This window comes from Aythya marila (genome assembly GCF_965140915.1).
Source record: "Aythya marila genome assembly, chromosome: 6".
NCBI lineage: Eukaryota > Metazoa > Chordata > Aves > Anseriformes > Anatidae > Aythya > Aythya marila.
Window position 1 is genome coordinate 33,465,306 of NC_139047.1, and position 71,500 is coordinate 33,536,805.

The 71,500-nt window shown below is 38.3% G+C and overlaps 1 protein-coding gene across 1 annotated transcript; it reads left to right on the forward strand.

Annotated features, from left to right (window-relative positions):
- Positions 1-27,581: 27,581 nt before the first annotated feature.
- Positions 27,582-60,655, forward strand: SPOPL (speckle type BTB/POZ protein like). Its single transcript, XM_082763675.1, has 11 exons — positions 27,582-27,777; positions 42,527-42,660; positions 42,831-42,952; positions 43,224-43,375; positions 46,634-46,761; positions 50,165-50,342; positions 50,437-50,492; positions 51,742-51,864; positions 54,070-54,212; positions 54,297-54,350; positions 56,428-60,655. Exons 2-11 carry the CDS (start codon positions 42,583-42,585, stop codon positions 56,570-56,572), a joined length of 1,179 nt encoding a protein of 392 aa, XP_082619801.1. The 5' UTR covers positions 27,582-27,777; positions 42,527-42,582; the 3' UTR covers positions 56,573-60,655.
- Positions 60,656-71,500: the final 10,845 nt, after the last annotated feature.

The following is a 71,500-nucleotide window of genomic DNA, read 5'->3' on the forward strand; positions in this document are numbered from 1 at the left end:
CCGGCTCAGATCTGCCGAGTGATCTGTGCTGCCCGACAGCGATGGGATAGCTTTGGCAATCGGCAAGTCAAAGCCTGCATGCCTCTGCTGAGATGCTCACAGGCGCACAGCGATGAAACGCATCAAGCTGAGACTTGCTGCAGTTGCTCTGGTCACAAAGGGCCTTGGCCCACGCTCTGCCCCATTTCAGTACGGTTCCTGTCATCAGAACACATTCAGCTTTAATTAATTGCAATTGTCTGCATCTAAGTAGCTAAAACACAATCTTCCAGGAATTGCCCTTTCTGCTGAAAAACAAGTCAGAAATCACACAAAAAAAGAGCACTTTGGATTACTAAAAGAAAGGTAACTGCACAGGCAGCAATTTCATCTTTTAAAGAGTATCTGATACACAAGTTTAACATGAACACCAGGTTTGTGGCAGAGCTTGACGGGGTGCAGAGGATCAGCTGAATTGATCCCAGGCATTTCACAACCCCAGAGAGGCGTCCCACGGCGCGCTGTAAGCAAACTCCCACTCAACCACTGTACAGGAGGAAATAAAACACTCGTTTACAACCCTGCATGACATCTGCAGGTAAAACCTGTCTTAGTGAGGACTCTCTGAACCAAAAGCAGATGAGTTACAGAAGATCTTTTAGAAGCTCTTATGCAAGAGCGTTACCAGCTGAAGCCACCCAGTTCAGGCTAGGCCTAATGCAATGGCAGTAACATAGAGGGGAATGGTAACACAAACTAGTCCCTAAGATATTGGTCATTATCAGTAGTCCTTGCCTATTTCAGAATAAATAGACTGAGGAGAAGTTGACAATTAATATTCTCTAATTATGACAAATCATGACTACTGTCATCTGAGTAAAGCTACAGACCTACTAACTTGCCACTTAACAACAGCAACATATTCTTTTGATGGAGACTGGACTGGATGTGTCCTATCAAGCTTAGCAAATGTATACAACATTACTTTAAATTGGAGATCCATTTACTTTAGAGTAATCAGAACAAAAAAGCCAGCTAATGCATGCTGAGAGCTGATTTCTCTCCTATATGCAATGGGAAGCCAAGGGGATGTATGTTGTAATCATCAGCTTTACCCCAAAGACCTTCTTCACCTCTTTACTCCTATTCTAGTCCTAATGTGGAAATTTCATCAACTTCACTGGAAATTATCTTGAGTCTTGAGTCAAATTTGTTCATTTTTCATTGCATTCCAAATAATCCATTCCAAATAAAAGCTAAGCACATGCCGAATTATTTCCTTATGTGGAATCTTTCCCCAAACCAGCCCCAAGCAGCTTACCAATATGCACTGTTACTGCACTTGAAAGTTTTTCACATTTGACTTCAGACACCTTTTCCTAGTAAGAGAACTGTCCCTTCAAAAACAAAGTTATTTAACGAGAAGAGAGATGATTGCTAATAGAGAAAGATGTGTTAATCCTATACATATCCACATAAATAAGAAAGAGGAAGTAAGAGCCCAAATATATCAATTTTACTTTCAAGGACTTACTGAAAACCATAAATTAAAGCAGCTTATTTTCTTGGAGAAGATTTTTGGTACAGCAATATCTGACATCGATGTAAGGCCATCTAAACTTCCTCGGTATGCAATGGAGGGCCTAAAGTACTGTACTAATGACATGCTTGGCAGTAGGTAAACTCCTCTGCATTTGTGAACAGCCTGTTAGTCACTGCGTGAAATGTAAAGGGCACAGATCAATAAGCAAGCTCAAATAACACATGAAAAATAGGAAGAAAAAAAAAAAAGGAAAAAAAAAAAGAAGGAAGGAAGGAGTCTCTATAGTATCAATGGCAGAGTGATCTGATCCCTCTGCATGTGGTAGAATAAAATCTGCACAAGAGCCAAATCCCTTCTCTAAACTCTCATCTATCTTGAAGCCCTGAATACACTGTTAATGTAAATTTTGTCAGGCGCCCGACCATTATTTAAAAAAAGAAGCATTTCTCTAAGAAGCACCTTCCTCAGGTCTCCCAGCACAGTTTGTGCTGTCTATTGTTAGACTGCACACTCCTTGGGCCAGGAAGTGTCACTCTTACCGCCTCTTACACTGCTAAGCACATTATTACAGCTTAGCATCCATAACTATGAGAAGCACAGCCAAGAAAAATCCCACAAGTTTACTTTGATGTGGATTGCAGATCTCAGTCCTGTTCTAACATCAGGAAATTGGACTCATGAAGTATTTGTCAAAGCTGTTAGAAAAAATAAAAAGTGAAAATATCTAGGGCTCACCTACAGGGAGACAAATAGAAAAATTAATGTGGTTTATTCCGATTTATTTAACTTCATGAAACTCTCCAGAAACAGACATTCATACTTACAGTGGTTTTAATTGAGTAGAGTACGGTCTGTCTACTTTAGGAAGCTAGTGTACAATAAGCTGGGCAAATATTTCTGGATCTCTGGCTGCTCTCCACTCACTCCCCTTGCAGCGATGATAGCCAAGACCGTATACACGCATATACATAAACACACACGCAAATCATGCCCACGCAAGGAGTTAGCATAAGAAAGAATAAACAGCATGTCACAGATTCACACTCTGCTGCACAGCACTCTGAAGTGCCAGATGACAGCAATACGAGTCAGATCTTCAGGGCATGTATGTGTACCTTTGTCATGAAACTTTAATTCCAGCATCCTCTGTTCCTTCTGTGCCCTCAGTTACTTCAGATAGCTTTTCCTCCATGCAGCGTGGGGAATACAGGCCGACACAGACTTTTTAATCTCTGGTTTCTACAGGGTTACAGTGCTGTACCACCTAGGAACAGAGGTAAAATCATCATGCCTGGTGAATCTATAATGCCATTGTGAGAAAGTCTGTCTCATCCTCTGCTGCTGAATATTTATACTGAGGGAGTGACCAGATTCCCCAGTGAAGTTGGGGGATCCACTGGGTTTGTAGCTTTGTGCATGTCTGCAATAAGTCAGTCCCAGCCCTAGCACGTTTATCTGATCCAGAGGTGACAAAACTCCAGGGAATACTTACTTCTCGTGAGACAAAACCCAGGTGCCAGCACTCTTAGCAAGACTGGGTATTTCTCTTATATACAAGTTTTACAACAAGCCACGATTTTCATTTCAACTTTAACTCTTCCCAGAATACCTAAATTGCACTCCTTTCTGTCTGTATCCATTTTCAGTGCAGTTGGAAAGGTTATTATTGGAAGAGCTAGGACTTAAAAGACAACAAACCATCATCAATCATCAACAAAACATTGGTACCAAGGTATAACTGGTGATATGGACTCTGGCCATCAGATTAGGACTTAGTCTTCACCTTCCTGAACAGGACATGATGAACGAAGTTTGTTCAGTTTGGGCAAGAGGAAGCATAGACGATCTTTTTATCTGGACTAAATTCACAGAAGTCCTATTAAAAAGCAAAGAGACCAAACACTTTTATCACATTACATTACATATTCAACCCATCTATTAGAAGACTGATTGGATGTACTCTGCCGATTCAATCCAATTCTCCAGCAATACTCTCCTTCCTTGCTATTAAGCATCTCAGCCTCCCAATCTATAATAACTGGAATTGGAATCCTCTGTCTTTTACCACAGCATTTCCCACTGATTTAATCATTCTATTCATATTTCTTGCTGACCTGATTTTTCTCCCCTTTCACTTTTAAATCCTCTATTGACTTGAATTAATCTTGCAGAGGGCTTGTGCGACTGGGAACTCACTGAGTTTTGAAAGCAAGCTCTGCTAGCTCAGAAAAGGTCTTCTCACACATCTATTTTCAAAAAAAGGTTAAATGCCTACTGACAGATGTAGCCAAGTGTCATTAAAAAGAAATGCAGCCCACCACATACACAAGAACAGAATGAAAGTGATGGTTAGAGCAAATCTGTACCTGAGAAACCCTTTCAAGTTTAAACTCATTTGAGGGAACCTGCACGTTCTTGCATAGGAAAAGTTATGACAAAATTGCTACTGAAATAAAGAACGAGACAGTTTCTTGTGTATAATACTTAGATCCTGCAATAAGTTCTCTTACTTAAGGCTGTGCCACACACAAAATACAAATTATGCATTCTGTCCATCAAAGTATATAACTAGCTACAGTCCTGATGGCTTAAATAGCAGCAGGAGCCATTTAACATGATTTGATCCTTGGTTTATACTTTTCTCCCTGATTTGACACCAAAGAGTATTTATACAACAGCTATCTTTACTAACAAGGGGTCTCCAGCATGATTCATTCTGTGCAGCCAGCACAACCTTTGGAGCTAACTGAATTAAAATACACTTTTGTTATGAGGTTGAGAACAGAGGGCATTTCAGGCTGCTGCAGTTCCTTGTGAAACTCACATTTATTTCCTCATCTTAATTGCCTCTTTTTAGCTGCATTAAAGTGAGGAGAGAAAGAGGCTGAGATTTCATGACACATACTGAACCTCAGTCAGGAACATGAAGTCAAAGATATTTTGTTATAATCAGATACAAGCTTGTATGTTGTAGGAAATAATCATTTTCCTGCAGTGAAAAGTATGGAAAGTAAAATCCAATGGTGCTCAGAAAAATAAGAAATAGCTTTTCTCAATATATAGAAATAGTTTTTCTCAGTTTAACAGTCATGGTATGGAGTAAAATACTTATTTCAGATACAGTGGATTACTCACTGTTTCAACTGTTATTTTACAGATAAGTAAATTCTTTTAATTTGGGATACAGAAAAAGCATGATACTACACTATTGAACAATTTAATACAGTTGGAATAGAAATTCCTACTAAATATGTTTGCATTTGATACAGTTTTATGGTTTCAGGTAGTTGTTCATGAAGTGTAGTCTATGGATCTCTAATGGTCAGCTAAGTCATATTATGGGATCTATAGACCTACTGAACACACTCTATAGACCTACTGACCACAACTCTTTTTTTTCAGTAAAGAGTTTGATAGAAGTGAACGTAACCCTGAGAAATGTAGGGGCCTAATACTGATCCACAATTACACATTCAACAATCAACTCCCCTATCTCAATTACAGGAGAATATTAACAGAAAGCAGAATTCTCCATGTAGAGAACAAGGATTCAGATATCAGCTGAAAATAGAAAGCTATAAATGGCCACAAGCTAAACTTTCAACCAGGGGAAGATACTCTTATCCAATTACATGAAAACTTCTTTTCCCTTCCTGAGATTAAACCATTTGGCTGCACTATTAATACAGTCATAGTATTTTCTAGCTAGAAAGAAGAGGCAAAGGCAAGCGCATGCAAACAGAGCAGTCATTTGGCAAGGAAAATAGTGCCAGTTGAAAGGCACAGAAGGCATCACTTCATAGCAAAAACATTATTAACAGGTTTTTATCCCATGCTTTTTGCTGAATTTTCCTCTCTTTGGACAGAGTTCCTGTTTTGTTGTTGTTTGTTTGTTTTTTAATAAATTACTAATAGCCTTGGGAGTTTTTGACATGAAAAATATTGTGCAGCTATTGTGCTAAGACAGAAACAAACAAACAAAAAATCATTTTTTCTAAGCTGCTTAGATATATAAGGTAGATAAAGGAGAAAATCATTTCAGCTGGAGTAACTATTACACTTAACAAATGTGCATGTAAAAATATTTATGAAGCTTGATTTCAGATAACAAAAAATGGCACAGAATCTTTTTGCCTATTTTGACAATTCTCCTTATCATAAACCCAGAACTGTTCATAGCAGTCTTAAAAAATTAGGTATTACAGAAATTAAGTACATTACCTCTCATTTTCCTTTTTTTTTTATGCTAGTTCATGGACCTTTGAAAACTCATGTAGATTTCTGAAGTGATTTTACAGCTGTTTGCAAGTTTAAGCCCAGTATTTGCAAATTTAAAATAAATTATTTCCACCTTTAATTGCAGTAGCAAACTATTCTTACTACTATTCTTACTCACCATGAAACTGCAAAGATTTTGTGGGCAAATTATCCCTCTTGCTGCTAGATAAAAAACTGAGAATGAAGATGCTGAAATAATCTTGAAGTATGGGCATTTAAAAAGAAGAACTAAAACGTTATTCAGAGGTTCAGAGGAGGAGCAATAACGAACACTTAGTGGTTTTACAGCTACCTGGTGATTTAGCTCATGCAATTTCTTCTACAAAACTATCCCATTGTTTTAAACAGCTCTCAGAGTTCATTGCCACTAGTTGTGAACTTGGCAAAACGAAATGCTGTTTTCCATCAACATGTGCATTAAACCCAGTACATATTTTCCTTTAAGAAGTTCATGTCAATCAATATGGGATCTGTACATTTCCCACTATTTTCTCTACTGTACCAAATTGAAATGAAACATCTCACAATCAGAACAAGACACGAATACTTTGTTTGCAAGGACTCAACAAAGAACCATCAGCTGCATGTTGTCCCAGTTTTCACAAATTTGGGATTAGGGGAGTAAGGGGAACAAGAAGCTAAGGACAACAGCAATAAGGAGAAGAAAAATGTATGCTAGATTTAAGATTTAACAAGGCATAAGAGCTCTTAGACACTAATACCTCCAGCAAACTATCCTTCAAAAGTATGAGTAAGGACTCCTGGACCAGAGTGGGAATGGCTCTCAGCCAGGAGGATCTCTTTGCAGTCACCACTTTCTTAAATTTTATAGCAATGTAAATAATATTGATAATCTAACATGACAATTCCAGTTTCTGCTACAGCTTTGTTCCACATCTTACCCACCTGTCTGTCATGCGATGCCTTGCCCTTGAGACAGAGAAAAAAACATAAGGTCAGAACTATTAGTTGACCTGTTGGCCAGAGGCAAAATCTGCCTAGACATAGAGTGCTAGGACCTAGTCCTGTGAGAAAAAAAGGGAGTGAAGAGGAGTTGTAATTTCTGGTCAAGCAGGTTTGCCACATTACATGCCTATAATTATTTTAAAGTTAGCGCAATGTGGTCTAAACAGAAGTGATAGCTAGAAAAAGCTGGAAATTGAACCTAAAAGTGCAAGGACGAGACCACCTTTTGAACAATGATATTTTCATTGAACTAAACTGGTTGATTTATTGTTTGTATTAAATTACAGCAGTTGTAGTTAACTGAAGGGAAGGGCTCTTGGTTTCTGAAGATACAAGTTTGGTTCAGATAAAAAGGATATAATTAATTCTCCCATGCATTTAGTACCCAAATTGTCAAAAACTCTTCTATCTTAAAAGAAAAAGGAAATAATAATAATAATAATAATAAAAATGTATGATTCCTTCAATTTCTGTTTCTGTTTGAAATGTCTAACCTGTTTGGTCCATACTCTGTGTCAAGTCAAAACAAAGATTCAGAAGAACAAGAGATAATAAACCTGTTAAGTACTCAGATATTAAAATTCTTCCTGTTCAGTTTGTTTCCTGTATTTAAAAAAAAAAAATGTACTAAGCCTGAGGCCACAAAGGTCTCAGGTCCTTCAGGTTTTTAATCACCATAACAATTTAATGCAGACCACAGACATGACACCAGGAAAAATCAAACAGCTTAGTCTCCTTATAAGTAGCACAGAATTATATACTCAGAGATGCAGTTTCAGTATTACATTTACTTGGTACTGCCGAAGTATATCAACTTACAGTCCCATGTGATTAAAATCCCTTAGGAGCACTTTAATACAACGTTCCAAGAGTCTGCACAAGAGTCCTGACCACTGCAGTGATGCTACAAGAAAGCAATACTTGCTGTTGTAATTATAATCTCTGGAGAACTCGTCTTGCTAAAATGTAAAGATCGCATTATGAGAATTTTGCTTGACACCTGTGTTTCAAAGTGAAAACTGAGCTACTGGTATATTGAAAAAAAGGAAGGAACCTTGGCTATTTTTCAGTTTTAGATCCCCATAAGCATTCAGACATAATTCACTTTCATATGTTAAATTGGAAAGGAGAAGATTTGAAGTTTCAAAGGCCTATTTATCTTCCTCCTAACCTAGCAGGCTCGTTCCCTTTGCAATGGAACTTTTCCTGTTATCTGCTCCTGTCTATCATCGCATCATCCAGCTCCTCTCCGGTGCTTCTGACCTTCACCCGCACTTGCTGCTTCTCTCATTCCAGGCTCCATCAGGGGATCCCAGCTCTGGGCTGAAACATACAGCTGCTTTTCCGCAAAATCCTTTCTAAAAACCCACATCTACTGTGACACGTGCAAGCTAGGAAGTGACTAATAACGGTTCTACCAAAGGGAATTTGGGGTATATTGTACAGTAAAAATAGTGATGGCTACTTTTAAGTTTTATTCTTCTTTTCTGCACTTTATTGATTAGTTTCTTAGGGCACATCTGCACTGTCCAATACTACCTGCCACAGAGATACCTGAGCTACTACTGAATGAGTCAGCTCTGCAGGACAGAGCTAATTAGCCCAAGCACAGTGCCTTGCTAACAGCGCTGCATTGCTTTAAAGAAAGAAGGCAGTGCATCTTCACAGTGCCGCACTCTGCCCTAGCACTGTATCAGCTTGCTCAGTGGTAGCTTGATGATTTCTGGGTCTATCAGAGTAGAGACTTTCACTAGCAATTGTGCAAATGCTACTCCATTAAAGTTAGCAAAACTCATATGAAGACTTTTTTGTAGTTCTTTGTAGTTTTTTTTTTTTTTTTTCCCTTAAAGTGTCTGTTGTGTGCAAATGTATTCTTTATCTCATAAAAAAATAAAATAAAATAAAATAAAATAAAATAAAATAAAATAAAATAAAATAAAATAAAATAAAATAAAATAAAATAAAATAAAATAAAATAAAATTCAATTTCCAACCATTATATACACACACATAAAAAGAAAAAAAAAAAGTTTGCTTGTGTGTGAAAAGAAAATATATTCAATGCCGAAGAAAAGCAAGGGCATAAGTCACCCAGAAGTGGGTGACTTCCAGTGCTTGCATATTACCTAGCCACTTGGCAGACATGCAAAACGATTTCTTAAAATTTCTTGAAACAACTTCTACAATGCAAACTATTCTCTTTTTATTCTCATTAAACACTAAAGAAATCTTTATAACTACAAAGTCTCATCTACATTAAAAACAAATAGCAAAAAAAAGTATTTCTATGCCCTGCAGGATTACACTACCCTATGAAAACTTTGCTTTACACTCATAAATGGGATTCCGCATACCTTAGCCAGTAAGTATTGCTGGTCAGAATCTTAAATTAGAAAATGATCCTCAAAAAAACAGAATAAAACAGCAGAAGAAATACACATAAAAAGATGAAGGCAGACATTAAAACTTTCAGGAGGTGAAAAAGGTTTTTAGGCCCATCTTAGAGACCACTATAACTGACTAATTAGAAGTATCTATAGTCCAGAAAGGAAACAAGTAAACTAGACTAAAACAATATGATCAGTAAGGTCTGTATTAAAAGTGATTTGAAAATAGGTATTCTTCAGAATATAGAAATCTCCACCATGATCAAGTCAGCCATATAGGACACACTATAGCTGGTGAAATGTAAAGTTGGACCTGGGAAACCTAAAAATCTGAAGTCAAAATGGCAAGACTTCTAAATAACAGAGTGTTTTGAAGTAGGTCCTTCCTTCTTTCAAAGAAGGAATAATGATCTATGCGTGAACAACTTCCAGCCCTGTCACTGGGGTCACTAGCACAGGCTCCTCTGTAGAGCTCTGCAGTATCGCTATTTTAGAAAACGAAAACCTCTTAAAGTGAAGGGTGTTTCTGTAATGCAGTATAGTGAAAATCAAAAAAAAAAAAAAAAAAAAAAAGAATTCTGATTAACAATGTCTTGAATTTTTTTCCAGGCTAGCCAGTTCCATAAAATACATTTTTATGCTGTGCTCATCCTTGACATTTTGGGCTTCTATTTTTCCCAGTGTGTGTTGCTTAAGAACCTATTTTTCACATGCTCCGAAGTGACTCAGGCATCATTCTGCACTTGTGTGATGGCCCTGTCACAAGTTCTCGCTCACTCATCTCTACACCTGCCTCCTGTAGCAGACTGGAAGCCATACCTTATTGGTTGAGCAGCAAGAAAGCATTAACAGTAATTACAGAAATGTTTTTCCTCTGCTCTAATTACAGTGACATCAGCATTCTATTAACCTTTAAATTACCGGTATTTTTCCAGAAGAGAACTGTAATGAATAGCAGTTACGAGAAAGCTCCCCGATTTCTGTGCAGAGAAAATGAACAAGAAACAATGCAGAGGCAGCGGAGCTGGTGCCAGTACAAATGACTCCTGACAGTGCTCTTGTATTGATGGACACCATTGCCTCTTTCAGACCAGACCCTTACCCAGTATCTATAAAGCACAGTTTTTATTTTCAGTCTTTGGGTCTCTACAGGAAAAAAAAAATAAAAAATAAAAAAAAATAAAGACCGAGAACTCAGACTGCTAATAGTAAGAAACTGATGCGGTGCATATGCTCCTTGACAGGCAGCAATAAGCACTGCTCAGGGTTCACCTTAATCACAGTATACAACAAAACGTTGAAGAACATGAAAGAGAATTTCTTTTCTTCCTTTTGTGATAGCCTATTTTCATCTGTTACAAAGCTGATTATTTTTATTCCATCGATGGGGTTCCTTACTTTTTCTGTATCTGACCTCACAATGTAAATACGTTTTTCAGAGAAGCTAAGGGAAGAACTGGTTGGCAGAAACAATACTTTATGGAATGAGTCAAATGAAGTAGTGGGCATTTTTGCGCATTCTGAAAATGGTGTTTAATCTTTTAGGGATGCTTAGTCAGAGGAAGTTGTTTCTGTCCCTCCAGGTTGACCAAGCACTTCATTCCTTTCAAGGAAGTCTACAAAAATACTTCCCATGAGAAAAAGAATATCCAGGAAAAATACAGAACCATTTAAGCTGATGAATATTTTTCACTCTGTTGTTTCTGGCAAATGTGCCTGTTCCCCAAACACACCTAAGTAAGATATACAATCATTGCAAACACTCTACAATGATGTCTCTAAAAAAAATCTGTTTACAGTGACATATGCAGAGGCTTGGCATGGCAAGAGCACAGGAGAGCCCATTATAGAATAAAAGAACCTTATTTTCCTTATTTACCTTATATCCACAGCTCAAATGAACATATTCTAGATGATTTTTCATGAAAACAGAATTATTCTCTACTTCCAATGCCAAGAATGGCCTTTCTAGTTTGTGTAATTTATAATTATAAAAGAAAGTGGACCACCAGGTGAAGTGAATGCTATGACAAGAGTCTCAACTGAGACTCAAATCTTTGAACCACGGAGAGAATGAACTTGAACCAGCTTTCTGCCCTCACTGTGTGACAGAGCCACCATGCCAGGGACAATACTGGATTGATTTTCTCTGTCTGGGTTTGAAATTTCAGCTGGGATTTCAGGTTGACCAAGCACAACTGAAACTGCCTTGCTCAAAGGAAAAGTTTCAGCATTTCCTCAAAACAGTTTTGCCAAGGGAACAAAATATCATGACCAGCTGAACTGTACCATTTTCTAAAACAGCCGAGAGGCTGCAGAAGCCTTTAGAAGCCTTAATCTCACTTAATTTTCTTGAGAGTGAGAAGAGTCAGTATGCATTTACCACAGGTCAGATGAAGATTATATGAAGCCAAAGGCATACTGGAGCACGTAACAGCAGTATAACTCCGGTGGCATTAGGAACATCGGGCTTTCTGAGCCTTGGCAGAGGTGAGTGGCTCCAATACAGGAGCTCTTAAATCAGCATGCAAATTTATTGAAAACGCACCTACATAGAATTCAGTTCTAATGAAGCAAGTAAAAGGAACTGAAATTGCTTAGTTTGTACCTTCAGAAAATCTTATTCATCTTAATATATCGGCACTGCTACAATTAATAGTCTATTTGAATTTCCCTTACAGTTTCTATTACAGGAGGTTTATAATTCATGCATAAAAATCTAACTCTGGGCTGAAACTTGTTATTTAATGTCTTAGCTCATTTCAAGCAGCTTTTCTGTACAACCCAGTTCACCTCCCTCCCCCAAACACTAACAGAGACTGCTGCGTGGGGTTCATCAACCTAACATGCTGATAAGGGGTCGGCAAGCTCTGCATGCTAAGAATGTGAAGACTGCAGGAGCATATTTCTAAAAGAAACACCTAGACCTGCCCAGGAGCAGATGGGGTAAAAGCTCAGGAAGTAGCTCTTCTAATTAAAACTTTTAACACACTCAGAGAACATCCCCAGCAATTTTACTGACTTCTTATTTGCCTGTTTCCAGTATGAGGTTCTTCCTATCATCTTGAATAAGGATCCTCCTACTGGCCTACAGATTTGGAGATGAAATGATCTTATGACAGAAAGAACAAGTACAGCACATCCATTGAGAGTGAGATTGAGAACAGAGGAGCAAGAACAGACCAACAACCGGGAACAGTCCAAGTGTCAGCCACCTAGACAGGCTAAGAGAGAACCTAGGGACATACTCAAAAAACTGTTCAGAGATGGGTCAAAGGAATGAGCCAGAAAAGGTGTGGAAGCAGAACCATGTCTGGATGACACTTGAGCCATGACTCCACGAGCATTAACACCCTACCTGTACACTAGCAAAACATTTTGCCATGTGTATCTGGTCTAGATCAGTCATGGATGCAAACTGCACTTCTGTTGAATTATCCAGAGCCGTGATAATGTTTATGGTGGCTTTCTACTAGCTACATGCAGACCAACAGCATCTTAACTAGCATATTCAGTTTATGCAAGACTGATAGCTTGCAGCTAGAACAAAAGTCTTTTTCTGATCTGGTGTTAGGAGATCAAAATCCTAATTGACCACACTTTCAAATTATGAACCCAAAGGAAGAGCGCTGTGTTACATACCTTCATAACAACTCCACCACACATTTCCTTTCCCTCAGGTCCCATCAAGTCTCTCCCCTCTCACTTCACTAAAAATGTAATATTTTTTATAATTTGCTGAATTATATATATGTCAATTTCTTGTAGATTCTTGTAACTGGAAAATACAAAAGAAACAGCACCAAGATGTACACTTTTAAATTTTCTCCAAAACACTTCTGAAGTATTATCTTCTACTATTTTGCCATAAAGTTACAAGAAAATACTGTAAGTGACTCAATGTATTGCCTGTTGTACTATCTGTTCAAAACCACAAGGATAGTGATTTGAAAATAAAACTCAGTAAGTTACTGAAAAACAAGGAAAGGTAGGGAAAGGTTTTGACCCTGCATCAGCAAGAGCTTTTAAACAAATCTATTTGGATGTTTTACAGCTAGTCTGAATGGGCTGTAGCTCTTTGGGATAAGATAGGCTCTTGCAGCTGAACTGTAATCAGGCAGTGATACACAACTTTGTGCCTGTGCAAAAAGAAGGTGCTCTACACTGTCTAGGGTTGGGGTAAAAACAGAGTGGTTGGAAAGATACAGATCACTTATAGACTGAAACTGGAAGTTACATAAGCATCCTTCGTTTGTCATTTCATCTTTTAATGCCTGATTTTGGTCTGCTGAGGTTGTTGTTATGTAGGTCTGTGTGGGGACGTGTTCCCCCCATGGAACAGTGCTGTCCATCAGCTACAGTGGAACTGGCATTAATGACCTTAGGTTTCTATTCCGAACCCTGCCACTGACCGTGCCACTTACTCTCACAGTCACTTTCCTTCATCATTCTTCAGCTTCCACATTTATAAAACACGAGTGTCATTATTCACTTACATCATGAAAAGCCTTAGTGATTCAGTTAATCAAAATGCTTAACTGAAAATAATATAAACTGTCCTCAAAGAAAGAGAAAATAAAAACTGCAGTTAGCACTGTTCCTGATGAGAAATTACAATGAGAATAAAATGAGTGGTAAAATAATTGCTTTTAAGGACTTTGCCAAACTTCAAAGGCTGTCACCTGTGAGATTATGTTAGAACAGATTTCATATGAAAATACAGCCCTACCCTACAGATAATCACAGATGAGTTCTGAATAAGCATCCACCAAAGAAGTTATGTTTGTACTGCATCATTAGATCAGAAAACATTATGCTCTTTCAGAAGTTTCTGTGCATCATGCCAGAGCGTGACTAGATTCTATCATCCTTGTGCACTGAGGCAGATTTCTCCTAAGCAGGAAAAACTTTAAGGTTAAATTCACATATTTCAAGTCAGTGGTCAGCAGCGTTTTCATAAATCTTAAAACCCTATTGTGTAGGGTCTTATACATATTTTTTCTTCTGAAGAGAGAGACAATAACCTCTCAACTGTACTTTACTTTTATACTGTAATGACTTTGGCTGGGATAATAGAGTTAATTTTCTTTGTAGAGGCTCGTGCAATGCTGTGTTCTGGATTTTTGATGAAAATAGCAGTGATAACGCAGCAATGTTTCAGTTGCTGCAGAGCTGGGCTCACCCAGAGCCAAGGACTGCTCAGCTCCTCGTGCTGCCCTCATTCTGCCCTGCTGCCCTGCAGGGGGGACACAGCCAGGACAGCTGGCCCAGGCTGCCCAAAGGGACGTCCAACAACATGGGGTGTCATGCTCAGCAATAACACTGGGGTAAAGAAGGGTTGACATTCAGAGTGATGGCATTTGTCTTCCCAAGAAACTGTTCCGCATGATGAGCCCTGCCTTCCTGGATGCAGCTGAACACCTGCCTGCTGACGGGAAGCAGTGAACGGATTCCTTGGTTTGCTTTGCTTGTGTGCACAGCTTTTGCTTTACCTGGTAAGCTGTCCTTATCTCACCCCAGGAGTTCTTGCACTTTTGCCTTTCTGATTCTCTTCCCCTTTCCATCTGGGGAGAGTGAGCGAGTGGCTGGGTGGTGCTCAGCTGCCTGCCGGGGCTGAGCCACAACAGAAGCTAGCGAGATCCACCGAGCCTGGACTCCAGCTCCACAAAGGCCATCATGTTCCCATCCTGGTGTTCCCATTAAAGAATAGATGCTTCTTCCCTTTGCTCTATCATGACATTTTAATTTTGAAGGGAGAGCTAGGATAAGAGCATATATAAAATTCAATGAATGGAATGCTCCAACACTTGGTTTGGATTTGTATGGCTGTTTTGGAAGCATGTACTGGATTAGAGCTGGATGGTGTGTTTCTGATATTCAAAGAGAGAAAAAAAAGCTAACTGAAAGAGAAAGGTTTATAAATTCTCACATAAAATGATATATGATTCATTTGAAAGCATCTACAGCTCAGAAGCTGTCCTCTACTGTGACAGATTGAAAAACCCCAGTACAATTTGTCTTCTCAAGCTGTCCGTGAAAGAAGATTCTGGGGGAAGTTTTTCAAGTGCAGAAACATGTGCCATCCTCTTTGCTTCTAGTTTATATCCAAGTTACAGAACTGAGAACACTTTATATCCTGTCAGTTTTAATGTTTGTCAGTGTACTTTTATAATTGTGCCACTTGTGAGATTTTGTTAGCACAGAGACTGGGGTTTGTAAGACTGTGAGGTGTGAAAGTAGCACATTAATTCACAGAGAGCTTTGTTTTCATAAACATTGACAAGCAGAGGACTTGCAAACTCCCTGGTTCTCTTAGACAGCCTTGACAACACAAGCTTTGTGCTGTCTCTCTCATGTGGAAATCTTTTCCTTACTCCAGAGCAGTCATTTCTGCCCACTACTCACTATCAAGGCATGTTTTTTTTTGTTGTTGTTGTTGGTTTTTTTTGTTTTTTTTTTTTTTGTTTTGTTTTTTTTTTCATTATTGTGGCACATTTCCTGATTCCCTTGGCCAAACACTCATGTATCTACCAAAATGTTGAACAGATTTAAAAATTATTTGTGATTTCAAGTCAAATTTTGTCTAGGCATGTCTAAAAAATGTCAGGTAATGTCAGATGTCAACACATTTTGGAATAGTGTAAGCATCCTGCTCCTATGTTATACAATTGTTTTGGTTTGGCTTTTCATTAAGAAACATTTTAGAACTAACTTTAAAATAAATAAATAAATAAATAGAAGAAAATGAAATCATATTATTTTATTTAGAAAAAAAGTGAAACATTTCTATTGAGGGTCAACCTGAGATTGTTTACTCAGCTGTTTAGGGAGTTGTTAAAAAAAAAAAAAAAAAAAAAAAAACAAACCAGCAACAATACATCTTCTTGGGAAGAATTTTTTTAATAGTCAGTAATTATCCACTGATCTCAAAATGATAAATTTCTCTTCTCATAGTCACGTATCTCCTTTCTAAAACAGTTGCTTATCAGTGTTGCTAGAATAAAATCGCAGCTCTGCCAGCCAGCCAGAACCAAGCTGGTCACTGGTTTAAGAGCAGAGTGGCAAAAAAAAAAAAAAAAAAAAAAGCAGACAGCTTCTTCCAGAAAATAAAAGTGGAGACAAAACACTGGAGAGGTTCTTGTCATACAACATCAGTTCTTCTTTCATTTATAGCCTCTATACATGTTCACATGTGCTTTGACTTCCATTTCCTTTAGGGAACAAGCAGTGAGATACTTTCTTTGTCCAAGCAACTCTCAATAATATTTTCAAGCTAAATATTGTTCTTCCTGGTTTCTCTTGCAGACACATTGAACCACAATGTCTGCTTTCTCTTATGGTGTCAGCCTGTTCTGCTTCCCTGTTCCTTTACCTTGAACATTTGTATTTGTTCTGCACTAATGGCTATTAATGTTTTGATCCTTTCCACTCCACAGCCTCAGGCAGAAGTCTCAGGTCATAGTTCTCATCAGACACTTATTACTCATTCCAGTATTTCAGGATTTATTCCTAGTAATAGTGTCAATCATTTTGTTTCCTTGCTTCCCAATGGGAAAGTACAGAAAAATAAAAGAAAATTATGACTTCATCTTCATTTTTTCATCATAGTTTTCATCATCAGGCCAGTTTATTGTAAGATTTAATTCTTTTTTTTTTTTTTATATTGTGCAAGTTCTTTATGGTCTGGATATCCAGGTGAGCAGATGCCCTACCTGTAGGTGCTGCATTATTGTCTTGTTAATCACTTTTCCTCCCATGTTGTAGGTATTATGATTCTACTCACCGACATCAAATTTCAACTAGGAGCACCGAATAGTAACAGCTCAAGCTTTATAATCAAATGGTTCTTTATCTGTTACTTACAAGAATCCTACAACTCTGGCAAATGTCTTACACGTATACATTTGTGGCATTTCATCTACATGCTTCTCTCTTGCAGCTTGTGCTTCTCATCCAAGTTCTACCCTACTTAGTACTTCCTTGAAAGACTCGTTTCAAATTTCAAAAGCCACAAGTGTTGAAGCTCTTCAGTTATTATTACTGCTCAGCCCAAGCCTCGTCTTCACTGCGAGCATTAATGTCATTCTTAATTTCCTTTATTTCAGGTAAGTCACAAAGATCTGCAATAGCACACAAAATGGCACACAGTACACTTCTAAGATTGCCCTGGGTCTAAGATGAGCTAATTGAGGCCTTATTAACCAGCATGCCATATCATATAATTGCAATTTTGGTATGAACTGAAATGTTGTACTAACAGGAGCACAGAATTTTTGCTTTCAGCATGGTCCCTAACTGCTCCCAGAAACCATTCTGGCAGCTCTGTACTCTGAAGCTCTGGGGCCAAGTCCTCTGGGGCATCCCTTATCTGTACAAATGTGTTTGCTCAAACCTCTGCTCTTGTGTACTTTTTCTGACGGTCTTGTAGTATATCTGTACTCCATTACTCAGTGCAGATAGAAGAACAAGTAGTAATGACCATTAAATAATTGAAATACTCTGATAAAGAGACTAATTGAATGCAAAACACTTGTCAATATTTATTTTAAAGAAAAACATTGATAGCCTTATCTTTTAAATAAGCCAACAGAAACACCTCTCAGCTGTCACAAGTAAATATATTTGACACTGATGAGGAGCTCTCATGAATTAGTTGCTTTTTAAGTTCCTCTAGTGATTGTTCATTTAAGTGGAGAAAAGCCAAATTCCCAAGCTCCAGTAAAAGCATTTGAGTCAAGGTGCACATAGTTATGAGATAAGGCCTATTCACCTCTAAGTAGATGAGTAGTAGAGGAATTATGGGAAGCAAGTGAAAGGCACTATTAACTGAGATAAACAGCTGGCACTTACAAGGGAATTCTTTCCCTTTACTGGAAAAGAGATCACATTGTTAATAGCTAGGATTAGCTAATGAAGACTAGTCTTGGAAAGGATAATTATCTAAAGTTTGCCTAGAATGAGCTTTCAAGTTAGATATTTCAAAAGTCAATTTACCAGAAGCAGACAGCACCAATGGAGTAAAAGCACAGTTAACTCTTTGTTAACTTCAGGGCAGAGGAAGGAAGGCAGTTCTGAACTCACAAGGGTAAAAGCTAACGATGCCATACCATGAGTTTAGAAATTACCTCATGTCTTGAAAACCAGTAGTTAGAACTATTCAGAAGTGATGTTTCATGTTAGATCGTAAACTGTTTTCATCATAGCTGACTAGCATGTTCGCTTTAAAATTGCAAATATCAAGCTTTTATCCAGCATTTTGACTTTTTTTTTCTTTTCTTTTCTTTTTTTTTTTTTTTTTTTTTTCCTGTTGATGCAAACTAACTACTTACATGCAGGTATTCAAAAGAGATTTCAGAGAAGCTAGACTGATGATAATATGTAGCAAAAATTAATCTCAGTAATGGTTGATAAAGCTTACTTTGTCAACACAGACTGATCAAAGTACTAAAACTAATCATTCTCTATCCAGACATGGAATTGATAGACTCCTTCATAGAGTACTGGATGAAAAATTAAAACAAATTTCAAGAACAACAGAATACCAAAGCTACAAATCAAAAGTATTTCAAAAGGCATTTTGATTAACTGAGCTCGAGTTATGTATTGTGCCAATTGATCTCTGTTTCTTTCTTGCCAGGTATTGCTTCTGATTTATTTCCTGCCTCTCAAAATAAACTGATCATATTCAGCAGTGACCTTAAAATTATCATTAGGGAAATATGACTCAGAGAACCCTGGATAGCCTCAAGCTATTCTATATTTATGAGATCATGGCTTCCTTTGTAACTCTTCAGTTTGAGGAGATGATGCTGTCATCTTCTGTTACCTTAAAACTCACAGGACCGAACAGATGTTTTAGATGACAAATCCAATCTTTGACTGTGTTCTTAGAAGATATTTTTTCGAATTTCGTTTATGATTGTCAGTGACTTTGAGGTAATACACTTCATCTTCAAGTCTGGGTTGGCACTCAAAGGCAATTCAAGGTAGTCATCCAGGAAGAACATCTCTCCTGCTTTTTTATTTTTATTTTTTTTTTTAGCTACTTTGTATGCTTGTAAAAACACCTTGAAATACTGAAACTCAAAAGATACATAACATACTGTTTAACATCTTTGTTGGTGACATGGACAGTGAAATTGAGTGCACTCTCAGCAGGTTTGCTGATGACACCGAGCTGTGTGGTGCAGTCAACACACTGGAGGGAAGGGATGGCATCCAGAGGGACCTGGGCAGGCTGCGAGCTGGGCCTGTGTACACCTCTTGAGGTTCAATGAGGCCAAGTGCGAGGTCCTGCATCTGGGCTGGGGCAATCCTAAGCACAAACACAGGCTGGGCAGAGAATGGACTGAGAGCAGCCCTGAGGAGAAGGAGTTGGGGGTGGTGGTCGATGAGAAACTCGACATGAGCCAGCAGACTGCGTTTGCAGCTCAGAAATCTGACCATACCCTGGGCTGCACCTAAAGCAGCTTGATCAGTAGGGCCAGGGAGAGGATTCTCCCCCTCCGCACTGCTCTCATGAGGCCCCACTTGGAGCCCTTCGTTCAGCTTTGGGGACCCCAGCACCAGACACAGGAAAAGCTCAGACTTTAAGCTTTAAGTATTTCGGATAAAATGGTGAAGGTATAAAACAAGAAGGAGTCAAAAGAAAATAAGCAACTTAACCCTGAGTTGCAAGAAAATTGGACTTTTAATATACATAGGGGAAAACTCTTTAAAATAGTTTTTATTTAATACAAATAGACATAGAACAACATCTGCATGCAAATATACTGTCATGATGAGTAATTACTGCAAATCTCACATTTTCCAAATCAATGGTGTCAACAGACTGTTTTTAAAAAAATGCACCTCACCTTTTGATAAAAAAGTGGAATTTTGAACTTCTCTGTACCTAATGTGAATGAGAGCTTACTGTATAATTTTCTTCACCAATTAGCATTTGTGCTATGTAAATTTGGTAAAGCAGTTGAAAGCTAAAATCTTAAATGAAGGTTGTGTCCAATTACAGTACTGCAAAATGATTCCAACACTGTTTTATCACTATATATTTCTTATGCCAGACAAAATCTGACTCAGAAGACCATTATCTGCCTTAATCTACCTTTTCCTGACTAGCAGTTTTAAGCTATCTGCACTAACAGAGTATCTCCCTCTCTGACTGATACACTCTACTCATACTACATTATTCATCTGAGCTTTTGCTGTAGGAATAGGATGCTCCTGAGCTGGTCTATCAAATCCCAGAGCAAAAGGAGGCTATTCAGCTTATGAATCATGACATGTCTTGAGACACAAAATGCTTGTCAGCAAGGAGGACTGAACTAGATAAAATCACCAACAGTGCAAAATCTGTGCTAATGAGAACTACAGAACTTAAAGTGACCACTGACACGTAAAAAGGTGTTAAATTTAAACAGCCACAAAAATAAATAAAAGTGGATAACAAAACTATGTATTGTCTTAATATGAAAAAGGTTGCTACTTCTAAAATTCACATATCAAGTAAAACTATTAGAAATCACAATGTTTTGTTTTTTCAACTTTACATTTAGCATTTGTATTGGTGTCTTTCAGATAATCCTGAAAGGTGTGTGATTTTTTTTTTTTTCTCTCTGGTATTCAGGATAGGCTATATAGCCCTACTTTTATCCATAATGAAGCGATTCACTTATTATACAAATCTTCAGGATTTCTGGGAGATGCAGCTACCTGTCCTGTATGTTTGGCAGGCATAGAAATAGATATTTACCAAAATGGCAATCCAGGTTTATTTTAGTCATTATTAAAAGTTAGATTTTTACTGCTCGAAACTCCACACTAAAAATGTTTGTTTTGCAAAATATGACAGAATAGATCAACCCTATAAAATGCTAAATTAAAAGAAGGATCAGGCTTTTATGACAAGAGACAAATGAGCCAAGCCATGGCATGAAGCATGAAGCTTTGGGGAATACTGATGTTTAAAAGTACTCTTGTGAGCAGTACAATTAAGGATTTTGTTTATCAGTTTGGAAGCAAGAGGCCATTTCAAGAGGCAACACCATAGAAATCTCAAAAACAAAAAAGGTAATAGAGTTCAAAACAACTTGTCTTCCTTACATTCTGAATTCAGGTGTGGTTTTTCCCCTCTAAATGTGACTTAGCAATGTGATCTTTCAGTGAAGAATGTATTGACTCTTCTGTGAATCTATTTGTACTCTCTCAGAGCCAACTGAATTCTTTTCAGATGTTGGTTTTATATGAATTTATAAATGATAAAGTTTGGGCCCATATAAAATTCAGAACTTTATGCTTCTGCTTCTCTCTTTGAAAGTGACTTTTAAAGGCATTTTAATAGTTACTTGGTATTGAAATGAAGACAAAGACTACACATTTGGATTCATTATCAAATACATGAATATAAGCCACAAAGCAAAATGTGCTCTTCATGATTGTTTTCTGGTATAAAAAGAAGCTTCCATACTCAATGAAACAGAGTGTGTAGAAACTTATGCCTCTTTTGTTTGTTTATTGGAGAGCAGAAGAGAGTAGAGGAGGAAGGATTCAGTATTACATTTCAAAATACAGGTTTCAATTGTACTTTTCTTTGGGAGAGGAGAGGAATGCTGATCTGAAAAAAAAAATAAATAAATAAAAAGGCTTTCTCATCCTTTAACAAGTCTTCTATAAAATTCACAAAAAAATCACCATCATCTTTCCCACTCGGGAATATTGTAAAAAATCTATGACATCCAGGGATGTATTTAGTTTCTAAGATACAGCCTGGGAAACTGTATTTCTAAAGAAAACTAAACAAAGCAAAAGGGCTTTAGGAGTTCTTAATTGCATATGCAGCTAACGGTAATTATTCCTGTATTTAGACTGCCTATCAGTTCTCATTATGAAAAAAGGTCTCATTGTACATGTGTGTGTGGGAAAAAGCTTGTTTATTGCAAAAAGAGCTGCAAATATTTCATGCTTCGCAGCAGGGAACGTGAACTTGTAAGCAGAAGTGGCTGCAAGGGATGTGTCTTATCGAGCATATAAAATAATACCACAGGTTTGCCATCTTATTTGTGATCACCTCAGTGACACTGCAATAGCCCTGAGAGACTGCAGTGATGAGAGATTAAAGTAGAAAGAACCTGGGACACAGCACACAGTTATACAAACACAGCTGCGGAGTTCTAGCAAATATGAATGAATTCAATGGCGTGTATGGACATGAAGGAAAGATAAGGAAAAGGTAGAAGATTTGTAGGGGCGGATGACTGAAAAGAATATGAGATTTTTTTTGGACAAGAAACTGGTGATAATGTGTTAGAGAATTCTGAGGAGGAACTAACCAAAGGTGGTCAGTGATTTGCAGTAGGCTATTCTGCAGAAAAAATAATGTCATGTACTGCTGCAACCACTTTTCAATGAGTTCTCTTCACAATGCATTAAGTAAATATCCATAGAAAGATATGATACCTGCTTTGAAGTCCTTACTATCTAATTTAAGATGTCCTAGTGAATACAGTGAACACAAAAAGAGAAACTGAGGATGAAGAGCATGTCAATATAAAGCAGATTCTATATAATAACTTCCCATTTTAACACATCAGGCTTCAGCTGAGGGAGAATAAGTACAGCTGCTATTAACATATAAGCTTCCCTTGGACAAAAATGTGTTGTAAAGCTGACTAAAACTTTGTGGGAAACATTTGCCCATCTTGTGGAAGCTAGAAAACTCAAATGTTTTCCTAATTCACCTTTTGGATGATTTTTTTTTGATGTGTTTCTTTGTTTTTAATGAAAGAAGAAGGGGAAGCTCAGACAGAACAGCTGCTGAGCTCAGAAAAAAAAAATGGAAATCCCAAGTTCAAGTCTCTGCTAATATCAAAGCTTATTTATACAAAGTATCAGCATAGAAGAACAGAGAATACTCCTATTGCATATCAGCCAGTAGCTTGGTGGCTAAGGTCTTATCTGTAATGTAAAAGACAGGAGATCAAAATTCTCACCTAAATGGTGAAAAACAGAGATTGAATCTGACCCACCCAGCCCTAGTAGGCTCTTCATGATAGCCCCTGGAATAGTAGCTGTTTATTCACGATCTCCTTCAGAATAAACTGAATGCTTGCTAAAGCCTTTCTGCCAAACCTAGCGTATATTTTCCAGTGAAGAGTTCTGGTTTCAATACATAGACTTTTCAAGTGAAGAACCACTCTCTTGAAACATTACTGATTAATTTTAGAACTGTATCACTAACTTGTAAGAAATTATTAGTTTATTGCAGCTTACCAGGTTTTGTTATTTTTCTTTTAAGGAAGAAAACCTAAAAGCAATATGCATATATATATATATGTATGTATATATATATATATATATATATACACACATACACATATATATATATACATATATATATACATATATATACATATATATACATATATACATATATATAAAATAAATTAAGGTGGCAAGTCAATCTAAGTTGGTCAATGCATTAATACCCTAGAATTTCATATTCCAAAAAGCAATTCAATTTTGTAAGCCAGTACGTTATAAAAAGACTAAAAAACTTATTTGATGAAAATTTATACACTGTCCATAAAATTTAATACTGTCCATAATACAGTACTCATATCAGCTAAATCAGGCCTTGAATTTACTTAATGTAAAACCAACCATACAACATGGCAGCATGTTTGAAATGTTGCTCTTTTACAGCTAAATAGGGTAGGAAAAAAAAAAAACAACAAACACAAAACAACAGTTATTACAGATTTATCATGATTCTTTCAGAAGGTACTCTCATTTGGATGTGGGAGGAAAGGAAAACAGAAAGCATGTGACACTAACAGTCTTGGCTTGTTTGCCATTGATTTTTCTAGCATCAGTTATAAAAGTGATTAACTTGCTTAAGAAATGAGTTGAAATTACTATTCAAGTCTGGGCTTTCATTCGAAAAGATTATCTTAATCTAGTTTTCAATCTCAGAAACGTATCGCAGCAATGCATTTGCATGTGTGTGAAATGCTTCCTTACACCAAAAAGATCTCAAAGAGGTTTATAATGAATCAGAAATTAGGATATATAATTTCACAACTGAAATGTGGTTACCTATTGGGTAGAGAATTACTTTCACTTGTAACTTCCACTTGCAAATCATGTAAGTGCGTGTTTACATATGCTACTCTTTCCCTTAAATGTGTGGGACTGCTCAGACGCCTAATACTGAAACCAATCTACTTTAAACATTCTGAGAGTTAACATCATCGTGTGCAGAAGCTGAATTCATAACGTCCACCTCTTATCACACAACAAGGGTGAGGAAATCCGGTCAGTAACCTGGATTACTTTCTCTGTTTCAAATAGTAGCACAGGAAATCTGATGTTTAATATAGGGCAGACGAGTTTTATGCTGAAGGATTTATCTAAGGTGAAAATCCTGACAGCCTGAAACTTGATCGCCCTGGAAAGATAAAAGCTTGTATTGTCTACCCAGATTAGAGCACTTAGTTTCCAAATACTAATCCTTTTGTAACTGTGTATTAATATGCTTTCTTATGCTTTCAATGAGCATTCTTAAATGAATTTATTCTATAAAGAAACCCCTAATGATTGTTAGTTATGCTGATAAAAAAGTCTACCCTCAAGAAGGCATCCCTAGAGGAATATGAGGACGTCCAGAGAAGGAAGGCAGCACTGCAGTGCAGTGGAACCATTGCTCAATCCCAGTGGAAGATGAGAAGAAAGAACATCTACAGAGGATTTTTTTTGGCTTTAACCTCTTTATAGGCAGCAATGTAACATGTTACCTTTCCTTAAAAAGCTTTCAAGAATATGATAGTAGTAAAAAAAACAAACAAAAACACGTGCCATAAAGAAGCGTATACTCTATGTGCATATTCCTGTGGGCCCTCTGCCCGAGTAGAGAAAGTATGACCTTGGGCATTCACTCTGGATTCAGGAAAGCTTGGTTCCCTGCTCTCTGCTACAATCTTTGCTCTGTAAGCATAGTTGATCATTTCACTCTGTTTTTTCTCTACCATCTTCTGTCTTTTCTAATTAGATTATAAACTCTTTGTTTTTTTTGCATGCTTTGTAAAACGTCTGGTATAAAAGGTCACTTATCTCAGTTGACCTGCTAAGTGCTGCTATAATGCAAACAATATTGATGCATCCTGACTTGATGGTATTTCACCTTCATGTGATGCAAGAGGCTGGTGCTGTGTGGCACACTGTAATTTGGCACCGAGAGGAGAAACAAACTCAGGATATGAAAATGGGAATAGCAGAGAATAAGACTGAGCAGTTGTTGAAAAAAGTACAGGAAAATATATTCAGTTTCTGCGAAAACCAGCTGGAGACCCAGATCTGGAAAGTGCTTGTTGCTTTACTTGGCAACCATTTGCACGCCCGTCTGTGGCATTTGCCCACACATCAGAATATTACGTCTCCGAGGGAAAGCAAAAGATCTTAAACCAAGAAATGCATGCATTGGTGGCAGCCTAAAAACTTCTGAGCTGTACTCTCTCTCACCTTTTGTCTGTTGACAAATATGCATGTGTTTTTCACAGCTGCTGTTAATGACCCATCATTGCAGACTTCCTCTAAAGTGGGATTTAAAGGAGGTGGTAGTTACTGTATGAAATGATCTTAGCCTACTGCTTTCCCTATGTGCTAAATTACTCCGTTTAAATCATAAGATTCCCATATGGCCTTTTTAGTTAGAAGCAGGAACGCACCCTTGATTTCTAGTAAGGGAGAGTTAGTTCTGTCTTGTGAAAGAGCGGACCTTTTTAACTTCCTTCCCCTTTGTTAACAGCTACTCCAAGCACCCGAACTGTTCAGCTCACAATACCAAAATTCCTGACAGTCTGTCCTACTTGTGTCTCACAGAAACAACAAAGGTACGATGTATTTTCTTCTAAGTAGTGGGCTTTACAAAAGGCAATGGCCTAGTCCTCCTCCAAGTGTTCTCTTCAGGTAAATGGAATAAACACTTGCTGTGGCTATTTCCTTCAAGGGCTGGTATGAAGCGAAATAAACCAACCAAACAAAAAATGCTGAGCCATCCAAAAGCACAGAGCCACGTTGGACAAGTACCTGAAATAATTCTGAGTGAACAAGTACTACCCAAAGCAGCACGGCCCCATCAGTGCACTTTTTCTCTGCAGGATGAATGATCCAGGGCAACGTGCCTCCCTAATGCAGCTGTATTGATTTTGAGACCTTGCCTGGGCATCCTTACCCAGCACCGTGCTGTGTGTATGGATTATTAGTGCTTGTTCTCGAGGGAAGGAATTGAAGTGTCAGTGAGCCTTAATTGTGCCCATAGCTAATATTGTCCATACGGTTATAGCTCTCAGAAAAAAAAAAAAAAAAAAAAAAAAAGAAAGAAAAAAAGCATTTTACACAAGTTTTATTTACAATCCTCCACAAAGAAGATTGCAGTATTGTATGTGGAATTAAGAATTGCAATTTCCTTTATTTTTACAAGCAGTATGTCAATTCTGAGCCATTTATTCCACTTGGACTATAGGAAAACGATGAGTCCAGCTACTCTCACACCTGCTGGGTGCTGTGCGTTAGTTATGTGGGAGGGAATGGAAGCGGGCCGGTTCTCCTCAGGTCCCAGGAGAAACACTCTGCAGCCAGTAACACAGGCTCAGGAGAGGATCTCAGCGAAGCAGTTTTATTTGTGACTGAAACGGTGGCTGTTCTGCAAGCGGGAGTGCCCAGCGAAAGCGTATCATAACCTTACATCCCCTATTACCCGACGCCTGATTCCTCCCCGGTTTCCTCATTGGCGGAGGTTCACGTTACCACATTCACCTCATTACCACAGGTTCACAAACCACGCAGTGCTTGCTACTATACCATAAACGCACAGTTTTATTTGGCTGTCGGTTTCCTTGTTTTTCCCTTCTCTCCTGACTAGAGGGTTTTTACTTATTTCACACTGTTTCTCTCAGCTATCCCCCTTATTTCGGGACAGTGGGACCTTCCCCTTATACTACTTAACATACTGTGCCTGCACAACCACAGGTGAGTATGTGAGGTTAGAGGAATTTTCCACACAACTTTTTATTCCTCGCAGTCCTAACAAACGCCTGGCAGGGGACGGAGTGGGCGAGGGACAATTTTCAGGTTAAACCGTCTGAAAACAGACAAATAGTAATAATAAAAAAATATATATAATAAAAATAGAAATAAAAATAAAAAGCTGTGAGAAGGTCTGAGAGGACCCTGAAGCAGTCGATAATAAAGGGGGGGGGGGGGGGCACAATGAGGAACCTCTGGGTTCCAACACCCCGGGGGCTCCTCAACCGCCGCCACCTCAGCGCCAACGGCCGCCCCCCCCCCCCCCCCAACGGCCGCCCTCGCCCCGCCCCGCCCGGTGTGGGCGTGGCCCCGCGGAGTGCCCGGATGGGCTCGGCCCGGCGCGGCGCTCCCCGCCCCCTCCGTGCCCGGAAGTGTCGGCGGCGGCTCTCGGCGGCGGCTCCTCCGGCGGGGCCGTACGGGAGCCGCGAGGGGCCGCGATCGCGATGCGGCTCCGCCACCGCCCGGCCTCGCCGCTTCCGCCTCCCGCCGCTGCCCGCCGGCCGCCCGCCCCCGGCCCGGCGCTATGAGAGCCGCCGCGCCCCGGTATGTAGAGCACGGAACGGGGGAGGGGGGGAATCCGAGGGACCGGGGAGGGGTTAGGGGGAGGCGGGAGGGCTTTGTCGTGCCCCCCTCCGGTGTCCTCGGGGCTTTTCCGGAGGGCCCGGCCCGGTGCGAGCCCCCCCCGTGTGTGTGGGGGGGGTCTGGGGACGCCCCGGGGGCTGTGGGTGGCCCCGCGAGGCCGCGGCCGGGCTCCATTTTGTGGCTGGGCTGACGCTGTTTTTCAGCCGGTGATGTCATCGGCAGGTATTGCGTCACGGGAGACGTCACCGGGGGAGGCGGAGGAGGCGAAGCCGTCCCGAAATCCCAGCGGGGCCGCCCCGGTGCGGGGTTACCCCCTCCTCCCCCCTCCCCCCTCTCCAGGGCCGCCAGGTCAACCCAGTAGGTAGCGCCGCGCCGGGAAGGCGCTGCGGGAGGCAGCGGCCGGGCCCCGGACACAAAGGGAGGAAGCTCCGAGCTCGGCAGCCGGGCCCGGCCCTCCCTCGGCCTCCCCAGCGCTGCTCTGATGGGTATCGCAGGCGCTGGTGCCGCGGGGGGGCCGCAGCCGAGCCCTGCGTGTGTGTTTGTTTCGCTGCTCCGGGAGAAAAATAAAAAGTTTTGGTCCTTCTCCGGTTTTTTATAGGACTCTTTGGTATTTCTGGAAGCAAAAATTTGTTTTTAATCGGATACGGTTACCTTAGCAGGCCCTAAGTATTTCTTCTGTGCTTCTTGCATAAAGATTTTGGACAAACACCGATGCTCGTGTGTGCCTACTCCATAGTGTGCCCCCTGCAACCCTTGTAAGCAGGTATTCTATCAGCAAAAATCACTTTTAAGCAATATATCTTTTGTGCGTAAAGCTACAAACACGGCAGGGTTTGTTACATCACCAGAAGCTACTTTTAACTCTCTACTGGAAACCTGAGATTTTAAATATCCAGAAATATCTTCGGTGTTGTATTGCCTTGAAACAGCTTTCTGCCAGACTTTTAAATTCGGCTTGCTTTTAGACTGTCAGTGAAAATAAGAGTTATGTTTTGAACTGTAAGCTACTTGTTGCTATCAAAAACTTGTAGATGCTGTAGAATAAATATAAAATGGAGTTTTAAAAAACACAGGTTTTCTCTGTCCTAATCACCTGGACAAATCGTCTTGGGCAGTCAGTTGAAATTAAATATTATAAAAGCTACATTTCTCCTTTTTCCAATGCATTGTGTTTCTCTGTTAATCTTTATGTATTTGAAAACACTTAATAAGCATAGAGGAGAGAAAAAACAGTTGTTATTAACAGCACAAGTTAAAGTAGAAAGGAATTGGCTGTGGGCAGTAATAGATAATCTGGTTAAGACTTGCACATAGATCTCATCGACTTCCTTTTTCATTTATTCCTTCTTCATTTTGTGTCTGCATTTGTGGTTTTCCCACTCTGTCATGTGCACACTCTTCACCATCTACCATAACTGTTTTCTTTGTCTTGTGCCCCTGTAGAGGAGGTGACTGTAATTAGAAATTTCAAGATTGTTTACAGGTCGTTGGGCATGCTCAGAAGGAGATTTCCATGTGTCTTGTTTTACAAAACCACCCCATCTCATTCTCTTTCTGTCTGCTGGTGAGAAGTAGATGTTTGTGTTGTTTTTTCTCTGGCAATATTTTGTGGCAGGCTCATTTGTTTATTACAGGCATTTCTGTCACTTTGAAAAAAAGTCTACAACGTGCCCCTTTTGCATTTTGTGTACTTGACAAAATGTGGTTAAGAGTAAGGAAATCTTCATGAGATTGTTACTCTAATTGAGAGCAAGAACTTGATACTTGTAATCGTAAAATCCTGTGATCTTCACAATACTCTGCCCTGATCAAAGCATGAGTGCTTTGAAAAGTGTTGGTGTCGTGTCGCTTCTCTTCCTGCCTTTTTTTTTAGGTCCTCCCTCACTGCTTATGCTAAAGCACTTTGGCTTCTTCGGAGTCGCACAGATGGTGCTTCCTTAACTGTCTACCATCAAATCAGCTCAGAAGCTACACAGTCAAGTAATGATAGGGTAGCAAAGCAATGCACTGGGGATGTGTTAACCTGTGCGAATTACCTGGTTTCAGAAGCCTATTAGCATAGCAAACGTGGAGGGACATGCAGCCTTCTCCTAACTCTGTGGAGCTCATTGGACTGGAGAGGAAGAAAAACCCAATAACTCAACGCTCTGTTTCATCACAGGGGCCTTTCTGGGATGAAAGAGGAGATGCTCTTGCATCAGTGGTTGCCTAATGTGGTGCGTGTGAGGCCGTGATGAAGCTCAGCTCCACCGCTTTGGAGATGGCCTCCTTGAGGCGTTCATACCTCTGCTCTTCATACTTCAAAATTCCTGCATATTCACAGCAGATTTCTTTCCTGCTTTGATTCCTTGAGAAACTTCCCGGTTTATTTCTTTACAGCAGCTCATTTCTATTTTTCCTTGTCCTACCCATACCAAAAGTATGCTTACCAGCATCCTTGCCTCAAACAAAAGGAGGAGGCCTCTCCTTTAGTTTGTGCTTAATTAAATGAGAGACCTGGTGCAACTGTGTGAGGGGCGGAGGTATGGTTGTAATGGCAATTTTGTAGCAGTAGTTGTTACTGAGAGAGGATGGCCACTTGCCATAGCTCCGTGGCTTTCTTAAGTAGTGTGTATACTGCATTAGATAACGTGTGTTGTGCTGTTCAACTTGTGTGGTGTGGTTGAATTTTGGCAGGAGGGTGATCAGTATTGGAGTAAACTTAAACAGAAACCCCCTCAACTTTCACAACTCCGCTTTACCCAAGTTAATAGTTTTCTTGTGTGGCTCTTGGTAACCTGGTTTAAAACCATTCTTTGTGGGCTATAAAGCTTTTTTTTTTTTTTTTTTTTTTTTAATGGTCTTTGCCTGTGTGCTCGCAAAACAGTTCCTTGTGTCTGCCAACCTTCTTGTGATCAGTGTTTGCATTTAGCATTTAGGAAATGTAGTGGAAAGCGAGATGCTCCTTCTGCTGATTCAGAAACTCATTGACACGGAATGATCTGGAGAGATAACACCTTCAAATTCTCTGAATTAGATCACTCACCCACGGTGTTACCTTGTATCACCTTAAAGCCCTTTAATTTTTGTGGCAAATGTTACACTTGCCAATTTTCATTGGTTACTAGTCTTTTTTTGGGGGAAATCATAAACCGATTGTAATATATTGTCCCACTTCATGGTGTGAGAATTGGACAGTTTCTTTAGTGGAAAAGAATCTAGCTTCTTTTCCATGCTGTTTGCTCAGAGATTAAAGATGGGCAAAACAATTTTAAGTGAACTTTGTGTCAAGTTGAATGCTAGGTGAACAGAGAAAAGTATTTCTGTGTTCAGTTCTTACCTCTATTATAGAAGCTCCTTGTGTGTACTTTGCTTTTAACCACTTCTTTTTAGCATTAGAAATGTCTTAATGTGCTCTTGATTTCGTTGCTAAATTTATGGAGTGAAGCAGGCAGGTTTTATGAGCACTTACAAAATGGTAATTTACGTCTTGTGTGTGCGTGAATATTTCGTAAAGGAAATTATATCTCTTAAAAAAAAAAAACTTGAGCTCACTTAGCAGCTAAGCAGTATTTGAAGCTCTAGTTTGCTCTGTGCTCATGCTGTATGATTGCTTTAGGATGGACAGCTGCTTAGCTTTTAATTAGTCCCTAATCGAATACTGAACAGTGTCAGTCCCATCCACCTTCATGCGTGCAATGTTTGCTCTTTGCACTATATTGTGACTTAATTTCTGTAGTTCAAAGGTGAATTAACACTTGACATGTAATTTAGCTTGGAGCTTTAGAGAAAGACCAAGTAATGGTGTGCCAGGGAGAATGCCACCGAGTAGCTCCTGGCTAGGGCCAAGCTGGTGTTGGGGTGCGTGTCTGCAGCAGCTGCCCAAGTTCTTGGTCTGGAAAGGGTTTGCTGCTGTGCCATGCTGTGGGGAGGATTGATGGGTGAAACTTGGGAGCCAGGGTTTCCCTTGTCCTTCTTCCTGATTGCTGCTTTAATGCTCATCCCCTCCCAGGTGCCTGCTTATGCTTGGTTGAGTCACTTGCAAAATCAATCCCGAAGCAGGGCTACAAATGGAGGTGAAGGGAAGGAGGGGGAGCGATGACTCGCACTTGATTTATTTGCAATGCCGTGTTTTGTTGTGTATTAAATGCTTGGGAAATTAATTAGACTTGGGTGTCTGTAAAAAGGTTTGAGGTTATTTGCATCAGCTGTTCCTTCCTGAACAACTGAAATTGCGTGTAGATGCAGAGCTCCTTCTGGCCGGAGGAGCAGCTGGTGTAACTTTCTCCTCTGGTGTCATACTTTCTAGTTCTCTGTTCCATGTTGACTTTTTCTTTGGAAAACTCCTTTCCCCAAAGTTTTAATTTTCCTGGCTTTCTTTATTCAGTTTCTAATTGATGAGTGTGTTTTCTCCATTAGCATTGCCTGTAGCCTGTAAAGCATAACCATCTTCAATGTTTAAGTCAAAACAAACAGAATAAAACAAACACCCACCCACTACCTGAACTTGAAATGAATTCGAAGTACAAGTCACTTGTTGCTTTGAGTGCTTAGTGTAGGGGTGTAATGATTTGTGTTAGTTAGCTAATAATTTCTTAAAATGCTTTGGTGCAGGGACTTGTTGACTGTCTACAGAACTTAACACAATAGGGCTCTGAATTACCTCATCTGTAGACATTACCTCAGCAACACAACAAGTAGTCTTTGGTGATTTTTTAATTTTAAAACAGGTGGACTCTTTGCTAACCAGGTTTATTTTCAGAATCATTTGTTTGTAATCAAAACTCTTGAAGATAAAATCAGTAGAACAGTTTTGTAATGAATTTAGCAAACGAGTGCTTAATATAGTTTGTTTCAGCTTCTGGGATGGAGCAATATTTTATGATAACATTAAGCTTCTTTAACTGCTTTTAATGAGCCTTGTATTCACTGGTGACACTGATATTTACGTATTAAATTGAATAACTGTTGTTGTGAAAGATGACAGAATACCGTCCTTTCAACTCGTGTCATGTCTCTGCTGTGTGTGAAGATAATTGCAGCAGTTATTTGTGTACAACCAGATTTGTACCTATTTTTAGGTGTTTTTTTCCATGCCTTCAGTTCTTACACTCTGCATGAACTCACTTACAGACTTGAGTCATACTACTTCAGTTCTGGAAATGTTGTACTAGAAACCAAATGGTCTGAAATCTCTAGTTAGCTTCTTTGGGTAATTGTAGGTTGATGTACGGCACGTTGCTGAGCCAGCCACTGAAGCTGATGTGAGCTTGCAGTTAGGGCTGGTGTGTGTTGGTTTCAGAGGAGCAGGAGGGATGCGATCTTGTTTTGATGCTTTTCATCTCTGCACAAAATCTGCTGAGCTAGATCTTGCTTGTTACTTCTGTGCATGTAGGAAACGAATTTTAAAATCAAAAATGGAAAAATATTTGTGTTGAAGTGAGGATGTCATTTGCGTAATTGTGCTTTAAAACATTTTTGGAAAACAAACACTTGACATGTGGTTGGTCTGAGAAAAGAGATGCAGCCAATGTTTGGAAGAATGGATTTGCCCTATTATGTCCCATGAGAGGCTTCTGCATCTGGGGGCACCTGTATTGCTTATGGCAAAAGGTGCCTCATCCTCAGTGTTTTGTAAGGTGTGATTCCTCTCCAAAAAATAAAAAAAAAAATCATAATATATGTAGAAATAGGAGAAAAGCCTCCACAGATGATAGTCTTCTTAAGTTTTGAATGTGGCATGCTGTCTACAGTTAGCTGCTGTGGTTAGTTGCAGTAATAATCTTATCAAGCCAGATCACATTTTATTCAGTAGTCAGTAGTTTCGAATATTTCTTACAGGCCAGATACCATTTCTAAGAATTTAAATATTACTTGGTTTTGGAAATATGCTGTATCCTCTGATAGTTGAGACCTCTCGCTGAGTGGGGAGAGGAAAAATACATGGCAATACCATCATCAGCTGTGTTTTCTGTGTATCAGTTAAATTCTAGCCTCATACCCTTCACAGAAACTTTGTGTTTATTGCAAAGATGGGCTTGCTGCTTGGTGTCAGCTGGCTTCTTCCTTTCCTGATAGTAGATTGTATTTTTTTTTTTTTTCCCCTCCTGTTTCTTTTCTGTGAAGGCAACTTGGCGGAGCGGCACGGCAGGCGTCGTGCTGCTCCTCAGTGTCGGGGTGAATCACGGTGGGTCTGCCCCTGATGTGGCGGAGGTGAGAAGCAGCAGGCCAGCTCCGGCTTTTTGCCTGCCTCCCTGACGTCAGGGAAGATGAAGCAAACCTCCGGCCGTAGCTCATGGAGACCTTTGCAGGCCCAGCGGCTCCAGGACAGCAGGGAAGCACCGGGAGGGATTTGACTTACCCATGCGAGCAGTGAGGGCAGCAGCAGGTGCTCTGGAGGCATGGCTTGTGATGGAGGGCAGCTGGCCGTGGTGGTGGCTGCTGTGTGCGGTGTTTTGTGGGGTGTGTTTCCAGCAACAGCCTCCCAAAGGCAGCTGAAGAAGTGTCCTACAAACGAGCAAGCTCTATCTGATTAAATCAGCAGCCTTTTATCAGCCCCAGTTGCTTTTGTCAAGCTGTGATCTGTTTAACCATGCTCGGATTAGCCAGGCTGCCCCAAGGGGCCTATGCCTGCCCCCTCATAATATTTGCCTTACTGCTGTGTTTAAACTTCAGTAAAGCAGCCTACACATAGAGGAACAAACTGGTGGTGTAAGTAGGTGAAAAAAGTGAGCAAGCATCCTGCATAACAAAATGTAAGATTTCAGGTATTCACACTTTGGTATCTAGTGCTTTTTGCAAGAGCCCATTTTTTCTTGGTGCTTAGAATGTACTCCTAGGCTTCAGTTCCAATCCTCAAAAACTTGCACAGGTTTGTGTTGCGTGAATAGATGTTAGCCTTTTGGGGGAGTTCCCCAGCAGGGCATCCTGATGTGGACCATCCTTTCTCCCTTGCCCTCGCAGCCCCAGGTGAGCAGCCTGGAGCTGAAAGCAAGAGCAGCAAGGTTTGTCCTCCCCAGCTGGAGAAGCACTGGGGCTTAGTGCCTGAAGCCAGAGTGCTCATTGCTAAGCAGTCTCTTGTGAGGTGCTCATCACCATGGTCCAATGGAAAGTGAAAGCCATAGGAGTCTTTTAGAAATTATTTCTTTAAAAAGAGTTTAGCCTTTGCGAGGAAAACAATTTTAATATTACTTTTGTACCATTTTTTAATGTTACTTATGCTCAGCCCTTACTCTGCTTTAATCTATAGTTTTAAAAGTTTATTGCTGCTGAGTTAGTTTAACCTGTCTATAAAGAGGTAAGACATGCTTTGAAAATTTATTGTCTTGAGCAAAAAAGACTGCTGGAAGTAGGAGAAATAGTAGGAAACTGCAAAGGTTTGAATGGCTTTTGTTGTGGAAAAATGCACCTTAAGCAGATTATTTTTGAGTTGTTCTGAAATCTAAAAGTAGAAGTAAACTAATATCTGGTTGGTTTTGAAACAACAGAGTAGGAAAAACTGTGTACCTGTATTTGAGCTTTGGAAATCAGTTTCTGTAGGATAAGAACGTTAGATTATTTTTTATTTTTTTTTTAACCCTGTGCACGTGTGAACTTGTTGATGTCTTTCTAGGACTGTTTCTGCTTTCATGATTTTCATGAGGTGTTCATATTGTAACACTTCCAGAGATTCTTACTTCATATTCACCAAAGGGAGTGAATGTGCAGCTCTACCTCTTGACCTGCCTGCCTTTCGTAGGATGCTGCTGTGGATGACCTTTAATACCCAGTTCACTGAAATTAATTGTTCTGAGACTGTTTAGGTGAACTAGCATCAAGTGCAGTCTGGTTCTCTAATTTGCTTTGGTGTTTTTGCTTAGTTTCCTAGCATATAAATGTAAGTTGCTTTTTGCACAGGATGTAGTATTTTTTGTGACTGTTTTGCTACGAGTCACTGACTAGGTGTGAGATGAGCTGTACCTCTTACAAAATTTCCACGAAGATGCAGCTGTGTATGCAAATTTGTTCACTGTTTGCCATGATAGGTAACAGGGAAGTGAATGATCAAAAAAAAACATCTGATAACATTTGTGAGTATAAGCTTTTGGCTGCCGAAAGCAATTGTTATCGCTTCAGTATGAATTTTCCAGGTAATAACAATCTGCAAAGGTTAGTGAGCAGAGCATTATGCTGCTATTTCTCTGTACAACTTCTCTGGAGCAAATAAGCACCTGTCTCTAGGGCATGTGGTCCAATGCTTTACACTAATCCCATGATTTTTTTTTTTTTTTAAAGACCCCCACCCAACTAACTAAATCTTTCAAAGAAGTTTTTTATGCAAAAAGAATATCAAGGTTCTTATTTTCAATTTGGTAAACTTCTGATTGTGTGTAACTGAAGTATTTGGAAAAAATAATTCTTCATTTGTTATACTTCCACATGCCAGTGATTTGTTTGAGTGAGAGTAATGGAGTGAAACTAAGGAGAGAGAAAGATCACTTTGGCTGTATAGCATGGGAAAAAAAGAAGACAGCAGTTGACTATTAAAACAGAATAGCTTCCCAAGAGGAATAGTGGTGGAAATGCCCATCTTTTGCGTCCCATAAAGCTAGACTAAAATGAAATTGAAATGCTTTAAGAAATAATTTTGCATTTCTTCTCTGGGGAAATGGATAGATGACTCCTGTAGGGAATAGTCTAGGTTATCTAATGTGGAGTTTCCCATATTATAGCACAATAATGCAAGGCTAATGCTGAGGGATTTTTATTAACAAGCTTGGCTGATGTAGACTAGACAGTTGTGGTTCAGACTCTGCTAGAAACTGGGTTTTCTCTTGTAAAATTCAGCTTATTTTTTTTGAGGCTTAAGATGGGAAAGAAAATTCAGAGAAAAGCACAAAAAATGGCGTACTCAATTGTAGTTCTTACAACAAATAGTATAATCTTGCTAATTTTGAGCTGCTGGCTTCAGTGTTATTGGTTACAGCTGCTACCCCATCCCCTTGAGGAGCTGTGCATTTTGCATGTGCCTGGTTTTGCCTTGCTGGGGTCTTCTGCGGGAGCACCTCAGGATGTGCTTTTAAACTCCGTGTCCTAGCTGCAGCTATTTTAAGCTGTGCCTGCCCCAGCTGTCTGCCCCAGCTCTTCCCTAGAGTTCACTGTCCCTGGAGCAGGGGTGACGGGGATGTAAACGTAGTTTCTCAGCTGTCACAGTCCAGGGTAGTATTTTTTGGTCTCTGGAGTTAGGATTTGGCTTGCAGTGTGGGTGCTGAGGGGTGTTTGTGCTTGCTGATGGGTGGCATGGGTGAGACCTTGTGCTGAAGCAGCTAAGAGCGCCTAGATCTTGTGATCTAAGCCTCAAAACTGGTGTAGGTTTGTGCGTTTCCAGTGAAACGTATGCTTAAGTAAGCATTTTTGGTATGACGTTCAAAAAACCCTTCCTTTTACCTATTATGGGCCTTTTACTTCTCCAATGAGTCTTTATAGGGTATTTTCTGTGTGTAACTCAACTGCTGTTCCCTTCTACTTGCCCTGAAAAGGAAACTTACACATTAGAAGTGCTGCAAATGAAGCTAGATGTAGCCATGTGCTCAATCTACAGTTTTTCTAACTTTGGGGTGGCAGAGGTGTGGAAAAACTGTGTATGTGTGTATATATATATATATAAAAAAAAAAAAAAAAAAAAAAAACACCTGCAATTAAGTATTAGTAATTCTGTGCACTCAAATGTTGCAGTGTTAGATAGGGATTAAATTCAATAAATATTGAGCACAGTATTTAAATAATTCTTTGGGTATACCCCGAGTCCGTTCTCAGAGAAGATGCTGCTGCTGAATAAATTGGAAAGCTGCCTAAGCTTAATAGACCTTTCACATGTCTGTTATTGTGCTGTGTATCATCCAGCAGAAAATTTGGTTTAATACAGTTAGCTAATAGGAAATGTGCAGCAATTCTTTCATAAAGATCAATTGTGGAGAGATGCAAATCCTGCCAATTAAGAAACAATTCTATCTTTTACAAAGTTTTCTTTCTACTAGTAATGTCTTATGAATTTTTGTAAGCGTAATCGGCTTAAAAGACCAACTCTTAAACAGGAAAAAAAAAAAAGGTAAACTTCTCTCTTCAGCTGGATGATATTTTTTAAGTCTCTAGGGTTTGGAGAGAAAGATAATGTGCCTTGTGTGGATTTGAGCAGCATTGAAGCCTGTTTAATCAGCTGCAGGAGCTCCATGCTGGTGGATAAGCCGGACCCGGCTGGCAGGAGGTGTGCAAGAACTGCTACTGAGCAGAAAGGAGCGTGGCTTTCATGGGGTTTAACCCTGAAATACCTGGTGGGTGGCCGCCTGTTTTGGCCTTTATAAGTTGATGTTATGTAAAACTGAGTATGAACGGGAGGATCATGTCAGGAGGGATGCAGATGTGACCAGATGTGTGCAGATGTGGGATCTGTTGGCATGGCCATTTATTAGGCTTTCTTTAGACGCTACTAAATGATGTTAGTGTCGGTCACTCTGGGTAAGTTGCTCTAGTTCTTGTTAGCTGATGAATGCCTGAAGTAATTTGGTTAGAGACGTGTGATGTTTGAGGCAGGGCAGGTTCCCTGGACTCTTTCTGGGGTGTTTTGGAAGCTCGGCCCAGTAATGGTTTGGGAGCACACTGGACTTCCCTGTTAGGTGTTGCCTTGCTCCTCGGCTGCTGGACAGGACTTGAGTCAGCCCACGCCGTGCCTCTTGTTCAGTTATATCATGTGGTGAGTGCTGAAGTCCTGTGGTGTGCCAAAACATCCTGGGAGGGGATGCTTGGGCCTGTGCAAGAAGGATCAGCAGGGACTGGCCTTCCAGTTCCCAACGTGCTTCATCCTCACTTTTGAGGGAGCGGGATGGGGTCACTGACTTGGTGAATTGATCCATGGCTAGGTTCTGGCAGGCTGCGTTGAACTTTCAGGGTCTCTTGGATGCTGTACAGAAGGCAGTTTGTCCAATTCTGCTAGTAATTTGCTGACTGTTGCACCATACTGAAATAGAGGAGGCATCGCAGTGGTCACTTCTTAATATGCACGCATGCACCTCTTACGCTACTGCTGCTCTGATGAAGGAAATACTAGGTTATAGGAGTTGTACTGAGCTTCCACTCTTCCCTGTGAGAGCTCACAAAAGATGATGCTATCGCTTAAGGAAATTCTTGAAATAAGTTTTGAAGTGTTTTGCAGGTTTATTATTGAGGGATTAGAGGATTTCTCTCTGTGGTATTTTCTTTGTGCATACAAGTGCATTGATTCCAACACAGCATGTAAGACTCAATGTGTTTTTCTATAGCTATGAGGTTGAAAAGTAACTTTTTCTAGAATAATCTTGATAAATATTCAATTTATGGGAATAATTTCTGGGAAGGGAAACGAGATAATGTTTGGAACTCAATATAAAACTGGTGTATAAAGTACTTTTGAAGATCTCTTTTAAAAAGTAAAAGGAAAAAAGTTAGAGCTTATACAGCTTTTGATAAAATTTAGTGTATATAAATGTTATGGATGATAGTCTATTTTCTTTACACTGCGTTTGTGAGTAATTAGAGGGAATTAACTTCAGATAGCTTGAAGCTTAATACAAGTAATTCTTTGAACAGGAAACTACTTCAACTGCTAAAGAAAATGGGCTTTGAGAAGCTGCGTTTCCTTTTTTTTCTCTTCCCACTACTGCTCTGCCAGTAGTGCTGAGCTCTGCAAAGATGCTGATTTTAGAGACCGGTCTGTTGGGCACAATGGTTAGCTGGTGCCATCTATACCTTACAAGACCAGGAGAAGTGGTAAGCCCGTCACGTTGGGGATCTGAAAGTACAGGTTAAGTAACATAGTTTGGGGCTTTTCCCCTCTTTTGAAGTATGACAATGAAAGTGGATTCTCAGAGTAAGTCATCGATGATTGCATGGCGTTAAAAATGGGTACAGCACTTTGCTGAGGAAAAAAAAATCAGGTTACTTGACACACTTTAAAGATATCTGTAATTTCCGTTTTGTAAAGCTGGAAATTACTTCTCATTCACTAAAACTTTTTAGTGTTCCCAAGTGAGTGGAGACGTGCAAGTTCCCTCCAGCAGTCGGACGTCTTCCCAGGGAAATGTTTGCACAGGCTGCTTTGTTGAGCCCTGTCCAGGCAGGCGTGGCGTTGCCTGAAAAATCATCGGTGCTGTGACATGATAATGTCCCGTCACCTCCAATGCTTTGTGTGCAATAGCGGGCAGAGGAGTAAATGCAGGTTCTAGCATGAAAATTGCCCCTGTGAGTAAGTAGCTTCATCCTGCTGATAACAAGCCCTCCTTCCTGCACTTTGTTGGTATAATTCCACCCTGTCCTTGTCTAACAGGGGTCGTCAGCTGCAGCTCCATCTGCTCCCGGCCGCTTCATCTAATAGGCTCTGAGGAGGGTTTGGTACTTGAAGACCTTTTTTTTTGTGTGAGCTGATCACAGTGGCTAATCAATGATTCATAAACACTTTCTTCAAAGTAGTATTTAGCCTTTTCCCCATGCAAAGCTCAGAACAAGGGGTAACTGTGTAGGTGCATCCTTCTGCCTGCTTGCAGTCTGTCCCCTCAAGGCCCGCTTGGTGCTGGCAACCCTCAACTTATTGAATCCATGCCCAAAAATACAGTAAGATACAAATCTGTTCCTCAAAGACATGTCAGGAGCTCTGGAAAGTCAGTTTTCTGCTCCTAATGCGGTAATTGGAAACTTTACCAAAAGTTGAAGCCACTCTGAAGGATGTGAAAAGCGTGCTTGGTCACGGCTCCTGCCAGAAATTAGTAAATAATAAAAGCCACGCAGCAGGTTGAAGCAGTCTCTGAAGCACAGATGCCTTGGGTAGAACCAGGTACAGAGACAGACTGACGGGGAAATAATGGAGGGGCAGGTAGTAACCACCTTCACTTAGACCCAGTCTCGTTTGTCGGGCTCATTTAGCTGTGAGACAGGAGGGAGCAGGCAGCTGCCAGTAGCTGGCCTCAGGTCACGGGGTGCTTCGTAAGGGGGATGCTATACAGAGCTTACTTTAAGCCTCTTTCAGTTTGGTGACCCCTTCGGGGCAACCTTGTCTCTTCTGTAATTACTGGACTTCTAGGAGCTGGCTGGTCTAAGGTACTGAAAGAGCTCAGGAACATGACAGAAAAAAATAAAATGGGGCAAGCGAGTTCCACTTTCTGAATTTAACACTTGACTGTCACCAGTTACCATCTACAGAAAATACGAATTAAATGCTGAAGGCTTCCAGAAGTAAACATAAGTTTTATGTGGAAGGAAAAGCTTTATTTCTTACGGGAAGCAGCTGAATTGTATTTTTGATTAAACTTGAATTGTCTCAGTGATCCACATCTTGCATGAGACTTATCCAATGATTTTTTTTTTGCCTTGTAGTTGATATCTTTGCAGAGAACTTTAGCTGATTGTGTAGCATCTTCTTTATTTGACAACAACTGGGAATGGTTTTTCTCCCCAAGACTTTACACATTCATCGTCCAGAGTGTTTTCCATGTCAACAGGCTTTAATGTACAAGGGCTAATTAATATTGCAAGTGGGTGAGAAGAGGTCCCAGAAGGGCATGAAGGAAAGCATCCAGGGAGGGTCATTGTGATTCACAGAGAAGTTTTCTCCCCCATAGAAAGGGAATCATTCTCCATTCATTGTGACTGAATTGTGCATATTCTTTCAGGGTGTTCTTACCTACATTTATATAAAACCTTGCTTCTAAGTGTATTGCCCATCTCTGAAAAGTTCCAGCATGATTAGTGATGTGCAACCACCTCCTTCCAGTAATGCAAATAACACGTTTTTGCAAGTAAAAAGATGAAGCTAGCGTTCCAGGAAGGTTGTAGTCTTCTGATCTTCTTTAATGGTAGCAGGAAACGATTTAAAAAAACTTACTGTACTGAGAGAAAATGTTTAATTGTGACTTTCATCCAACTTGACCAGGGTTTGCTTCACTTCTCTTTAGCAACTTCTTGGAGCTGCTTAAGTGAGAAACAACGCGTCTGGCAGGTCTCTGTCGAAAGATGACAGCAAAGCCTCTAAAGGAGGGTCACCAGTAACCCAGAGCCACTCCAACATGTCTCTATTCTTTTATTAATTATGTAAAAGGCTAGGGCAAGTAGACTGACTAATTACATGTCTAGTTAGATGTCATGAATCTGGGCATGTGACTCAATTTCTGATGGGAAGGAGAAATTGCAGTGCTTGGTGGTAACCTGTAACAAGATTGCTCTGTTTGTTATTGGAAAATTCTTCAGATTTGGCAAGTTAGCTTCAACTGTTTCAGTTCAGTGCTTCAGCAGGCAGCCAGCAAGTGGTTGTGATTATTATTGTGATTATTGAGTGCTCACAAGGCCCTAGGTAGCCTCCAAATCAAAGGAAAAGATCCCGAGGAAAGTTATAACATGACTGGAGTGACCAAGGTGTGATAATTTTAAAAGGAGATGTTGAAGCAAAGTTGTTAGTGGCACTGTATGCTGCATAGACACTTGTTTTTATAAAGTACAGCATGAGGATTCAGCTTGCAGATTTGGCGTACAAGTGGTCATCAATGAATATTTGACACCTAGTTTGTCTAAATAGCAAAACAATTTTAACATTCAGGTTTTGTTTTCAGTTACATCATTTTGTAAACACAGCAATATGGATATCGAAACATAGATCCTTCCATGCTTACAGAGGGTGACAAAAGAAAAACATATGAATTTCTTCAATTACTTTTTTTTTTTTTTTTTTTAGGAGAATTACTGAAGTCTGGATTGCTATTTTGATACTATAACCTGCAATAAGTGGCAATGTCAAGGGTTCCCACCCCACCTCCTCCTGGGGAGATGTCCAGTGGACCTGTGGCTGAAAGCTGGTGTTACACACAGGTGAAATTGCATGAATTCCAATGGCTTTATTTTCCTTTATTTTCTAGTCATAATAACCATTTAAAAACAATTTGTAAAAATATTGAGTTGTGCTGATAATCTAATTCTCATAATTAATGTTTGATGTACAAACTACATTTTATTGAAATTTTTCTACATGTTTTGTTCAGGTTAAAGTAGTAAAATTTTCCTACATGTGGACCATTAATAACTTCAGTTTCTGCCGAGAAGAAATGGGTGAAGTTTTAAAGAGTTCTACCTTTTCATCAGGGCCAAATGACAAAATGAAGTGGTAAGGTCGTTATTCTTGCAACTGCTTTTTTTTTTTCCTATTTTTTCTCCCATTAGCAAAAGCTGCAAAATATAGTTGTGAATAAATAATAAAATTAAGACATTTCTTGAAGTTTCGTTGTAGGTACAGATTGCTGCTGGTTTCGTAGTCTCAATAATCATGAGGGAAACACTTGTTTTAGTAGCACATGTAGTATCTTAAAAAATTAATACAGATTTGAATTTATTCTGTGTATGACTTTAAAAATGTAAATTTTCTGCATTTCTTTCAGGTGCCTGAGAGTGAATCCAAAGGGATTAGATGATGAAAGCAAAGACTACCTGTCATTATATTTGCTTTTAGTCAGTTGTCCAAAAAGTGAAGTCAGAGCAAAATTCAAGTTTTCCCTGCTGAATGCTAAAAGAGAAGAAACTAAAGCAATGGGTAAGGGAATCTTAATGTAGTGCCTGAAGATCTATAAGAGCATTCCAAAGAAAGTTAGCTTTGTACTTTTTTCAATTAAAACAGAGTTTAACACTGAGAGAAACTTGAAAATATCTTTTTAAATATCCTTTTAGAAAGTTAATTAAAAATCTTTTCACACATTTTTGATCACTGAGCTATGTTAATTTCTCCTGAGCAGTATAAATTACAATGCACTGCCAAGTGCCATCGCTTCAGATTCTTGTCACCTAACTTTTCTAGCAGATCATTCTTGCTTCCTGTCAGTAGAGTTGTTTGCTTGTTTCTAACTTCAGTGAAAGTGTTTGATTTCCATAGTTAATTAGGCTAAACAAGCAGTGGTTTTTGTTTTTACACACACTTTTATGATGTTTTCATCTACTTCATCTGATTTACACTGTAATCAGTTTAAAGACATGAGTCATGTACCCATGGAACTAGAAGACTTTGAAGTAATTTATTGGATTTAATTGCCTCTTGATATGAAAAATGTTTGGCTCTTTTTTCAAACTTAAAAGCACAACTTTGACTGGAAACGCTTTTTGGGAAACTTTGGGACAGCTGGAATTCTCATGAAAACATGTGCTTTCAAGAGCTGGACTCTTTTTTTTTTTTTTTTTTTTTACACTAAATACTGAAAGGTATCTGAAGAAGTGAAACATGCTAGAAGGATTTAGTCTAAGATTCAAATGAAATATGTTAATACATGTTTAGAAAAAGTATATACCTGTATGGTAGCGTGACTTCTGTAGGGTTCAGACGAATATGAAAAAGGTTCAGCATTCACTGTTTTTTTTTTTCCTTTTTCTATAGAATTAAGTTACTTAAATGTACTTTTCGTTTCATGAGGGCTCAATAAAAAGTATAAATCCCTAGTCACCTTTCAGTTGTTTGTTTATCTCTGGGAAAATAGTTTAAATGCCTGTTTCCCAAAGCACAATCATGTCATTACCTGAAACTAGCAGAATGTATGCTGTGGGGGCATTAACTAGTAGCTGAAAGTGGAAGTGTCTTTTAGTCTGCTTGCCAAAATACAAGGTAATGCTCTGTGTAATACTAAACTCTACCATCTCCAGTCTGACCTATGAATCTGATTTAGCACAACAGTCAAATGCTGGCTTAATGCAAGCAGGTTTGTGCTGTTGCTAATCCTGTGTGTGAAAAATCAGTCTGCTTTTTTTTCCCTTTCCTACTTCAGATGCTGCAAGGTCTCTTAAGCCCTGTTATGTTGCAAGTTCTGATTTATTTATTTATTTATTTATTTATTTTGGAAAATCTGTAGTTCTCCAGTACTTACGTTCAAAGTCTTCTGGAGGGTTTGCTTTGTTCTTTGAATAGCTCTGTAGTTTCTTTATCCATCCACTAGTTTACCTTTTCTCTCTCTGCAAACTGGGTCTTAACATTTTGGTTCAAGGTAGCAATTCCATGCCACTTTTTCCTTATATGACTGGACCCACTTGTAATATCTAATGTAAATCCACAAAGCTGAGTGTAAATCCAAAAACATTAAATAGTTGGATTCTTTGGAAAAGAAATAAATGTACATACTTAACTCCATATTCATCCTCTTCCAAAATGCTGCCCTAAATGAGGGCCATACAATGTAGGGCGGGAGGGATCTGAAGATTATTTGTCAGGCAGTCCTTGAAATGCTAAAAATCACAAGGTGTTAGAAAAGAACCTAAAGAATATGTCTTAAGTTTCTTCAATAGTAGCTGTCCTGTATTTGCACTGCAGGAATTAAACATCTTTTCATTTTGGGAAATTACCAACAGAAATCTTATTTCTTGGACTTTGCAGCCATTTACCATCTGCTCCTGGAGAGGCTCTGTTTTTATTTATACAGTGTAATGATGCCCGACTTTTGATGTCCTTTGTTAATTGATAATTCATGCACAGACTGCCACTTCGAGTGATGAAGCTTGTCAGTTCTTGAGTTGTTCTTCCTTTTTTTTTTTTTAATGTAAGCCGCCAGTAAGACATTTTCATCTACTTTTGGTGAAAGAGCTGTTGTGAATCTCATTTATCCAGCTGTTGAAAGTGGGAACAATCAGCTTGATATGTTTGTTTTTTTAACACAAACTTGACCATCTAACATACCATATATTTCAGTGAGGCTACTAAGTTAACTGTAGAGAAGTTAGACTTTACTTATGTCTTTATTTTGGAATTTGTAGGAGTGCTTTTAAACTTGATTCTGTCTTGAAAGATACTTTACGTCCATAACAAACTTCAGACTTCAGTCTTCTGTGAAGAACTTATAAATTTAAATGCCTATTCACAAAGCAGCTGAAATGATTAAATGATTCTTGTCCAGCATTTTTTGGATTTAAGGAAAAATCCCTCTTTATGGAGAAGTGGGGGTGATTGTGTTTTTTTTTTTAATTCTTTGGTATTATTTCAGAAATACTCTTTTTCTTTTCCGTTTCAACAGTCTTTCTAAATATAACTTGCCATGCTTTACTTGCAAATAAAAGTATTCTGCGTTCTTTCCTGTAATTCATTTAGTGGAACAAGTGACCAACTTAGGGCAGACAAGCAGTACAGAATAACTTTACTCAGTGCATTTATTCGCATTAATATGACCCTAGGGACCCTTTTATAGACTGTGAACATTGGAACAGGATAAAAAAAAGGTGATCACAGCAACCTGATAGATTAAAAAAAAAAATATCTCACAGCATATGGCTAAAATATATATTTTCATGACCAGAGAAATAGTTAGTTGGAAGCTTTTATTTCTGTTTTGCTTATTTTATGCTTTTGCTGTATTCCAAAATAATATGAACCTGTGAAACAGGATTTTCCCTTTCAGGAAGAAGTCAAAACAGACTTACAACAAATGCAGAAGTGTTGTCAGAATGCATTTGTGATGACAAGCTCATTGTAATTGTACTTCTTCATGAACTGTTTGTTTTGATGTGTTGGCTTTTATAAACTTCAACTAAAAACTCTCTTGTTGGATGACGCGTAAGGAGGAGATGCTATGGTTTGAATTGCAGATCATGCTCTTCTAAGAGATGCTCTTCTAAGAGTTATCAAATTTTTGATATCATAGCACCCCAGAAAAAAACCCACAACTTTAATCAGTTGTTTCCTAAAAATGTGACAGACATGATCCAAATGTGTTAAATTATTTTTTTTTGCCTTAAGACTTACCCTTTGTATAGACTTTTTACGTGTTATTGTTCTTTTAATATTGTTAACTTGCTTTATTTGTACATAACTTTATTTTATCAGAAAGCCAAAGAGCGTATCGGTTTGTGCAAGGCAAGGACTGGGGTTTTAAGAAATTTATCCGAAGAGATTTTTTACTAGATGAAGCTAATGGTCTTTTACCAGATGACAAGCTTACGTTATTTTGTGAGGTAGGTATAAGCTTTTAAGTGATAAGTTTTAAAAAGGAAAAAAAACAAAAAACTGCTTTTTTATATGTTTTTATGTTCATTTTAACACTAATATAAATGTTTTGTTCCATAAATAAGTATGGTAAGATATGCATTAGTTGCATTGTCTGCATTGTACTGTTTGATTTTTTGATACGTGTTGAAATCTAGATTCAGGCAATCAGTTCAGACTTACTCTGCAACTCCCAAGAATTTGCCAGGATTATGTTAAAGTCGGCTGTAAAATTGTTTATGAAAAGGTGGCTGATAAGTGCTGTGTAAAGTGTCGTTTAACTGAGATCACTTTCAAATAGGTTGTGTTTGAAATTATAGGATTGTTCTTCACTAGTTAGGCAAAAAGGAAATATCTGCTGTTTGCATTATTAAAAAAAAAAAAAAAAAAGCATAGCTAATAGTTGGAATCTATATTACTATAATATTATTCATGGCTTTAGCCAGTTAGCAATTTTTTTCACATAAAGTATTTAATTTATTTTTATAGTAACTGTTATATGTTGTTTTTGAACAAATACAAGTATCCTGCAGAAAGATGTTCCTTAGTGTACTGATAATTAATATTGAGAGCTATGGTGTAAGTTCATGGTATATTATAGGTCACTTTTATAATATTGTTTTTTGTTGGTAACCTATGTTGTCATATTAAAACTGAGTAAAATGCTTATTATATGTTAAAAATGGAAGCTAGAGAAAGTCGCAATGGATGTACTGTGTGTTAAATATACATTGGCTGGCTATCTCTGCTGCCATGAAGTGATTAGTGGCTTAGGAGGATGATGGATGTTTTAACTGCTAATAAGTTTGCTTTGATCTGTGTATTTACAGGAAATGTGTAAAATTGTCTTGGCAAGATTACAATTTAATTATATGTCATTATGCTATGTAGGAAGAATAATTGAAATGTGGCCCCTGAGACTAGATATTGCAAATATAGTGCATCTTATTTTCACTTAGACAAGTTAAATTAGCTGCATGATAAATTTGTTATGAATACAATTATTTGGGTGATAAAAGCAGATGTAACAAGTGTTTTATGGTTCTGCAAAGATACTCTTGAGTATTTTGTCATTTTAAGTTTTCCTTGTTATAAATGGTTTGTAAATAAACAGCTCTTACTGTTTGTTTTTGGAATTAGGTCACTACATAATTTTAGAGTTTGTTTTATAACAAATTATAAAACAATAAATTATCTGCAGAGATGTTTTTCCTACAGAGTGCTTAGATAATGAGGTCTTAGACTGCTTTCTTAACTTGTTTCCTAAAGTATCACACCTTATTTACTGTTGGACCACCACAGATTCAAAACCGCAAAAATGATGTGCATTTTCCATGTCTGTCATCTCACACACTAAACTTGTTCAAATCATAACTTGTACATTCTTGTACACCCTCATACAGGAGGGTATGCAATGTAAAAAAGAAACATTAATCCTAATCCACAGATGCAGTGCAAAAGCTGCATCTTGCATAGCTTCCTAAGAAGTAAAGTGAATCTGATCTTGTGGAGAAAGAACTTGGATGTCCTGCTCAGATTCCAGGACCCAGAAGATGGGTTGTTCACTATTTGTTTTAGCATTTCCTCGTCATTTTGGACTTTAGGGGATAAATACCTTTGTTCTTGTGAGTGGTCTTACAAACACAACTCTGAAATATCTGGAGTAAGGGTCATGTGTTTGAAAAAAGGACATGTTTTACAACTGGTAGCTTAAGATGTGTTTTCAAAAGTTCTGTGGCTTTAATGAGATTGGATTTCAGCTCAATCTAAAGTGATTCATTTAAAAACAAAACAAAACAATGCTTTGATTCTAAGCATACTGTCTGGATGTGTGATATATGAAATACTAGATCACCAGAGACCAGCTTGAGTAAATATAAAGATGTAGCCAGCCTTTCTAGGCAGTGTCTGTAGCTAACAGGGAAAAGTTCCTGCGTGGACAACTTGGAGCAGGAACTTAAAGTGAGGTCTCTGGAGAAGCAAAACTTTCCTTTTAAAACAAAGGACAAGTGTTGCTAGGCTGAAACTCCCTTTTGTGCATACGTGTACTTCCTGAAATTGTGCTGTGAAAACAGAAGTAGAGTACACCATAGACCTACAGAGCTTTGAATGCTGGAAATGTATAGTCTTAGTGTGAAAGTGAAGGTTTTGAGTACTTTGGGATACTTTTCTTTTTAAAAAGTGGAAGAATATAAGGGAATTTCTTCTCACAAGGGGATATAGGATGAGAGGGAATTAGTAAATGATTCAAATCCTCAAACTGCTGTTTTAATTGGATCATCATCCTCTTCTGATCTGGTATTTCTTTTGCACTCCTATGACTTTCTGTGAAGCTTAGCTATGCTATTTTTGCTTTATGTCAGATTTATTCCAGATGCTGTGCCTCTGGATATCAAACATAGCACTGATCTTAACAGTGTCACCATTTTCTTAATATATTATCCTAATTTTCTGTATTTTGGGAGATGCAGTGATTGAGATCCTGTAGTATGGCTCTATCCTTTAGGAAGGTTTTATTCTCAGGCGTGTGCTCTCAGACAACAGAAATAAGACCTGCTGAGCTCTTCTATTTTCCCAACAGAGTGATTAAAAGGACTTATGTAATTTTTTTCCAAAAAAAAAAACAAGTAAGAATGCTACTGTCCTGTTAATTTACTATGTGAAAGATTTAAACCTGGAGGATACTGACAATGTATTCACTTCAGATGCACATTTTTAAATTTAACCAGTTCTGTACAAGCATTACAACCTGTGAGTATTCATTTATTATTTTAGTTATTTCCTCCTAGATCTTATATTCTGTTGACTTCTAAAATAATGGCTTTTAATCTTGTTCGGAAAAACAATCGCCTGTGACAAAGCAAAACAGGATAATGAAGGAGCTATGTTACTTGCACTCAGATTGTGTTATCAGTTTGCAAGTTAGGTATGAACTCACTAATTAGGAATATCATACTGTTTAGAATTTCTGTGGATTGTTTTTACAAAACTTTTGTGCTCTTGTGATCTTAATGACCTGTTTAAAATTTTATTTTGTATATATTTACTTAAATGTGTGAGGAGTGAACAGTTAATTTATCTCTGAAATAGTATTAACATTTACTTATGGTGTCATGTCTCTTCTTGACTCACTGTTGCTAATTTTATTATGTGGTATTTTGTTTTGGTTGGATAAATGCACAATGTTATTCTAAATAAAACTGTATTTGTTTTATGTTACTTAAACTGTAGAATGGTTCTGGCCTAATGCCAAAAACACCACTGTTTTGTGCTTTGCTTTGGAATTGCTGAACTTGTAGCAATAGGTGCTGTAAATTAATTATTATTGGCATTCAGTTATGAAAGAGTTGTCTTGCTGTGATTTTCTGTTAGGTAAGCGTGGTCCAAGACTCAGTAAATATATCAGGACAGTCTAATACAAACACTTTGAAGGTACCTGAATGTCGACTAGCAGAAGATTTAGGGAATCTCTGGGAAACAACAAGATTTACAGATTGCAGTTTTTATGTAGGAGGACAAGAATTCAAAGCTCATAAATCTGTCCTTGCAGGTACTTTCTACTTTTGTATTGCTATTATTTTGCTATTAAAATTGCTAAAAGCTTAAAAACTGATTATATTTAATATTTACGTCTCTTGCTGTAGCACGATCTCCAGTTTTTAATGCAATGTTTGAACATGAAATGGAGGAAAGCAAAAAGGTAAGCCTTAGTGAAGACTTTGCACATAAATATTTGTACGTTGTAAAAAAGGGAAAATGTGCAGAAAACTTAACTGAGGAAGGTGAGTACTGCGTGATAGTGCGTGAGTGGAGGGGGGTACTACTGAATGCTTTTCCAATGAGTTCTGGGGGAATTTCTCTGTGCAGAAAGATTCTGATGGATTTGTTCTTATTTACATCTGCTCTAGGCTGTTTTGTTTTGCTTTTTAACGTTAGCTACTAATGCAATTGATCTAGCAGTGTCTGCCTATTTTTTTCTTTAGCTTCTACCTCACGTAAGCCAATTGACTTGATTAATACATTATGGCAAAACTTGGAAGTTTTGTGTGGTCACTAGGGACGTGAAGGAACAACAAGTGAATTATAAATCGCATTAAGCCCTGAAGCAGTGAAGTGCTTTTCATTCACAGTTTCTGCAAGCACTTGACCTCCATGAGTGTTTTGGATGGATAGTTATTTAATCAGCACAGAGAGCTGCTTCTGCTTTTATGCTCTTGATATCTCCTACAGCAAAGAGTTGTTCATCTCTTTCATGAAAAACGAATATCTAAAAGGGGTTGGTTATAGGTAGAATACATGAAGAGGCAAGGAGAACTGATCAACTCACTAAAGGCTTATAACAAATGATTTCATATTGCAGGCTGCAACTGTAGCACTTGCATATGAATCTATCAGGTGACTGTGGTGCTGCAATGCAACTAAGTTTTCACAAATGTGACTTTTTTCCTCCCTGCAGTTCACCAGCATGGAAACTTTCTCAGGCAGAATTAGAATATTGGAAGCATTTGCTTAGGATTTCTAGATTTTTTTTTCCAGACTTAAAGAAATCCAGACTTGAGCTGAAAGTGGCTCTTTGTTCTGTGTGCTACTCTGATTTCTAATGTTCCAAGCATATCGCTGTCAGGTTGGAAACTCAGCAATAGTTGTAAATGTTCCTGAAACTGCCACAAGTACAGCCTGTGCAATAGAGTCCACACAGACATTTCTAGAAGGAAAATGCAATTACTTCTTTTTGTAAGATTTCCCAATTGATTTCTGCTTGACTAAGAGCTACTGTTTATTTACTTTCTGCTTAATATTGTAGAATAATTAGTTTAAAATTGTAAGGTTCTTGTATGATGGATGTGAAATGAAAATATAGCCTGCAACAGGTATTTGACATATTTGTTTTAAAGATGTTGTTGAATTCCAGTGATTTTTGATGATAATTCTTCTTTACCATTTACCAGAACCGTGTAGAAATAAATGATGTAGACCCTGAAGTTTTTAAGGAAATGATGAGATTCATTTACACAGGAAAAGCACCAAACCTTGAAAAAATGGCTGACAATTTGTTGGCAGCTGCAGACAAAGTAAGTAACCCTAAGGTCTTAAAACTAATGTTTGTCTGTGGAATGTTCCTCTTAAATATTTTTTTTAATTTGATACTCATCTCACTTTTTTAAATTCCATAAGAAGGATCTCATCAGAAATGCAGAAAGATGGAAGGGTAGACTTTTTTTAATCAGTATGAGGCTTAGAAACTGTTTGGTAAATCTTTACTGTTCAGAAGAGTTTCAGATGTTAATTGCATTTACTCTCTGTTAAAATAAATAAATAAAAAAATCAGGGACTATTAATATGATTTGGAAAAATCAGTCTTGAATAAATTTTATCCTCGATCTTTATATTCTTTAAGAGGATTTATACGAGTGTTTGAACAAATTCGAGTGTTTGAATTGTTTCCTAAAGTTACTGTTACTTCAGAGCTTTCATCCTTTTGTCTTTCCTACAAACTTTATAGTTCTAATCTTTCATCTCTTCTGTGTTGGGATTTCGTCTACTCTTTAAATTGTCACTCAGCAAAATGCTTTTTCTCCTGTGTTTTTTGAGATTAGAGGACTTAAAACAGCACAACAATTAAAGTGAGGTTATTCACTTTCATGTTATCTAATTTTCTAACTATTTTAAACTTGACCCGATACCTTGTTTATTCTTTTCACTGCTTTACAGCTTGGGTTGAGATTTTAGGTAGCTATCCTCAGACAACATACAGTTGTTTTTCCCTGAGGAGTTTTAAGTAGCTCAGAACTCAGAAAATGCTCCTTTCAGTGTGTGTAATCTGAAACTCTCAGCTGAGATTGTGGCAATTTATTAAACTACCTAGGTGATTTCTAAATTAGTTGTGTAATTACATCATTAGTGGTGAAGCTGCCTGTTCTCATAGTCAACCTTATCACAACAATTTAAGTCAGCCCAGTAGTAAATTTCAAGGAACAATTACAATGTTGTTTTAGGCAATTTGTTTTCAATTTTCTTCAAGAACTGTTGAATGAGCACTGCCCTGGATTTGGTGACTTACCAGTTGCATTCACTTCAAATCTCATTGCCAGCATCTCATCTCTGTTTTTAAGCTCATTGTGTTTTGTCAAGGTCTAGTACACCCAAGTGGGAAGGTGAAATGGTGTTTTTTATCAATGCCAGCTTGTATTGAAGACATTGATAAATGTAGAGAATGTTTTAAGATGCAGTTATATAATTGTCTGTGATAGCAGGGCATAAAGATAGTGAGCTAGAAGGTCCCTTTAGCTTTTTATAACAGTCCAAAATTTGCTATAAATTTTTCTATTGTTTCTGAATGAGGACTCTAAAAATTAGTATTCTGTATATTCCCTGTTATATTACCTATTAGGTATAGACTTGTTATAATTGTTAGTTATGCACTCTAAATAGAAGTATTCTAAAGAGTAGTATAATGATTAAATGGATGTAAAAATGCATAGGTCTAGAAACATAGAAGCTAGCCCAAGAATTTGACATTTCTTCAATAGTATTTCTTTGTTGCATGGTACGGTTGCTAATACAAAGGTATGAGTGGCAACTTGACTTATATATACACACACATACATATATATGTGCCATTTAAGCATCTAAAATTACTTTCATACTTGAAAACCGAGTGCTAAATTAAAAGGGATGGAGAAGATTTCAGTGGAAGTGTATACAGCTGACTGAAAACCGTTCGATGTATGACATCCTTCAAAATCAAAGCACAGTTCGTTCATGCAGAATGTAATAAGGGAATGTAATTATTTTGCATCAATTTTCTGGAAAAAAAAAAAGAGGGGAGTGGGAAACCTCAGAACAAGCCAGTTTCAAGCAGCCCAATGTATTTTTGCTTTGATCAGTTTCATGAAACTTTCCTTTGTATAATTTCTTGCCGTCTGCTTTGGGATGTAAACCTATCTGATGATGATTTTGATAAAGTGCCTTCGTATCTTCCTTGCTCTTCCTCCCACACTAAATTGAAGGAAAACAAACTTCTAAATGACTTTTGTTGTTTTAATAAAAAGTTCTTCCAGTAAAACTCATCAATTTGTGTCTAATGTCTTATAATTTGAGGACTATTAATTACAGCATATTGAATTCTAAATTACCTGTTTGGAAGCAGTGTGATCTTAAACTTGAGAGGCAGTAAGCATATTCGTGGTGGCTGGACCTGTATAAAACTGTCTGTAGAAATAATGGTAGAAAGAATAAGTTTGAAGAATGATTAGTGTAGTTTTTTCTTTTATCAGTATGCACTGGAACGGCTGAAGGTCATGTGTGAGGAAGCACTCTGTAGTAACCTCTCGGTAGAAAATGTTGCTGACATTCTTATCCTCGCAGATTTGCACAGCGCTGAACAGTTAAAAGCACAAGCAATAGACTTTATTAACAGGCAAGTAATATTTATGAAACTCCAAATATATTAGTACTTACTTTTTGTGTACCCTCTCAATATTAGCACCGTTCTCTCTTCCAGGTGCAGTGTTCTTAGACAACTTGGGTGTAAAGATGGGAAAAACTGGAATAGCAAGTAAGTTTCCCTTCCCGATCTTCTGTACAAACACTGCCAAATAGACTGCAGATCTAAGGACTCTTACTTCATTTCCCTGCTATTGAGGCTAGTCATGCACCATAGGTAAAGTAGGATTCAGTAGATTTTATCACAGTTTGGAATGTTACTTCCACTTCAGATGATAAGAGGAGTTAACTGCCCTCCAGTGTGAGGTCACAACAGTTTTGATTCCTCTCCTAGGGATGTATCAGCTTTGTGAGGAAAGTGGCAGCAGCCTTCAAGTGGCAACCTGGGTGTGATTCCAAGAGTTAGATCAATCTGAGCCTGCAGCATTGTCAAAGCCAGAAGAGTAGTACTCTTCTTGCCTTCAGCAACATGTTTGTGCACCTTCCCACATGCCAGCACTAGTGCTCTTGATATCAAGACAACTGGTCAGCCAGGTCCCTCTCATATGGCTGAGTCTGTAAGTGCTCATGCCTGCCCAAGAAATAGGTTGAGACTATGTGGCTCAGACTGTAGCACCGATTGCATTATATGCTTAGACCAGCTCAAGTGAATCATGGAATAGAAGATAGCTTCAAAATGGCTAATGGTGGGCTTAAACATAGTAAAACAGCAGCAGGGGATTTAGTTATTGACATCAGAATCTCCAGAACAGTTAAAGGCTTGTGCTATACCAGTTACTTTAAATCTAGTGTTTTTCCTGAAGAACTTGAGCTCTTCACAGATGTCATGAATGAGTGTGATATGAAAGAGAAGTGAATGGTAGAAGGAAAACCATTAAATACTAGTAAAACAACAACAACAACAACAAAACCAACACTATTAAACACTAATAAATGTAAATCAACTATATAGGCAATGTAGATTAGTTGATGTGTTCCTCTTTGTGTGACTTGGAGCTTCCTAGTTTACTTCTGTCTTTGGTAATTGCTAGTAAAGATGCTGGTCATCTTTATTTCCCTGACTTATTATGGATGCTTTACGTGAAGTAATTTTAGAGGGCCTGGCTTAACTGACCCTGAGTGCTAGGGAATCTAAACTTTTGGTTTTGTTGCTCAAGGCACTTACCTTTACTGACTTGCAGCAGAAGATTAAAGTCTTGCATTATAATCTGCAAAAGCTTTTTTGAGAGATTGTACTGTGCAGAGGTCAAATGCTAACTTTATTTTAGGAACCCTGTCAGGCATAATATGAAGGTGCATATGGAAACGCAGGGCAACAGGAACTTGGGATCAATGCACAAGCTGTTCATTCCAAATTACAAATGTGTCCGTGGTCAATGTGTCATGCCTCAATCAGTGTAGTATTCTCCATGTACAGAATAAAATTTTATATTTTATATTATTTCAAAATACTGCATTTACTTTTTAAAAGTTATATATGTTGTTTTCTTATTTCCTGGATATCAATGTGATACTGGCTGATACCTGTTGTTGCTGTTGTGTCAGTTAAAAATTGGCAATGGCTATTGAAAGCCATTCTGAATGTAGCCTGTAATCTTGTACTGAAGCAAGAGTGAATATCCAAGTATCATCTGCTGGTACTCAGACTGCGATCTCCCAGTGAAGGGTTCTGCGGTCAGCCAGCTAATCTGTCTCCATGACTTCTCTCGTACATGAACTATATCATTCTTGCTGCAGTTTAAACTGATGCATCTTGTCATCCTTCCCTCTCCTACAAATTGATCATTTCTTCTATGTAATGAGATTATCATGTCTTCCCCTAGTTTTCTCTTCTATATGCTAAACCTCATTTTTTCTACCTATCCTCTTATCATTTTTATTGTTTTTTCATGGGCAATTTCGAGGTGATTGTCTTACACTCTGCTCTGTATAGGACACAATTCTCTGTCTGAGGTCTAGCTGATATTGACTGGAGCAGGATACATAGCCCGTGTCCTACACATGGTGATATTAGTATACCCAAATTTGGTGCTCCTTCCCAAAGGCATTGTTATTGGCATTTGTAAACTTTGTCTGTCATGTTCAGTTGCTCTTCTGTAGTAATCCTGCCTTCCCTGCTCTTCTCCACTGTGTGTTTGTGCATTTGCTTTGTAAAATTGTGTGACTATTCTTAATACTTCTGTTTTCAGCCAAGCAACAGACATAATGGAAACAGCAGGCTGGAAGTCCATGATCCACTCCCACCCTCACTTAGTAGCAGAGGCCTTTCGCGCACTAGCATCTGCACAGTGTCCACAGTTTGGCATTCCACGCAAACGGCTAAAACAGTCATGAAATCTTCCATGAACTTAAAGAAATTGAATTGACTCTACTCCTCCATGTCCAGAGGTGTTTTCACAAACCATAACAAGAGTTTTTGTTATCCTTGTACACAGAACAGAAGCTGAAAAAGCCTATTGTTTGCTTTTCAGATGGATAATTTATGGTTTAATCCTCAGCTTTAAATTAGACTGATTACTCTAATTCACTGAAAGGCCTTAAATTATCTTCAATGACTCTAGTCCATATAGTTTAATGTATCTTGATTTTTTTATTATTATTATTTTTTAATGTGCCTTGTCTTTTTGACTAGGCTCTGCAGGATTGCACTAGCTCCATAATGCAGTAAAGTTGATAACTGAAGATTAATTTTTGAAAGGGATCTTCCATTATTTTCAGAAGAAAAGATTATTATAGTTTGGTCCTGTGCTAACTGGAAGGTTTTAACTAGCCTCTCATTGAAAGCACTTGAACCAGAGGCACGTAATGTACCCTAGGCAAGTGCTAAGTATAGGGAGAGCCTGTTTACCTTCAGCGAATGCCTACAGGCTATTTATGGCAATATACTGCTTTGAACATAATTTATTTTTCATTGTGGGGCAAATATGCAATGGTTTGGCCCAAAAATGTATTTTCATTACAGTTTGTAATGCTTATTGTGTGTGTGTCAAAGCTGTCCAGACGGTGAAAAGAAACACAGAATAAACCTCTTACTTGTGTTTCTTTACGGTCCATCACTAGTTTACATTTAATGCAGAACTGAATGAGAGGCAAGGAGTTCAATGTGAAAACGGAATAGTATTGTGTATGGAAAAATATATCCCACATGTACGGTTACATAGCAAAGTAAAGGATGCATAGAATGACCAAATGTAAATTGAAGAAATGGGCCAAATGGATTATATGCACTTTTAACGTGTAACTTTTGTATGTTGTGTGGTACATATATATTTTGCTTTTGATGAATTAATGAGGTACAGGTAATTGTGGCTTAACTTTTTAGATACATTTTCAGATGCCCACAGCCACATGGGATTTAGTTTTGTTAGAAGAGAAAGGCATGTCTTTTTAAGACTTGGTTGAAGGTGACTATTGCAAGCTTTTGTATTTAAGTAACAGAATATTTTCTCTTATTTGAAAAAGGCATGTGAAAGATAAAATTCTGGAGGAGGGATTTTTCCCATCTCGATGTGTGTGCACAGTTTCTGCTAACACCTGGGGAGGCTGCATACACATCACGAGGAATATTTCCCTGAAATGTCAGATGGTGTTTGCAAGCAGAGACTTGCTCAGTCTTGCATTTCAGTTACTGTGCTAGCATTGTGGATGATACTGAAATTCTGCATAATGTGAAAAAGAAGAAACATTTGTAAACTGCTTGTCATGGGCCAGTTCTTTATTATATGAACCTTAGCTTTAATACCAACATCCTCAGTGTTTGATAGCTTTGTTTACAATTGGGAGGAAAAGTCTGCAGTAGTGCACACTCTAAATGTTTCCTGAGTTATTACATTAAGTTTACTGTAATAGTGATAATGCATTGTATTTTTTCTTTGGGAAGACTTTGGTTTAGTGGTGGAGAATGGGAGGAGATCTCACCTAATTTATAATCATGTTTGGATAAAGGTTTTACTTTGCCTAGTTTAAAAAAAAAAAAAAGTTATGCAGGGAGGAGAGAGAAGGAATTTCACATTGTTTACTATCTTAAAATCTATCTGCATCCTCATTTCATTAAGATTCATCTGAATTGCTCTAAATGAAATTTTTAGAGGAAAGAGTATATAGTTTTATACTTTCGTGTCTAGTGAACCATTAGCAAAGACAAATTGGAAAAAATGCCCGGGCCAATTTCTAAATAAAATAACCTCTAAACATGCGTTTTCTTACCTTCTAACTAAATCTTTATGATGGATAAAGTGTAAAATCAAAAACTTTAATAGTACATAAGGCATCAAATTATATATTTACAGAGATTTATCCTTTTATCAATTTTTAAATATTTATCTAAGGTCTCATAAGCATTCTTCACAATAAGACGTAAAGGTAATTGTTCCCTCCAAAAAGTGATGTTTTTGCTGCACTGTGTAATGTGTTAGAACTAAATATCCTCATACCCATCACTGGTAAAACTTGCAGCTCTAACGTACCAAGTGACTTGAATATTTAATACTGTAATGATTGTCCAGTTCAGCTTGTTCTAAAGTAACAGCATACAGTAATTTAATGGAACGCTTAAGGATTTTATGAAGACTTTTTTCAGAAGCTTAATAGCACACTTTGTACCAAAAAGTCAGACACTGTGCTGTGATATTATCTACGTTGTGAAGTGTCCACTTTTCAAGTTAGGCAGTGTATACCATACGTTACACTAACAGGGAGAAAAAAAACCACAAAAATCATGGTTGATCTGTTTGAGATTTGGTTTTATTTATTATGTATATTAAGTTTTATCAGCTCTTAAGGAAAAGGTAAAACAGTTGCTGTATTCTTAAGTGAGTGCACTAACTATTCACCCCTTCTATTCTCTAACTACATGCAGTGTTCTCACTGGAGCAGGACAGCTGATAACTGCAGCGTTCGTCAGATTCAGTAGCTTGTTTTCATTCCCCGCATCTCAAGAGCTTGCCCTTCAAAACCTCAGTTGTCAGTTCTAAGTGCAGCAGATGTAAAACTATCTATTACAACGGACAGGTTTTTTTCAGGCTGAAGTCTTTAGGGTTTTTTCTTAGTTTTGTATACAGATTAGGAATATATTGTATGAAGGTGCCATGTTTTGGCTTGCCAACACTACTCCCTTGGATATATGTGAACCACCGCTTCCATACTTTTCTGGGGAGAACCCTGCATGTGTCCTGTGTGTGCGTGCGTGTGTGTGTGTATGACTGTGCGGTGTTTTTTGTCAAGAATGACTTTCTAAAAATAAGGACTCAATTTGCTGTTAAAATGCTATTATGTATTATATATTTTTTTTCCATTTGGACCTCTCCTAAGGAGATGCTTTGGGTGGAAGAGGCTTCAATAAACAATCCTTATTTTCTAGTCCATTTACTGCATGCAGAAGTATAAACACATTGTGCCTTTTTTAGGAAACTGTTGCAATGAAGGGAAGATTTAACAGGATACAAGATCTTTTAAAGTGGTATTTTTAAAGGTGAAGGAGAATATTTGACAGGTGGTTGAGTAAAAGTTACAGATTATACCTTTGAACTCTGTTGCATGTTGACTCTTGCTTCCACAATTAAGTTTCCCTGAGAAACTACACTAGTTTCACTGTGGAAACTGCAAAAATATGGAATTACAGATACAAGTTGAGTAATGGTATATTTTGTGAAAATGTGAACATATTTGCTGTTACAAGCTGAGTGTATGTCAAAATATGATAATCATGGATACAGAGTTAGTTTTACAAGTTACTCTAGTTTTGATGTTTTTCTAAACATTGAGTGTTTAGCGTAAAATTCACCTTTGCACAGGTCAGTAGAAGACCTACATGGAGATGGTGTTCCTTTTAAATCCTCATGGTAAGGTTTCTCCCTTGGGAGATTAAAATAATGTGCAGTACTTGAAACTGTGTTTCATAAGACAGTGAATTGCAAATGTGAGGTATTGCTGCCTGAAGTTGTTGAATTACGTTGACTTTTGCAGTTGGTTAAAATTCCTTATCTTAATTGATTTTTTTGTATTTGACAAATGGAATGTTCTTTATCTGGTGTTGATAGCATATTTAGTACAGAGCTTAGCTCATTAGCTAGCAAGACACTGACTTAGTCTCATAACTTGGCTTCTGCTTACAGTAAATGGACTGTTTGTAAAGGGAATTCACTATTTCAAGTGTTTTGCAAGGAACTTCGCTGTATTTGTAACCTGGTTTTTGAAGGCTTGAGATACATGAGTCCTATTTTAGAAATTAAGCCAGTGAAATGACTTAGACCTGTTTTGGGGTGGAAATGACTAAGAATTCAGATATGTAAACAGTTGTATCAAACCATCCAGCCTTTTTTTATCAGCTGATGTTAATGGTGAAATACTTTTTGTACCTTGTTGCTGAAAATATTTTTGCGTTTCAGCACATCAAGTTACAATAAAGTTGTTACTTATACAGAACGTGTCTGTGTGGCTTGTATTTTTTTCTCCTGTATATGATCATAGTGTCTCCTGTTGTTTCTGTGCTTTGAGAAAAATATTTTACCAGCACTGTAAAACAGTTTGGTGTAAAATATACTGCTGTCCTTCTGGAAATCTTTCTGGGGTAGGTTCGTATTGTAGTCTTGCTCTGATCTCCACTATTTTTCAAGTTTAACATAATTAAAATAACAGAGCTCTGAATAGCTTATGGTTTGCTTTCCTGAGAAACAACTGCCTTTGCATGGACTGTGTAAGAATAGGTGCTCAGTGAGAAGGAGAATTGCTCCTCGGGTAATGAAGGCTGTGGAGATGAAGATGAGTTTCATGGTTTCTAAGAGGTTGGCTTTTTTTTTTTTTTTTAAATCACCTACCATGGCAAACAGTCCCTTTTTCCTGCCAGTGAGTATAGGTTCATAATGACCATGTGTAACAGAAGACTACTACCATTTCAATGGGAAGAGTAGTGCATAAAAGTAATCCTTAGGGATAGGTCATGGGTTTTCATCGTTTTATAGGTTTTTGCAAAAATATGTGGAATGGTTGGTATGCTGCTCTACAGATTTGAATTTGGACACTGAGCTGAGGGAGCAGGTAATGTGAAGGTAAGTTACTTTTTATACAGTTACAGGCCATTTGAACACAGTTACCTGACTTGTTACATAGACTGCTCTATGAGTTAGCACAGCCGATGATATATTGCTGTAAAACTATGCTACTACAGGAATTCCTAAAATTATAGCTTAAAGTATAGCTATGGGGATGCTTTTGGGGGTCTCAGCATAGAACATCATGTTTGTCTGTAGGTACATGTAAAATTCTCCACATCTGCCTGAAATTAACATCCTTTAGTGGTTGTTCCACAATGATTCAGCTTAAAGTTCCTCTTGGGGTTTATAGCAAAAGAGTGGCATAACTTACACAGTTACAGGCAGTTTCAGTAATATCCGTAGTAAACTTGACTGGTTAGCACAGTGAATCGTAATCAAATTTAACTGTGCAAGTTCCAGTTTATAAATGAGCTCCTACATTTAGGTAAAGGGCGTTAAAGCATTTAAGAAAGCTTAAGAGGCTTTTTAAAGAAGGCTGTATTTTTATCCTTAGTCTTTAGTTCAGTATTCACTAAGGTTTAGTTTATTATTCACCAATCATTTTTTTAAAAAAGCACCTATTTGCCTTCTAGGCTGAATTCTAATAGTCCTTTGTGTGGAAACTGTGTACAAGAGTACTTCACACTGCCAATCTTGATTTAATTTAAATATTAGTAAGTTTTTCTTTAGCAGCTTTCTTAGAATTATCATTTGAAGTCTCATCTGTCATCTTTCTTTAAAACAGAAATGAAGGTTGATGGGAATTGATAAGATGTATAGTGAGTTGCTTTTTATTTTAATAGCACAAAATTGCCAGCTCTGCCATACGCTGAAGGCATAGTTTGTCCTGAGGGGTGCCAGCTTCAGCAGTCCCTGTTACTGACATTAAAGTATTTCAAAGTGCAGCTTAAGCAGTTGCAGGTGAGAAATGACAGTTAGTGTCTGCCACTTCTCCAAACTTATTTGTAAATTGTCACGATTATTCAATAGCATCTTAATTTTTCTGTAAGAAATTCAGTAAAATTTATTCTATGATCTTGCCTGTTTGACTTAGCTAAACTAATGAATGCTTTATTACATTCTATATGGAAGAATATAACCCTTAATATCAGTGTTTTTTCCATGTTTTAGATGAATCCTGTTACTATTTAAGCAAGAGCTTTGCACATTCCAGTACAAACTTCACTTTACACATTTATTAAGTAAACTATTTTACTTGATCAAGACTACTTGATTCATATGTAAAAATAATTTTGCACTTAGTTTCCTAATTGTATTGTAATAGAAGAAATAGTAGTAATTCCTGTTGAAACTACAGCATTTCTGAACAGTTTTTCTGCAAATATTTTGCTAATTTTCCACTAGAGTAATACTTTTTTTTCTTGCATCATCTATTGTGAAGATCCCATGTTTGTTCTCTCAGAAAAAAAAATGGAAGAAATGCAAATGCAGAAGTTGAGTGAAGTATTTCAGATCTGTGATGGTGTCCTGCTAGAACCACAGAATCTAGGCAAAACAAAAACAAAAAAGACAACCCCCACCCAAACTAAACAAAAAAGCAGCTGTGAGAAATTGTGAATGCTCGGGAATAGAGATGGCATTCCAGTGTTTTTTCAGATAATGTGTGTTTTAAATAGTGTGAGATTGTTTTAAGTGTAAAATTGGGTTTCCTGTAGGTCAAGTATAAACGTCAGAAATGAACTTGTGATTCCAGACGCAGATAAGGAGGGAGAAATAATTTTGCAAAGTTTGCTTGGTCATGGCTTATAGAGAAAACAAGTGCTCTGAGTTCTCAGTTAAAGTATTTTGAAGGAGCCTTATAGCAGTAGCAACATGTGGTAATCATCTTGTAAAGCAGAGAGACGATTTGCCTTGCTTTGAAAGCATGACTTGACGTTAACACTTCTGTCCTGCATTCTTAGAGTTTGGAGTGTAGCAACATTTTCGTGCAGGTACTGTATTTCAATCAAGGGCATGTATATAATGAGTGTAAATCTGTGCTTTGCCAAACTTATGCATGTTTCATGTATTGGCAGTGATAGTCATGTAGAAAATAAATTGCGCTATGTCAGACTTTGTGCCGCTGATCAGAGCAGAGGCAATTTGTGCTGAATTTTAAGCAGTTATGGGTTTTGACTTCCCAGATTTCACTGCATAGTTGACTAAGCCTTTTCCTTTAATAAAGGTAAACTTTGAAGTATATGCAAAAAATTCTAATAGCGTGACTTCTTAAATCATAGAAGTTTTAATTGCAGGCAAATGTCCTATTTTAACCTTAATTGCCGAGTAAACTATTAAAACTTTTTTGTTTTTAAGTTGATAACTTTCTGTAAGCTTTAAAATTAATTGCATGCATTATGTACACTAATTTCAAAACCAGCTCTGTTAAGTTTATCAAGTCTTGAAATTTTAAAGCAAACCACCTACCTGCTACTGAAGCATGCAACTGAAATGTCTGCCCACTGTGCTCAGCAAAGACTTGGTGGGGTGGTTGTGCCACCCTCAAATTAAGAGCTGTGATGTTCTCCATAGAGCCCACACCATATGTTGTAAAAGAAACAAAGACTAATAAGTTTTGCATCTTGTCCCTGTCAGATCTTGCAGATGGCTTTTTCCTTTTAGACATATATGTGGGAATTCTGACAGCACTAAGACTTCATTTCCCCCCTATAACAGGACTGTTTTATTTTGCTGGATTAATAGATTGCATACCAGCACAAGTTGAGGAGGATTATCTAAAGGCAACAAATGGATAGATGTAAAATTTCATTGCCCTTTTTCTCTGTAACTATTGGGCTAAGGCACAGTTTGAATACTAAAAAGTGCAGCTGAAGTTAACGAGAGCTGTTTGATATTGATTGTTGGTGCAGTGATGTCTTTCTAGATGCAGACAAGCTTCTAAGCTACTTCTTTGCCTTCATAAATATCAAAATGCTTTTGGCTGTTAGTGTTATGACAAATAATGCCAGAACATCTTGCATATTTTTATATTTTCTGGCTAACGTGAGTTTATGAAGGCTCGATATGGAAGCATATGGATATCCTTTTATGAAAGTACCTATCTCTTCAAAAGTCTTGTTGGTTTTTGCTGTCTTTTTTCCTTTTTTTTTTTTTTTTTTTTTTTTTTTTAGAATGGGGGCTGTCACCTTTGAAATAATATAAATAAAATACCTCATCTAAGGAACCTGAAAATGCTTTGCAAGAATTTCAGGAAGTTCATTTTCCTCAGTTGAAAGACATAGAGATAAGTTTTATAACATTTTGACAGTGCCTTTCATAGTAAATGTATCATGTCAAATCTGGTTGATCTCAGAGCAAACTACAAGAAGGGTTAAATTGTATACAAGGTTAGGAAAACAGTGTTTTGCCAGTAATGCCTAAATAGCAGACATCTACTTCTGACAAGCTGACAGACCAGAGAATTGAAACTTAATGAATCTTAATGCTTTCTGTCATGTACTTCAATTTTCTCAAATTATTTCTCCAATTAGTTCTAGTCTTTGTGAAGGAATGACTAATGATAATTAATACATTCTTATAATTTGCATATTCAGGCTCCAGTGTTTCTAAAAAAATGTAGATTTGTGTGTGAGGGTGAGCCATGTTAGTACGTTATCTCTTTGAGATGTTGAGGTTTTTCAGGTGTATATTTTCAACTGAGCAGGGAGAATATGGTAGATGCATCAAATAGTTTAATATGCTTTTGCCACCATAAATAATTTGGGCATAATCCAGGTTTCAAATCTTTCTACAAAACAATTTCTTCTCAGCTACTCTTTAAGGGGTAGGTAGGGAATGCAGAGCTCTCATCAGGAGGCTCAACTCATGAGTCTAAATCTGCTTTGGGAAACTTTTACATCTGCAAGATGACAAAAGATAAGCCCTGATGTTGGGCATCTCTTCAGATTTTTTTCAGAATATTTAGGATATCTGTACCTCTTTGTCATTCAGTTTTGTCCTACTCAATGCGCTGACATTGAGAGATTTCTCTTAAGTCCATCATATGTATTCTGCATTTAAAATCAGTAGCATATTTTAGCTATTCCTTTTACTTTATTTTGCCTGCATGGGAGCTCAAGATTTCCATGCTGCTCTGCAGGTACTTAGCCTTTGACTCTCCAAAAACAACTTTGGTTTCTGCTTAATTAATCTTGCCTCTTCTGATGCAAAAGCTCATTCAGAGGAAAGAACTGCGATCAAACAAGTATTTTCTCATTAAAAAGGGCAGCAGGATAAAAAATTATAATAGATTGGCAGGATATAAAGAATCAGCTTGAAGAAATAATGCAGTATTTGGCAGAATAATCATCTGAAACTGGCTTTCTGCAATGGAGATGCTTTCAAATTGCTAATGCAGAAAAATAACTCAAGACTATAATGAACGCCATGCAAGCTGGGAACTTGCAAAACCAAGCGAGACAGCAAGGAGATAGTTCACCATAAACTTTGGGCAGTCTGCTCCTTGGCTTGGTGCTGCCCCATCATCACAAGTTGAGGCTAAAACTGTAAAAACTGCATTTCCTTCTCATAAGAGGCTTGCCCCTTCTCCACAGCTTTCAGGCCTGCAGCCTGGAGAGCAGCAGGTATTGCAGGTGTTTATTAGGATGACTTGTGGCTGGTAGGCCCTCTGACTGCTTTCGGGTGTATACAAGGCCCGGTTCTGCCTGTACCTGGCTCACAACTCTTAAACTGGTGATTTCAGTGCTGCTGATTAAAGTTACCACAGGAACTGGCAGGAACAGAGGAATGAGTTTGTAACAGCTCTGGAGGCCTGCAAGAGCTGCAGAGTCTGTGTGCCTGAAATTAGTGTCTCTGGATAGCCACAAAAAGGCTATTTATTCAGATGTACTTCATCAAAGAAACGGAGTGCTTGCATTCTGAGCTGCTTTATTGACAAATATTTCATACTAGTCTTGTCACTTGTTTAGTTAAATATGCGATGCTTACTGGGGCAGCGTGCCCTGGTCACATTCATCTCTGTGAATATCCCGTACGAATTTTAATCAAAGTACTCAAGCAGAATACTGGCTTTCAAAAAGAATTATCCTGAAAAAAAAATGCTAGTATGAATGTTCAGGAAGCTTTTTCTTTTGATTTCCCTTTGCATTAGAAGCTATTTAAAATGTCTTGGGATAAAAATATCCTTTAGTCTTAAATAGCATAGTCAATGTGAGAACTGAAAGTATAGTTCCAGGTAAGGTCTCCGATATGTAGCTTAATCTGATTCCTCTAAGACACTGACTGTCCTGGGCTGGCTGCTATGTGTTATTCTGGACAGTTAGAGGAAAAAAAAAAAAAAAAAGCTAAAAAATAAGAGGATTTTGACTGGTTTATGTTAAGTGGAGGTTACTATTTAATGTTGAGGAATGTTAAGTCTGTTTTTTTTTTTTTTTTTAAATATAACCCTCAAATCAGCTGTTGAGAATATTCCATTTGGTATAAAACCCAAGTGCATTTTGTCGTTGGGCTTCTGTGTAGATCAAAAAAATAATCTCTGCACTCTTAGCCATTCTATGAACAGTCGTTGTGTTTATAGTCTTCAAGTCAGTGCTATCAGCAAATCCTTAACCTTCCCTCTTTGCTTGTTTACAGAGAGCAAACTCAATATTTGTTCCTGGTTCTTCCGAATAAAGGCACGTAGAGGTAGGGAGGCTGCTGTTGCACTGAGACGGTCTTTAACAATAATCTGTGTTTGTATTTTAAAACGAAGCACAAAGACAGGAAGAAATTTTTCCTGACGCGAATGTTTTTCATCATTTCATCCTTTAAAAGCAAACACACAACATGGGGCTAGCTCAGCAGCACTGGGTGGTGCTGAGGTCGATGAGTGGTAAAACATAAGCAGCTTGTACAGCTGTGTGTGGAGATTCCTATCAGAACCATCAATAGCGCTGGCATCATTTAGTAACTTTTATTTGGCTCTTGCAAGTCTACAAGTATCAGAATTGGCTTCTTTTCCTGCTGATAAAAAGGATTTAAGTGCCTGTAATGGAGATGCCAATTTCCCCAGAGCTGCCTGCCATGTGCTGCCTTGGAGGAAAGGAAAAAGGAAAGGCCATGGCTGGCTCGGTAGGGCTGAGGCTTCAGTGCTCACCTGCTTACAGTTAGTGTCTCTGCAAGTGCTTGTCAAAGCCATTCGGTCATCAATTTATGCCAAAAGGGTGAGGTTCAGGGTGAAGGAGGACGTTCACATGTTGTCCACACCAGGGCTCTCCCGCAGGGCAGAAGGGTTATTGGTGAGGCAGTAAAACCTGCAGTGAAGTCCTGATCACTGTCTGCCTTCATGGTGAGTGTCTTACATCTACAGCTGTCGCATCAACACCCTTCTCCACCAGTTGAAATACCTGTGTTTTTTTTCCTAGCCAATTCTCTAAATGTGTAATATAAACCTGTTTGAGCATGATACATTATTAGAGTTTGCAGCTGAACTTGCTCCTGGTTTCATCACGACCTCCCTGTATTTAGGATTAATTTCCCTGTAGTACACTTAGCTCTGCATGCATGTGTGCACGGACATGCACAGAACTAAAATGCCTGGCTAGGATTTGCTAAGAAGTTGTTTGCTTAATTCTTGTGCATGAGCAGTCATAGGAATGTCTTTTGCAAACCAGAATGAGAAAGGCACCACTGCAGATTTCTTAGTTGTGGATTTTTCTTCTGTGCCTTAAGTAAATACCACCTACCATCAAGTAATTGATAAGCAAAATGTGCACAGGTGATGAGGGCTTTTATTTCCAGTGAGTTTGAGCTGGAAGGACTTGACACCTTCACACTGCAGGCCAAGTACTCATCCTTCCCATTTGCACCTAGCAAAATTTTTTTTGCTCCCACTCTCCTGGGTTGACAGCTGCTTGGGGAATAGGTGAGGAGAAATGACACTGAAAAATAGATCCTGGCTCTGTTGTGAGCACTGTGCTCAATAGCCTGTTTCTGAGTAGGTGGATGGCAGAGTTATCATAACTGCGCTTGGAAGATCTGCAGGAAGAATAACTCAGAGGGGAATGGTGATCTTTCTTTGGTCCTTGCCCAGGAACTGCGTTAGCGCGATGCGTGTCCTTCTGGGGCCCTGTAATGGGATTTGAACAAAAACGTGTGCCAGAGCCTGCAGGTTGTAAATGATACTTGTCAGGCTGGCTGGGAAATGCTTTTTCAATTGGTTAAAGAGAGATTACCTCTTGTTCTTTAGATGCGCTGCTACATTAACATGCCAGGCATGAATATTACTGTCTTAATAGCCTTCAAAAGTGACAAAGTTATAGGATCTGTTCATTAGCTTTGCCTTTGCTTGAAAAATCATTAAAAAAAGAAGTGGTTTTCCTTAAAAATATGTAGTCCATACTTGAAAATGTCCCTACAAGTGAGGGAAATTCTAAAAATCAATGAGCTGGAGGGTTTTATATTTAATAAAACAAGTAGGTATGTGCAAAATGAAGAAAAACAGCGCTTAAAGCAGATCTTGGTACTTCCCTCTTACAGCTGTTGTTACCAATTCTTCATTTGTCACACTCATTAAGGCTTTGCCAAACACTTCATTCCATCCTCTTGCATGTAAGCAAATATTAGTTTGAACTAAGTCAAGTTTTGGGGGTGTGACCAATTTAAGGTGCATCAAACTGGTCAGGCTTCCAAAGAATGGCTACTTTGAGGGTGTTTCAACAGTTTTGAAAGGCCAGTTGTACTTTTTAGCATTTGTAGTCCTTGTCTTCAGAAAATGTTATATTATGTATCACTAAGCATGTATATTGAAGTGTACAGAGCAGAGGTTTTTTAGACAACACATTAACTTTGGTATCTGCAGTTCTAAAGAGTCTCTATGCTTCTTGTAGGTTTTTAAATGTTGCTGCAATGGAAAGGTAACTTCAGATTTTGCAGATTGCAGTGCTTGAAGTGTTTTTCTATCATAAAGTACATATTTGAGTCCTGGCATACAAAATGCATTCATTATATTGTTTTTAATTTGACCACAAAACTCAAGGCAATCCTGTGTTCTGTAAGAGCAAGCTAACCTACAAGCTCCAGTAATATTTGCAATGTGAAGTCAGGGAAGCCATGGGAAGTCAGGGCTAAAGAAAAGTATTGCAGATCTGAAACTTTATCCATTGAGGTCTCATTGTATGAATCAAAACGTTGCAGTGAAATCCCATCAGTGTTGACAAAACTGCCCCAGGATCTCTCTTTACCACCCATCCCCTATTATCTGCTGCCTTCCATCAAAAGTTAGACTGACAGCCAAAATTACTGATGTAATTTCAACCCTATCCCTTTTGGCCTTTGTCTGCCTGTTTTTGTAGGTAGTGCAGAATATACTCCTGTGAGCTATATATCCCTGTCATCAGGAGTCATCTTGTAACCTGTGATCATCTAAAGATCCACTTTTTATTGTAGAGAACTCTACGGATTTATAGGGAATCATCTCAAAATTGATAGTTACAAAGGTTTTAAACAGTTAAAATAAGGCACTGTGGGTCTGATGTACTGAATTATCGCTGTGTACATAAGTCAGGATTCAGGGAGAAAAGGCAGACGTGATGACGGTACAATTTGTTTTCTGAAATGTTAGTTGAGTGGAATATTTCCCTTATTACAAAAATGCATTAACCAAATACACATGCATATTTTGAGCATCAATATTATGTTTTCATATCCTGCGCTAGATTAAAATGTCAATCATAGTATCCATATTTCATGCTCCTCGAGAAGCCTCGGGGAAGGTGCACATGTCTAGTGTTACTCGTGTTCCGCCAATAAAACTGCACTCGAGAAGGAAATCTGTACAGGCCATATCGCAAGATGTCAAATTAATTGTACCAAAATAATGAGTTAGCACCAAATGCTAATTAAATATTGATGGAAGTCATACTTTCAATTATCTTCATTATGCTGCAATGTTTTATGTAGACATGAAAAGCTTGGAATGTGGGCATATATTTTAATTAGTCTTGTCATATAAAAATACTCGAGTTATTTCTCTTCTGTAAAATCCATTTTTAATGCGCTGGAGGTCCACAACCAACTGTCTTTTTGATACAGTGGAATTCATTAAGTGTTTGTGTTCATCCCCTTTTCTTCCTTCTTCCTTTACAAAAACTCAGAGAAACAACCATCTTTAACAGGGATGCTCTGGAAATATGGGCTCTGTTGCTGCTAGCCTGGTTGGACATGCTCTGCCTCCTTGCCTTTTCTCCCGATCAGGGCACTAAAACTTGGGACTCTGCTTTGAGCCTTCGTAGGATTTCTAGTGATGGTATGAACTTGCTACCTGAAGTCCTTTGGTTCTCCTGGAAGTAGAGTTCAGTTTCATCTTGCTGAGAGATTTCCGAGCATTTGTTCTAATTTATGCTCCTCCTGTGTCTCCTCTCCTCCTTCACAAGGCTTTCTTTGCTCGGCTGAACTGAGATGGTGGCAGGTAATTGCTGCAGTTAGGCCACAGGAGCAGAAGAGGAAGGGTCAACAGTAGCATCTCAGTGTCAAAAAGGATGGCAGCTCTAGAGGGGCTTAGCAGAAAGAAATCCAAAAGCAGGAGTGTTGCAGCAGGAAGCTGAGCTGAGGCGGAGAGGTGTAAAGTAAGCAAGGTGTAAACCAGGAGAACCTCTGCAGTGAGGAAAAGGCTTTTAAGCTGAAAAAGAACTAAAAGACAGCTTTTAGGGAAGGGCTTAATTACTCAAAAAAGATGTGGGACTGTGTTGCTAGGACTTAATTCCCTAGAGGCTAATGAGCTGGCAAGAATCTTGCCATGATATTTCCGTATGTGAAATTCTCGTTGAGAAAAATGGGCAAATTTACCCCAAAATTGACATCTCAAATGCATGTAGTGTGCAACCTAGTTGCAATTAAGATCCTTGACTCTCATAGAAATACACACAAAAAGACTTCAAGATTAAAAGTCCTGTAAAGTGCTGTCCTAGAACTTTAAGGAGGGGGAAAAAGTAAGGATTTATCTTTAATAAACAGAGGGTGGAAATAAATGGGTGAAAATTGATCCTATCTTCAGACTTTGTGGAAAAGAAAATTTTATGTTGGCCCACTGCTTGGATGGACCTTCCCAAGCTGGGCTGGATAAGAGGTCTGCTGGCTGTCTCGGAATAAGGCAACATTGAGGTTGTGCTACTTTGGGGAGAGGGTACGAGGTGGGAAATAATGCTCTTCTTCTGTCTCTTGGCCCTAATTAGCTGTCTTTGCAGGGTGAATGCTCACAGCAAAGCCTGCGTTCTGCACTAGTGTGTCCGTGCCT

Coding starts and splice junctions, on each gene's coding strand:
- SPOPL (XM_082763675.1), top strand. CDS start 42,583: ATGTCAAGGGTTCCCACCCCACCTCCTCCTGGGGAGATGTCCAGTGGA. Junction 42,661..42,830: donor AAAGCTGGTGTTACACACAG/GTGAAATTGCAT, acceptor TGTTTTGTTCAG/GTTAAAGTAGTAAAATTTTC. Junction 42,953..43,223: donor CCAAATGACAAAATGAAGTG/GTAAGGTCGTTA, acceptor CATTTCTTTCAG/GTGCCTGAGAGTGAATCCAA.